Raw genomic sequence first — 70,686 nt, forward strand, 5'->3', positions numbered from 1 at the left:
TCACAAGACCATCTATGTTTCCTTTATACATCATATGTTTTATTTGATATATATCACTCATTTTCAAGAGGTAATACTCCTTTGGCTTATACACACTAATTTGCTAGTCAGACTGATTGAATCTCAGTTCTCCATGCTGAAAGATGTCAAAAGAGTAGTTTCTCTTATTGCACTTTCTCATATAATGGCACATTTGTTCTCACATTTGACTTCATTAATTGTTGTAGCCTATGTTAATACATTGTGTGGATTGCTGTTATATCCATTCTACTTATATTTGTTATTGCTAATTGTGTTTATATATTTTCTTAAATCTCTTCCTGTAGAAAGCCACACACACCTCCAAATCTTGTGGTGACAATAAATGGGATAATCATTTCTAACCAGACCGTTCATTATGGGTCTGTTACCAACCGGCAAATAATGTTTTTAATGGAAGAAAGCTACCAGCAGCCAATCAAATAAATAAAACAACTAAAACATATATTAAAAAAAACATTTTAGAATTTGAAAGATTTTTTAGAATTTATCAATTTTATTCATGCCATCTAATGAAAAACAAATATTTTTTCAGACTAAAGCAAAATGAAAATTAAATTAAAGCTAATGAGTATCTACAAAGGACCACTTATTGGCTCATATGCCATTTACATCCTCTCACTACATTTTCTTGTAGATTTATAGACATGTATGCTTGTTTGTTGAATTGTTTTATTTTGTTTATGTTTGATATTCTGCATGTGTTCTATGTGGTAGCTGATTTTGTTTGACAAATATTGAAACGAGAGTAATTTGTGTCTGTGAGAACTAAACTTCAACAAATAAATAAGGAATAAGAATATAATCATTCCATTTATTTACTTCTTAACTTAATTATTGACTTTTTAAAAAAATGTACCTTGCCAGTGAAGTCCCAAACTAAGAGTAACAATATCTAACAGTTTTAATTCTCATGCACAGTATGATCTAATTTATTTAATATTTGACCAGACTTTAGTTTACTGTGTGACAAATTATTTGAAGATGATTCAGTTGAGTGAAAATGTTTCTGATGAGTCAGGACAGATCAGGTGGTTTTATATGCATGCATAGATCTTCTTGTTCTTGTTTTCTTCTTCTTCTTTAATATAGTAGATTAAGTAAATGCGAAGGAAAAATAATACATTTGTGTGAAATGGTGTACACTGATATTCACAGGAATTATCTAGATAAAGATTCTTCAACACAGAGAGGTTTGACACATGATCAGCATCATCCAAGTATAGTACATAATGCTTTCAGACAGCGTTTGTTAAGGTCATTCTCTCACTCACACCATTAGGCTTGTCTTGTAACTGTCTACAGAAGTGGGTTCCAATTATTTGCCTGCCTTACAGCTAACATACACATGTGTATTGGTCATGTGTGTTGTGTTCGGTCATTTAACTGAAACATAGTCATACATATGTTTTATTAATATTATTATTATTATTATTATTATTGAATTATATCAACTAGACAGTATTACAATTATGTTATTAAAATCATTTTATATTTAATAACAATTAATAATACAAACAAAATCCCTAGATGCTTGTTTTCATGACTTTTAACATGAAAAAATGAACATCTACACTGGTTTCAGTACCTTTACTTTATATATATATATATATATATATATAAAAATATATAAAATAACAAACGAATGTTTTAGTAAGTTATGTTTAATATATGATATATGTTTTAGTGATAAGCTCGTTTCTATGGTCTCTAGTTGAATATCTGTTTAAATGTTGGCGCCCCTTTAATGAAACCTGACCCGAGCACGTAGTTACTTCTGTTTATGTAATAACCTCGTGGAGTTCAGCAGGCAGGGCTAAACTTACTACTACTTTTAGAGATCTTCCCTGACACCTCACTGCAATGGACCTTTAGCACAATATCTTTCATGCAGATATTGTCCTGCATTATAACCAAATATAAGCTGCTTTGTGTCAGTTAAACAAAAATGGACAGTATTAATACAGTAACCCAGATAAACTGGGACTCAAAACCGGAGAAAAGTGATGATAATCAGTCAGCGTCAAGTTCACAGGTTGTTTGTGGAGGATGTCGAAAAAAACTCCGGAGTTTGTTACCGGTGAATTATAAAGAAGAAATTGTAGAGCTGCTAAAACTGGCTGGACCAGTGGTAAGTGTGAAAAGTGTTTAGATTTTAAAGGCTCTTTAAACTTTGCTTGTAGTTAATCAACTAACCAGATATCGATATTTTATTTCAGTGTTTAAAAAAAACCGTTTAGTAAAGATCAAAATTTTAATTTCTTTGAATAGAAAATTATCTGTTCATATATCATATATTTATATCATATATTTATATTCATATATCTATTCATATGTCTGTTTATAAATATGCCTATATAAACACATCTATAAACTTAATTGAAGTACAGTTAGCAAAGTATTCTAAAATTATCAAAGGTCAGTAGTGGCTAAAATTAGTTTTGTCTCAATAATAGGACACATGTCAAATCAAACATACAATGTTGTAGTTCTAACACTGAAAAAAGTGACAATGTCTTGTGGTTGTTATCACATCCTCAAAATGTTTCTTCTCTTGGTGCAGTTTATATCTCAGCTGATGATCTTTCTGATCAGCTTCATCAGCACTGTGTTCTGTGGACACTTGGGAAAAACTGAACTGGCCGGTGTTGCTCTGGCTATTGCTGTGAGTTCACTAATTACTTTGTTATAGTGGAGTTCATTAAAATTCTCATTACATTTGTAAATGCATCATTTTTTCTCACAGGTTATTAATGTGACTGGCATCTCCATTGGTTCTGGTCTGGCGTCTGCATGCGATACACTCATCTCTCAGGTCTGATGTGAATGTTCAGTAATGTCAGTGCAATCTGTACTCGGGTGTCATTTGAATTGAATTATGTTCTCCAGACGTTTGGCAGTAATAATCTGAAGCGGGTGGGTGTGATACTACAGAGAGGGATTCTCATCCTCCTGTTGGCCTGTTTTCCCTGCTGGGCGCTGCTCATTAACACCGAGCCCATCCTGCTGGCTGTCCGACAGAGTCCCAGTGTGGCCAGGTAATACACTTTCAACATTTACTGGATATTATGTATTAAATAATGTCCCTATTTAGCAAAACCTACCTGAATCTGCTGATTCAACAATGGTTGTCAGGATATTTTAATAAAAAGTAATTGATGTAAGTATTAAACACAAGCTGAACAAACAAGACTTTTTACTGTGTGTCATTATTTTCTTTCACTTTAAACAGTTTGGCCCAACTCTATGTGAAAATTTTCATGCCCGCTCTGCCTGTGAGTAACACATTAAATATTTTAAATGTTATAATTTTGAATAATACATGCATTGAAAGCTGTTCCACTATATGTAGGTAATGACTTTTAAAAACTATTTTCAGGCTGCTTTTATGTATCAGCTCCAAGGAAGGTATCTTCAAAATCAGGTAAATCCAGTCAATATGTTTCCATTAATATTTTGTGTCTAGTTTAGTGTTCATATATAGCCCAAAACTGTTAAAAGTGGTAACCAGCAATTGCCACCTTATACTTAGTTTTCAGTATAATTGTCTGTTTCTCCTTGTTTTGTTTAGGGTATTATTTGGCCTCAGGTCATCACAGGAGCAGCAGGAAACATCATCAATGCTTTAATAAACTATGTCTTCCTTCATCTGCTTGATCTTGGTGTGCCGTAAGAAACTATTTAGATTCTGTTTATACTGCTTCATGGATCTTAGTTTGTTTTTTGTTTATTTCAGATTAACCCAAGGCTTAAAAGTAATGATAAGGTGACAATAATTATTATTGTTTCTCTCTTTCTCTCTCTCGCTCTCTCTTATTTCCTCTAACTCACAGAGGATCTGCTGCTGCAAACACTATTTCCCAGTATTCCTTAGCTGTGTTTCTCTATGTATACATCCGCTGGAAGGGACTGCATAAAGCAACATGGGATGGTGACTATTTTATTTAGATTTCAAGAGAGCATGTGGTTTGTGATCTATGAAACAAAAGATTTGCTGGTTTATAGTGCAATATGACATGCAAAACATCAAAGAGTCGAGCAATGTGTCTGGTAAATGTATTTTTTACCAAATGCCTTTTCATTACAAGCTAGTTTTGAATTGTTTAAATGTTAGTTCAATCTTTTTTTTATTCCATGAATTGCACATCTTGTTAACATTGTATCAATATTTCAAACGTGATTACATCACTTGGAGAAATATTTAACAGTTTTATGTCTCAGTGCAAAGTATGTTGTTTTCTTCTTTAATATTTGACCAGAAAGTTGTTCACTATGTGACTTTTTGAGATGATGTGCCAGAGAGTTCACTGAAACGTTTTTGATGAGTCATGTCTTACCAGATTCATTTTATAACATACCTAGTAACTAGTACTTGCAACAACATATCTTTTTTGGCAATATTTGTTGTTATTGAAGAAATAAATTTGGTATTTGATTTATTGTTAACTGGTCTTATATATAAATGTTTTAAATATGTGTATTTTTCCCCATGTAAAAAAAAAATTACAATTTTCCTAGGCTGGTCTCTTGACTGTCTGCAGGAATGGGGTGCCTTCATTCGCTTGGCTTTTCCCAGCATGCTCATGCTATGTGTGGAGTGGTGGACATATGAGATTGGTGGATTCCTAGCAGGTTTGCGATATGTCATTGTTTTTGTGGCATTAAATTTGTTTGAGTCATGAATATATTTTTGATCTTGATGTATTTTATTGTATTGTTGTAGGCCTCATCAGTGAGACTGAGCTGGGAGCCCAATCTGTTGTGTATGAGCTGGCCACTATTGCATATATGGTAGGTGTACAATTGTTGATTTAACCTGTAACAAATACAAAACTGTATAGTATACTGATTTCACAGGTCTTCTCAGACCCAACAGCACCATCTTTATCGGTCAATAGGTCAAGATATTAGCATTACGTTCATATAAAATATAAACTGAAACTGTAACCTGTTGACAGAACTGCAGAACTGCAGAACTAAGAAGTACCACATTTCTCTTATTCCACATTCACTATTTACCTAACTTGAAGTATCATTTCTCATTTACAAATATTATTTTGTTATCATCTGTGTGGGTGGTGAAAACAGATACATGGGTTGGTGCAACAGCAACCAGGTCATACATTGTAACTAAATACACCAACCTTTTTTATTTATTTTCTCTAAAACAACTCAATGTAATATATCAAATTGAACAAATGTTCAAAGTATTAGATCCTGACAGCAGTATTCTTGCATATTTGTATGAAAAGCTGCTGCATAACCTGTACTACTTTACTGAAGATGCAGATTTGCCCTCATAGGAAAGAGTCTTGTGTGAGGTTTAACATATAGTCTGTAACAGTTGCCAAGCAACCACAGACGTAACTCATTCTTTATTGAGATTATTAAATCTAGTCCCAGAAATAACTGAAATACTGTACATGTACAATTTATAAAGTTTTAATAATAATTACAAAATGCTGTTGAAATAGCGGACTTATTTTAATAAAAAAAATACTTACAGCAGCAACAAGTTTTGAACATCTGTGATAAATTATATTTTATTTTTATTATTCTCACCTTTCAGTTTCCACTGGGATTTGCAGTGGCAGCCAGTGTGAGGGTGGGAAATGCACTCGGAGCTGGAAACACAGAACAAGCCAAGCTGTCTGCCAAAGTATCTTTAGCCTGTGGACGTACGTGATCTGTTCAACAGCAACTTTGTCATAACTGATGGTTTATTGTAAAAATTTACATTTATATAGTTATTGGTTTATGGTTACTGTTTTTGGTTTACCTTCATGGTGTGCTTTATTTTTGTCTAGTGCTTGTTTCTTGTGTGGTTGCAACCTTAATTGGAAGTACAAAAGATATTATAGGATACATCTTTACCACAGAAGAGTAAGTGTTTACACAAACCACTGTCATTGCACTAAAATGCAATGCAAAATTTTACACTGGATATTGAGTATATTGCAAGAACAGTATATATAATACCAAGAAGGTACACTTCTATTCATATAAAAAGAAGAAAGTGCAACATGCAGTATATCAGCTTGTGTAAAGAATTTCCATCTTCTACATTTTGGTATCGTATAGGGAATATGTAATTGTGACTATTAAAACATTCAACAATGAATATTTGATATGTGTACTAAACTATCTATCTACAGGGAAATAGTGCTCAGAGTATCAGAGGTCATGATCATGTATGGCTTCTTTCATCTATTTGATGCCATTGCGGTAAGATTTATTTTTTCCAATTTTTTACTTATAATTTACTTTTGCACTAGAAAAAAAGTGTTGTTTTCCAGTATATCTGAATTGCATGACATGCCATCGTTTAGTAAAAGTGTTAAAAGTGAGTTAATTTGCTCTCTTTATTTTTGTAATCCACCAGATATTCTCTGATATATATATATATATATATATATATATATATATATATATATATATATATATATATATATATATATATATAAATACTTTTTGTATCTTCAGGGCATTACAGGTGGCATTGTCAGAGGTGCTGGAAAGCAGCTGCTCGGTGCTCTTTGTAATATTGTAGGATATTATTTTGTGGGATTCCCAACTGGGGTGTCTCTGATGTTTGCTCTCAGCATGGGCATAATCGGTACGTCTCTTGTGAACACATTCATGCCTGGGAAATCACATAAATTAATAGTTGTATATGGTGAAACATGCTTTTTGAAAGTGCACTGCAATCTGCTACAGCTGCTACAATTACAACACTGGCCAAGTAGTTGAATGGTGAGCAGCAAGCTTATTGGCTGCTGATGCAACAAAAAACAATCAGCACATAATATCAGTCTGTGCCATCTTCGCTACAGAACCTTGTATTTACACTTTTTTGGGATACAATGATACAGAAAAAAAGGACAGCAACGTGAAGGGGATAAATTCTAAAAGATTATTACATTATTTTATTGAAATCCCCTTTAAAATACAAACATTACGTAAAACATACTACATTCATTTAATTGAAAAAATAAATTGTGTTTGGCTACTTTTAACTGCCTAGGAGTACATGTTTCTTAGATGGTTAAACTCAGTTGCCATGCTGAATGCATTCTTCAGTCTTTTTTATCTCTTCTCTTGATTGTTAGGACTGTGGATTGGGTTTTTTGGATGTGTTTTTCTACAGTCTTTGTTCTTTATCATCCTCATTTGCAAACTGGACTGGAAAAAAGCCACTCAAGAGGTGTGTCTATTTTCTTAATCCACATCTACATTCTGTTTTAGTAGATAATGACTTATATATTTTTATTTTCAGGCCTTGATCAGAGCAGGCGTACAAGCACCTAAGGCTAAAGATGAATCTTACGCTATGGAAAATAAGGGCTGCACAGAAGGTATTTACTCTCTGTGGTGCATGAAAAATTAACAAAATTGACTTTCCCTGTTGACTGATAACATTGTCCTTTGTCCTTGTACAGAAGTACCACAGAAATCCCAGCAAAATGAAGAAGGCCAAATAGATGCAAACACAGATGTGGAAGGGCTCAGTGAGGGAACAGGAATAACAGATGATGGCACAAAGATCACTGTTGGCGCGTTTTTGACCACCAAACAGCTTGTTATTCGTCGAGGACTTGCAATTTTCTTCATGTTGCTTATACTAGCTGGAGGGATCGTGTTAAATGAGGTGCTTACTGGATTTCTCAGATGAGCATAATAAATACAGAACTTTGTCTGCAAACCACTTATTTTTTATTATGAAATGCACCAACCCCTTGTCACCTAAGCAACGTTAATAGTATTTCAAGTAGATGATTATGTTTTATTTATTTTTCTATTTATTTTTTAATTCAAAGCAGCCTTTTTGCAATTTCTGGTATCAGATATGTGTTAAATGTGTCATGGACTTGCACTGTGAAAGTAAAACATTTCTGGAAGCGTTTTTCTTTTTTTTTCTCAATAATAGCTGAGAATTATTTTTTTATTATCAGTATTGTTTTTTTTTTTTTGTCAAGTACATTTCCGATGAAGGACATCTAAGGGACCTTATCCAGATATGCAGATTACCTAGAAGAAAATCAGGCTACTTTATTTTAAGTTGTCCTTATTACAGTGTAATTATACAGTGTACAACTAATACAATACAGCTAATACAGCTATAATATTAAGATTATAAGATTAATCAACTACATGTTCTTATATAGTTAGGCATAGGATTAGGTTTGGCTTAGGGTTACTTGCATGCAATTATCCATAATTATTTGTTATCATAATAATAAATACAGGGAATATGTATAACAAGGACTCCTTATAAATAAACCTTTTTGACTCAACTGAATCTTATTATGAACTGATTACTGAAGAATCACACAGAAAAGTGTGTGCCATATAATGCTGTAGACAGGCATTCATGCAAGTGTAATATGCTGAAAGTGTCCAATAAATAGGGGTATATGCATTGTTTGATTATAGATCGAGAAGTCTCGAGCACCAAAGAGATGGATGCCTGAGGGATTACATGAGCACATTAATATATTTTTAGACTGCTATATATCTTTAGTTTTAAACTGTTTGAAAATGCATACAAATTGTGTACAGCTTGATACTGTATTTAAAGGGGTAGTTCATCCAAAAATTTAAATTGTGTTAATTACTTGCATTGTGTTAATTACTTGCACAGTGCTTTGATGCAACCTGTGTTGTTAAAAGCGCTATATAAATAAAAATGATTGTTTGATTGTTATAAAACCAGCATGAGTGTCTTTCCTTTATTGAACAAAAAAAAGAAGATATTCTGAAGAATGTTTGAGCAGCACTTCAGGATGAGTATAAGGGATGACAGAATTTTCATTTTTGCGGGTGAACTCTTCCTTTGATTATTCTAAATGTTTTTTTTACCTTAAATGCAAAATGTGTACTGCAACAGTATCAACACACTAAACAGTATCAAATAGGAGTATAGAGTGATGAGTAATGTATACTGATGAGATTAAATACTATATATATATTTGCTATTAAATGCAGAGTCAGTCTCTGTCATCAAATCAACGATAATCGCTAGAAATTAGGTGACTTATAAAAATGAAGACTTACATAATGAATTAGACTTTAATCTACAATATTTATCCATTTACTTAATTGTTTACTTATTTTACTTAGTCCCAGACACTGGCTCAGGAGCAATATGTAACTGTTTTTAATATACAACTAAATTTTAGTTTATTGTCTGATTTAAAAATAATTATTGATAAGTTTTGATATACATACACAGGTAACTGTACTGTAGATAAGTAGATTTTTTATTTATTTATTTATTTTTTTTGTTATATGTAGCACTAGGGTCCTGGAGAAACATTGTTTCATTTCACTGTGTACTGCATCAGCTACATATGGACGGAATGACAATAAAAGCTTCTAGAATCTTGAAGATTCATTCTGACATTTTATTTGTGTGACAGAAAAAGAAAGAAAGAAAGAAAGAAAGAAAGAAAGAAAGAAAGAAAGAAAGAAAATAGTAACAAAACAACTACACTGGTGCAGTAACAAAAATGACTGCACACTGGGACTTTTGTTTTTGTAATAACCTTGTGGAGTTCAAGCAGGCGGGGCCAAACTTACCAATCAGTTTTTTGAGAACCACTCAAATGAATTCCTGCAATGCACAATATCTTTTCTGCAGATGTTATCCTGTGTTGTAACTAAATATAACCTTTGTGGAAAGTAAACACTTCAGAAATAACAAAAATGGATAGTATTAACACAGTAACTCAGATAAATGAGGATTCAAAACAGGAGAAATGTGATGAGGATCAGTCAACCTCAAATTCAGAGGTTGTTTGTGGAGGCTGTCAGAAGAAACTCTGGAGTTTGTTACCAGTGAATTATAAAGAAGAAATTGTAGAACAAGTGAAACTGGCTGGACCAGTGGTAAGTGAAATTATAGAATTATTAAGGCTAGAGTTTTAATAGTGTTAAACTGTGATTATACGCAATCTATTGAGATGAGTTTTCTTTTACTGTTGACTGACAGTGACATATGTTTTTTTTTTTGTTTTTGTACAGTATGATGTTTAAAATCTTAAATGTAACTTTAAATCAAACATTGACAATAAATCAAACATTGAAAACATACTTAGTTTGAAATTGTGTATTTAATCTGTTTTGTTGTATTTAAGGTACAATTTATTATATTTATAATATTTTTTGTAATGATAATAACATATTTTTAGTAGTTTATTTTATTTGAAGAACATGACAACATTATCATGATAACCTTCCTGACTTATCTTAATTCCTTAGCTCATCCAATACGACGCAAAAACTTGATGATGTAACAGAAACTATGCACTCTCTTTTTTCTAGCACTTTAGATACAGTTGCTCCTTTGCACTTAAAAAAGATAAAAGAAAACAATCTGACTCCATGGTATAATGACAACACACGCACCCTAAAGAGAGCAGCCCGGAAAATGGAGCGCAGGTGGAGAAAAACCAAATTAGAAGTATTTCGTATTGCCTGGCGGGAGAGTATGCTGTCATACAGAAAAGCATTAAAAATAGCAAGATCTGATTATTTTTCATCCCTTTTAGAAGAAAACAAACACAACCCCCGGTATTTATTCAGTACAGTAACTAAATTAACAAAAAATAAAGCATCAACAGGTGCTAATATGCCCCAAGAGTATAGCTGCAATGAGTTCATGAATTTCTTTACTTCTAAGATTGATACCATCAGAGATAAAATTGTAACTATGCAGCCGTCAACTACAGTTTCACATCAGATAATGAGCTTTAGATCCCCTAAGGAAAAATTACACTCTTTCTCTATTATAGGAGAAGAAGACTTGTACAGACTTGTTAAATCATCTAAACCAGCAACATGTATGTTAGACCCTATTCCATCTGAACTATTAAAAGATCTGCTTCCAGAAGTCATAGATCCTATTTTGAACATTATTAATTCATCATTGTCATTAGGTTATGTTCCCAAAACCTTTAAACTGGTTGTAGTTAAACCTCTCATTAAGAAACCACATCTTGATCCCAAAGACTTAGTAAATTACAGACCAATCTCTAATCTCCCTTTTCTGTCAAAGATACTAGAAAAGGTAGTATCCTCACAACTGTATTCCTTTTTAGAAAAAAATGGTGTCTGTGAGGATTTCCAATCAGGTTTTAGACCGTACCATAGTACTGAGACTGCTCTCATTAGAGTTACTAATGACCTGCTTCTATCATCTGATCGTGGTTTTATCTCGTTATTAGTGCTATTAGATCTTAGCGCAGCATTCGATACTATCGATCACAACATTCTCTTGGATAGACTAGAAAACTATGTTGGCATTAGAGGAAGCGCCTTAGCATGGTTTAAATCATATCTATCTGACCGCTATCAGTTTGTGGCATTAAATGAGGAGGTATCATATCGATCAAAAGTGAAATATGGAGTTCCTCAAGGCTCAGTGCTAGGACCGTTACTTTTCAACCTTTTCAACATGTTACCTCTGGGAGATATTATCAGGAGTCATGGTGTTAGTTTTCACTGCTATGCTGATGATACTCAGCTCTATATTTCAGCGCAGCCTGGTGTTACACACCAAATTGAGAATCTAACAGAATGCATAGTCGATATAAAAGCTGGATGATGAGTAACTTCTTAATGTTAAATTCTGAAAAAACAGAGGTGCTAATAATTGGACCTAAAAACCCCACATATAATAACCTAGAACACAGCCTATCACTTGATGGCTGCTCTGTTAATTCTTCATCGTCAGTTAGGAACCTAGGTGTGCTGTTTGACTGCAATCTTTCCTTTGAAAATCATGTTTCTAGCATCTGTAAAACTGCGTTTTTCCATCTTAAAAATATATCTAAATTACGACCTATGCTTTCAACCTCTAATGCAGAAATATTAATTCATGCGTTTATGACCTCAAGGTTAGATTATTGCAATGCTTTATTGGGTGGTTGTTCTGCACGCTTAATAAACAAACTTCAGCTAGTCCAAAACGCAGCAGCCAGAGTCCTTACTAGAACTAGGAAGTATGATCATATTAGCCCGGTTCTGTCAACACTGCACTGGCTCCCTATCAAACATCGAATAGATTTTAAAATCTTATTAATTACCAATAAAGCCCTGAATGGTTTAGCTCCTCAATACTTGAGCGAGCTCTTATCACATTATAGTCCTGCACGTCCGCTGCATTCTCAAAACTCTGGCCATTTGATAATACCTAGAATATCAAAATCAACTGCGGGCGGCAGATCATTTTCCTATCTAGCACCTAAACTCTGGAACCATCTCCCTAACTCTGTTCGGGAAGCAGACACACTCTGCCAGTTTAAATCTAGATTAAAGACACATCTTTTTAACTTAGCCTACACATAACACACCAACACGCCTTTTATTATTCAAATCTGTTAAAGGATTTTTAGGCTGCATTACTTAGATTTGCTGGAACCGGGAACACTACTCCTAAAATACGATGTACTTGTGACATTGTAAAAAGAATGGCATCTACGCTAATATTAGTCCTGTCTCTTTCTCAATCTGTTTTCAGTTTGTATCCAGACTAGATGGTGGATCAGCACCCAGAGATTATGTTCATCAGAGACCAGAACACCTAGATGCGCCCCGTGGACCAATCACCAGATCCTGATGCACACGCACACACTAAGTCATTTACACTACCTGACACAGCTGCGTTTAAAATTGAACTGGAAGTTAAGTGCTGGGCGTCCGGTCAGAGGAGAACTGACCCCAACTGAGTCTGGTTTCTCCCAAGGTTTTTTTTTTCTCCATTCTGTATGCATGGGGTTTTGTTTCCTTGCCGCTGTCGCCTCTGGCTTGCTTGGTTGGGGACACTTAACTTCTAGTGACTGTCGTTGAATTGGCTACAGAGACCAGAGATATTGAAATCTTTCCTCTTTTCATGCAGTTTATATCTCAGCTGATGATTTTTCTGATCAACTTCATCAGCACTGTGTTCTGTGAACACTTGGGAAAAACTGAACTGGCTGGTGTGGCTCTGGCTTTTGCTGTGAGTTCACAAGAAAAACAAACAAACACTTAATTATAATGGCATTTATTAATATAAATAAATTTATAATAATAAATGTCCTTTTTGCTCAAAGGTTATTAATGTGACCGGCATCTCCGTCGGTTCTGGTCTGGCATCTGGATGCGATACACTCATCTCTCAGGTCTAAAACTGAAAGTTAATTTGAGAGTCATTTGTGCTCAGGTATCATTTGAATTGAATTATGTTCTCCAGACGTTTGGCAGTAATAATCTGAAGCGGGTGGGTGTGATACTGCAGAGAGGGATTCTCATCCTCCTGTTGGCCTGTTTCCCCTGCTGGGCGCTGCTCATCAACACCGAGCCCATCCTGCTAGCTGTCCGACAGAGTCCCAGTGTGGCCAGGTCTGATAAAATCAACACTTGCTAGATACACTTATATTTACTATTTATCCAAACTGACATTTATATGTATACATGTATGTGATATTTCAATTTCAGGTCATCTTTCAAAAATGTTTTAATAATTTTTAACTTTTTCAGCATTCTTCATTTTTAAAATTCAGCTCTGTCATCACAGTCCTAGACTCGGATTGTATCTATCCATATTACATTTTTAAATATATAAATAGAAAACAGTAATTTGAAATTCCAATAATATTTCACCGTATTACTGTATTCACTGTATTTTTCAAATAAATAAACACAGCCTAAGTGAGCATAAGAGATATCCCTCAAAGCTTTGTACTTTAGCAAAACTCGCCTGAATTTGCTCATAAAACAAATTATCATAATTTGTGCAACTATTTAATGTAGTGAGGGGCGAGGAGGATTAATCACATCCAAAATAAAAGTTTTATCTATATAATATCTGTGTATAATGCATATATATATATCTCATATATCAAATTATAAAGACACATACTATATATATATTATATATTATATATTTTGAAAATCTTTACATATTTATATTCAGATAATGCATTATATACATATATAAACATATTTTTCTTCAATATATAAACACGTGTGTGTGTGTATATATATATATATATATATATATATATATATATATATATACTGTATATACAGTGGGTACGTGTCATGATCTGGTCAAGGAAGCAAACATCGGATTAATTTAAAGGGGGGAGTGCTCTGCGGAAGGAGAGAGAAGTGGGTCAGTGAAAGGTTTTAACAGGGAAACGTGAAAGGATGAGGATATTCGGTATCGGTCGGGCAGGTGAAGTTAGTAGGTGACTTTGTTGATTTGGCGGACAATGGTGAAGGGACCAATAAACCGGGGACTCAGCTTCCGCCAGGGAAGCTGGAGATGCGTGTCCCTTGTAGACACCCACACTCAATCCCCAGGCTGGTAGACGGGAGTGTTGGATCTGCAGGTGTCTGCCTGGCGTTGGTGTCTCCGGGCTGCCTGCTGGAGATGGACATGAGCCGAGTCCCATACCCTCTCACTCTCCTGGAACCAGTAGTCTACTGCTGGTACTTCTGCTTGATCATCGGACCAGGGGAACAGAGGTGGCTGAAAACCTAGGACACATTGAAAGGGTGTTAAACCGGTTGTGCTTTGACGGAGGTAGTTTTGTGCATATTCTGCCCATGGTAGGTACTGGCTCCAACTCTCCTGGTGTTGGTGGCAGTAGGCCCGGTAGATATTTGAGGGCCGTTGGTTTGAGGGTGATAGCCGGAGGATAGACTTAAAGAGACCCCCAGAAGGCGGAAGAAGCTTTTCCAGACCCGGGAGGTGAATTGGGTTCCCCGGTCAGAGACTATGTCTTCGGGGAGACCGAAGTGTCGGAACACTTGGTGAAATAGAGCTTCTGCCGTTCCCATGGCCGTGGGTAGACTGCAGAGAGGAATTAATTTGCAGGATTTGGAAAAGTGGTCTACAACCACGAGGATGGTGGTATATCCATTGGATGGTGGGAGATCTGTAGCAAAGTCTATGCCTAAGTGAGACCAGGGTCGGTGTGGAATGGGTAGTAGTAGGAGATTTCCTTCTGGTAGATGATGGGGAGTTGAACTGATGGAGCAAACTGAACATCCCTTCACATATTGACCGACATCCCGGGCCATGCTGGGCCACCAGTAGCGATTTTGGAGGAGTGAGAGGGTTCGGTAGCGCAGTGTCATTCCACCCGCTGCGAATGGCCAACGTGCAGAAGCGAAGGATATATTCGTGAACTGGGAGCTCTGCCTGCCGGAGCTGCAGTAGTTCATTATGCACGGAGACCTTAGTGAGTGGTTGGCCGAATACCTCCTTGAAGTGCTCCAGAAAGCTCTCCAGCGAACTGAGCTGCGAGCTGTTAGCAGTCCAGAGGGATTCCGCCCAGAGTAGCGCTCTTCTGGTGAGTAGGGAAATAATAAAAGCTATTTTTCCCCGATCTGAGGGAAAGAGGTGTGGGTACATCTCCAAGTACAGGGAGCATTGTAAGAGAAAGCCTGCATCACGATGTAGTTTCTCCGGTCAAAGCAGCGGATCGAGTAATCGGGTTAGCTGGGTTGGAAGGAAGGTTAAGTGCTTCATGAAGGGCTTGCACCAACATTTGGAACAGGTCTGGTGTTGCCCCCTCTTGGGAATCCATTCCGACAATCCGCGTTTGTTGTATCTTTAAAGGCTGATCATCTGTCACAATCTGGTCAAGGAAGCAAATACCGGATGAATTTAAAGGAAACTTTCTTTTAATATAATCAACTCAGGCAGCGGCGCTCAGCCAGCACATCAAACATAAAGAGAGCATTCAAACATAATGCAAAGAAGGAAGTTAACAGTTCCCTTTCAGTCGGTCACTCCGAGTCACGTCGGATGACCGACGAATTGGGATCTCGCTTCGAGAGACCAATCTACTTCGAGTGTAACACATGACCACTGCAGAGAGGAATTAATTTGAAGAATTTGCGAGCATGTCAGTACAAGTCCTACCCTTCGGGCTCTCCCTGTCGCCACGCGTCTTCATGCAAGTCGCGGAAGCAGCCCTTGCTCCACTGAGAGAGTGAGGCGTTTGCATTCTCAACCAACTGGATGACTGGCTCAGTCCCGGGCTCAGTTGTGCGAACACAGGGATCTGGTGCTACAGCACCTCAGCCAGTTGGGGTTTCAGGTCAACCAGGAGAAGAGCAAACTCTGTCCAACGCAGAGGATCTCTTTTCTTGGGATGGAGCTGGATTGGATCGATCAGATGGCACACCTCACAGAGGAGCGTGCCAATTCGGTGTTGAACTGCTTGAATATGTTCAAGAGCAGGACGGCGGTCCCACTGAAATATTTTCAGAGGCTCCTGGGGCATATGGCAGCCGCGGTCACAGTGACAAAGTGGCACTCACCGGGTTCAAATAACACCGGCCTGCCGCCAAACCTTCACCCCGTGGTCAGACCTCTCATTCCTTCGGGCCGGAGTGCCCCTGGAGCAGGTCTCCAGGTATGCTGTGGTTTCACGGATGCCTCCACCACCGGCTGAGGGGCCACGTACAACGGGCATGCAATGTCAGGGGTTTGGACGGGCCCTCAACTGCAATGGCACATCAACTGCCTAAAGTTGCTGGCAGTACATCTCGCCCTAGGCAGTCTCAAGAACTGCCTTCAAGGCCAGCATGTACTAGTCCGCACAGACAACATACTGACCGTTGCGTACATCAACCAACAAGGTGGTCTACGCTCCCGTCGTATGTCGCAACTAGCCCACCACCTCCTCCTCCTATGGAGTCGGAAGTTCTGAGGTCGCTTCTCGCCATTCACATTCCAGGAGTGTGCAACCAGGCAGCCGACGGTAGACCTGTTTGCCTCTTCAGAGACTTCCCATTGCCCACTGGCACACAGCTGGCTGTGGGGCCTATGCAAGTATGTATTTCCCCAGTGAGCCTTCTTGCACAGACACTGTGCAAGGCCAGGGAGGACAAGGAGCAGGTCTTGCTAGTAGCACCCTACTGGTGAAGACTTGGTTCCCAGAACTTGTGCTCCTCACGACAGCCCCCTCCTGGCCGATCCTCTGAGGAAGGATCTTCTGACTCAGAGACGGGGCACCCCTTGGCACCCGCGTCCAGACCTCTGGAAACTCCATGTCTGGTCCCTGGATGGGATGCGGAGGCTCTAGGTGACCTACCTCAAGGGGTAGTCGACACCATTTCTTCGGCTAGAGTGCCGTCCACGAGACAGGCCTATGCCTTGAAGTAGAGCCTGTTCGTCGAGTGGTGTTCTTCTCAGGGTGAAGACCCCCGGAATTGCCCTATCAGTCGTGCTTATCTTTTGCAGCAAGGGTTGGAGCGAAGGCTGTCTCCTTCCACCCTTAAAGTCTACATGGCTGCAATCGCTGCAAATCATGACCCCATAGATGGGAGGTCTGTGGGTAAGCATGGCCGGATTATCAGGTTCCTGAGGCAAGCCAGGAGGTTGAATCCTCCACGGCTCCCAACAGTACCCTCTTGGGACCTGTCTGTAGTGCTGACAGCACTGCAGTAGGCTCCGTTGAACCCTTGCCAGCAGTTGTGCTAAAGTTCTTTTATCTATGAAGACATTGCTCCTGCTCGCATTGGCCTCCATCAAGAGGGTAGGGGACCTGCAGGCTTTTTCGGTCGACGATTTGTGCCTACAGTTTGGGCTCGCGGATTCCCAGGTAACCCAGGTACGTGCCCAAGGTTCCCACTACCCCCTTCAGAGACCAGGTGGTGAACCTTCAAGCGCTGCCTCTGGAGGAGGCAGACCCAGCCCTGACGTTGCTTGTCCCGTCCGAGCACTAAGATGCTACGTTGACCGGACACAAAGCTTCAGGACCTCAGTCCAGCTCTCGTTTGTCACAGAGGCCGGCAGAAGGGGAGTGCCGCCTCCAAGCAGAGGATGGCTCACTGGATAGTGGACGCCATTACCCTAGCCTACCAAGCACAGGGTATGCCCTGCCCCCCCCCTCAGGTTGCGGGCACACTCAGCAAGTGTTGCATCGTCCTGGGTGGTGGCTCGTGGCACCTCGCTGACAGATTGTAGAGCTGCGGGCTGGGCGACCCCCAACACGATTGCTAGATTCTATAGCCTACGTGTGGAACCGGTATCCTCCTGTGTTCTCACCTCAAACGGGTAGAAGCACTGAGAGGCCCGGGTTTCGGGTCGGCTTGTTAACCGCTCCAGAGCGTCCATACAGTAGACCCTGTCGAGCTCCTCCATTCCCCTCGGCAGCCAGATGTTGCGGAGCATCCGGCGCCAGGCCCTCTCGATGAATCCGTGAGAACCGGTGAGGGCTGGGAGCCATGTAAAGTACCCCAAGAGGACTTTATGTGTGTATTTCCACGGCATAGCCTTAGAGCCCGTGTTTCCCGGCAGACCTTCTGCCCGTCTAAGAGGGTTCAATCACCTCCAATTTTCCATATGCAAACTGAAATACTGTCCATATGCGTATTCGTTCCGAGACCTCCTACGGGAAGGCTGGACTTCCGCGACGTCCCTGTTCACTAGAACGTGGGACGTTTCCCAGTGTTCCAGTCTTACGAATGGGTAGTGTTACAAAAGTAGCTGGCTTCTTGTGGTTGAGCCCGGCCTACGCCCGATAGACTGAGGGGGCTTGTGGGCTCCCACAGGACACTGGAAGAGGCAGCGTCCATGGCGTTTTGGTAGGGATCCCAATTCGTCGGTCATCCGACGTGACTCGGAGTGACCGACTGAAAGGGAACGCCTCGGTTACGTATGTAACCTCGTTCCCTGAAGAAGGGAACGGAGACGTCACGTCCCGTCGCCACGGTGCTGCACCTCTGCTGAAGGGGCCGGGTCACTAGCTCGGCTCCTCAGCGAAAACCTGAATATGCGCTGCACCCGCTGCTTATTTATACACGCGCTGTGATCAGCGGCAGCTGGATGCGATTAGCGCATGCCAATCTTCAATTGGCTTGTTTAGATACACTCGAAGTAGATTGGTCTCTCGAAGCGAGATCCCAATTCGTCGGTCATCCGACGTGACGTCTCCGTTCCCTTCTTCAGGGAACGAGGGTTACATACGTAACCGAGACGTTCTTTCCTTAGTAGTAATAGTTATCTCAGGAGCGGGTTTCGTTCCAGCAGGCAGACAGGACGGGTAGTTGGGCAGATGGACAGAGAGAAGGATGACCAGAGTTCAAGGCGTGTGTCCTTATGATCAGCTGTGGAAGGACTGGTGTGAGTGTGTTTTGAAGGGTGGTTGGTGAATGGCTACAGGTGCGGGTAATAAATATTCGGGTGGATGGGATCGTGACCAGGTGGTGGCTTCGGCTGATGATGGAGGTGTAGATGGAAGTGATGGTGTGACAGTACGGAAAGTATTCAGACCCCTTTAAATTTTTCACTCTTTTTTTATATTGCAGCCATTTGCTAAAATCATTTAAGTACATTCATTTTTCCTCAATAAAGTACACACAGCACAGAAAAACATGGAATTGTTGACATTTTTGCAGATTTATTAAAAAAGAAAACCTGAAATATCACATGGTCCACAAGTATTCAGACCCTTTGCTCATTTAGTAGAATCTAATACATCAAAAGGGTGTAGTCTTTTTGGGAAAGATGCAACAAGTTTTTCACTTGTATTTGGGGATCCTCTGCTATTCCTCCTCTGCTATTCCTGCTATTCCTCTGCTATTCCTCCTTGCAGATCCTCTCCAGTTCTGTCAGGCTAGATGGTAAACGTTGGTGGACAGCCATTTTCAGGTCTCTCCAGAAACGCTCAATTGGTTTTAAGTCAGGGCTCTGGCTGGGCCATTCAAGAACAGTCACAAAGTTGTTGTGAAGCCAGTACTTTGTTATTTTAGCTGTGTGATTATGGTCATTGTCTTGTTGGAAGGTAAACTTTCGGCCCAGTCTGAGGTCCGGAGCACTCTGGAGAAAGTTTTGATCCAGGACATCCCTGTACTTGGCCGCACTTCATCTTTCCCTCGATTGCAACCAGTCGTTCTGTCCCTGCAGCTGAAAAACACCCCCACAGCATGATGCTGCCACCACCATGCTTCACTTTTGGGACTGTATTGGACAGGTGATGATCAGTGCCTGGTTTTCTCTGCACATACCGCTTAGAATTAAGGCCAAAAAGTCTCATCAGACCAGAGAATCTTATTTTTCACCATCTTGGAGTCCTTCAGGTGCAACTCCATGCAGGCTTTAATGTGTCTTGCTTCCGAGAGGCTTCTGTCAAGGCCACTCTGCCATAAAGCCCCGACTGGTGGAGGACTGCAGCAGTGGTTGACTTTTTAAAACTCTCATCTCTCGACTGCATGTCTGGAGCTCAGCCACAGTGATCTTCTTTACCTCTCTTACCAAGGCTCTTCTGCCTATTTGTTGCATTCTGTGGGGACATAATTACTACTTATAATAACTTAGTACTGTCTTTTTACGTGACAATTTTCATCCCGCCTCATGAACATGACCATGTCTGCATTCATGATTGGAGAAATGGCAAACAGTGCTCAAATCTTACGGTTGAATAGTAAGTAGCAGGTTCTGTTAATAAGAAAACATATTTTACTTACAGACTGACTGTCCGCGCAAAGTTGAAATTGCCACTTTATAACCTCAAATTGCCACAGCCAGCATACTCATAATTCATATGCATTTTACGTAAAATGTTTTTCTATAAAATATACAATTACTTACGTTTTACTGGCACTAAAATATGTATTTTCAGCATTTAAACATACAAAACAGACATACTGACTACACCTAAAAAATTATCCTTATGAATATTGAAAGTGCAGCATTAATTTTAGTATTTTGTTGTTTTTAGTTGTCATATCAATGACCTTGTTTGCAACTGCATTATTACACTGTTTACTTAATATGAAATGATAAATAATAGATTTCTGCTGCCAAAAATAGGTCTTTATAATGTTAAAGGAAACTTAATTTTAAACCCTTAAAATAAATAAAATTTCTGCTATAGTTTAACCTTTAAATGTCATTTAATGACTAACTTACTTGCCATTGCCCACAAAGGATATTTTCTCTGACATGCTGTGACTGACAATAGATCTATTGAACACCAAAAACGCAACATAATTACAAAATGAAACAATTTTATTCGTGCGAGGAACACTCAAATCCAATCTTTTATTCGGCGATTTTCATCCTTATTACGAGCAGCGAGACTAATGACCGTAAACGGTGAAGCCGACTCTCCAGTTATACATTCAAATGTTGCCGCTTTAAATGACAAGTTTTACAGCAGTATACTCAAACGCTCATTGGCTCTCGTCTGCATTCGTCACAGATTACGATTTGCAGTGTATTGGAGTGATGCGCTCTCATTTTCAGGAGTTCAGGGAGAGAAGATCGGCAATATAAACTGGATAATATTTTCAGCGATAAATAAATAAATAAATTCTGCTCTACACAAACCTGCTGTATTCCGCCAGAGAGGACTGTGGCTGTAAAACATCGTTACTTTTGGGTTACTTTTGGTTATGCTTTTGACATTTTTTGCAGTAAATAATCGATTTTAATTGCATTTGCATTTATCCGTCTGTAATGTTTTACTTATACTGTAAAGAGATAATTATGTTTAGGCTTAGAAGTAGGAGTGGGATTAGCAACTATAAAAGTATTTTTAAATGCTATGTTGTTACAAAAATTGTTGCTTTCCTGCATTTTTCGGTCAGTTGCGTTTTATACACTTTTATATTCAATATTAAATGGGTAGGTTTGGGGTTAGGTTAAGGGGTCTAAAAATCTAAATCTAAACATCTAAAAAAATGCATTGATACGAATGTCTTAATTATATGAAAGATACGTAAATATTTTACGGTTTATAACTAAAAATGCATAGCGTTTTGTACGTTTATCTTTGAAATACGTCTAAATTGTACGTTTTAGCATCAGTAAAAACTTGTAAGTGTAAAAAACGTACGTTTTATGCCTGTAAATGGACAAGTCATGACGTATACAGCATTTATTTGGTTTTGGAACTTTAGTCTTTGCAACTTTGTAATACTCAAAACAATAAGGAAAACTCATTAAATTGCATCATATGCCCCCTTAAAAAACTTAGAAAAAAGTAGAAAAGACACATCTCTAGGTTTTATTAGTAAAAAGTAAACAATATTTTCTATACAACACTGAACCAAAATTTATATAATGAAATATACACATTATTTTTATTTTTTTCAGAAAATTTATTCAGATTTTTTACAGTTTTTACAAAAATAAACAGTTAATTAATAACATTTGGTCATGTGATGGTGACATGGATCTACAGTTCTGAAATTTCTTTTACAGTGTGATTACTTCCCTCTTTCAACAGTCTGTCACAACTCTATGTGAAAATATTCATGCCTGCTCTGCCTGTAAGTGACACATTACTTTAAATGGATCTGTTTAAATATAATAACCTGTAAAATAAAACATAAAGATATACTATTCCAAATGCAATTTCTAAATGTAAGTAACAATGTGGAAGTGTGAAATGTGTGAATTTTTCCGTCCAGTTATGTTTTAATCACTGTCTTTGTTACCAACCTCAGGCTGCATTTGTCTATCAGCTGCAGGGAAGGTATCTTCAAAATCAGGTCAGGGCTCTGTTGCTGAAGATCTTTATTTGTTCTTTGTTTGCTTCCTTCTGCTTCTTTTTCTTGACCTGTCTGTTCATGTAGCGTAGTTCATGATGATACTGTGCTTTTCTTTGTTTGTTTAGGGTATTATTTGGCCTCAGGTTATCACAGGAGCAGCAGGAAATGTTCTCAATGCTTCAATAAATTACATCTTTCTTCATGTGCTTGATCTTGGTGTAGCGTAAGCAATTTGATTTTATCTTTTTTTAGGGACTGGCATTTCGGCTATTTACAAAGTCAAAATTATTTATTCGACTTTCTTATTAAATATCAGAGGATCTGCTGCTGCAAATACCATTTCCCAGTATTCCTTGGCTGTTTCTTTTTTTTATATTCGATGGAAGGGTCTGCATAAAAACACATGGGGTGGTGAGTATCTATCCATCTGTCCATCCATCCATCCTAGTATCTATGACTTGCAGTAAAAGAAGAATATGTAACATGTCCATAACAGGTGCGCTTTTTTTAAGGTATAATAAAAAGCCAATAAGCAATTAATTAATAGTGAGAATTTGGTCCCTAAAGTTTGGTCTCCATGTGTTACATCACTTTCTGTGTCACATTAGGCTGGTCTTGTGATTGTCTGCAAGAATGGGGTCCCTTCAATAGCTTGGCTCTTCCCAGCATGCTCATGATTTGTGTGAGGTGGTGGGCATATGAGATTGGTGGATTCCTGGCAGGTTTGTAAACTGTCTGTGTTTATATGCAATTACATTTTGTTTTGGATGACTACATTATAGCTGTTTATTGTAGGAATAATCAGTGAGGATGAGCTGGGAGCCCAGTCTGTTGTGTATCAGCTGGCTACTATTGCGTTTATGGTATGTTTTTTTTTAATGTGTTAAAAATGTCTTTGTCTTTTTTTCTCATATGCCCATGTTTTTGTTTGTTTTGAGAAAATTGTACACCTATAGTGGTTTCAGGTTTTTTTCAGACCTGACAGTACCATCTGCTGGTCAATGGGTCAAAATATTAGTATTACATTTATAAAAGATAACAAACTCTGAAACTGAACTGAACTGTGAAACTAAGTAGAAGCAATTTTGTTATTTAACATCCATTCCTTTTAGATGTTTAAAGTACTGTCTTCCATTAGCAATAATATCTTCTGCCTGTATGATAAAACACATGCATCAGTTGGTGACAGCAATAAATTGCATGTTGTGTAGTGACTTTTTGCAGACTGGACAGTTATTTTTTTAAAATGTAAACATTACATTGGACAATTTAAACATTATTTATTTATTTATTTATTTATTTATTTATTAATCAAATTCAAAAAGTGAAAAGAATAAAATATCAGTTTGGGAAATTGTTCATTGTAAGAAAGATGGTTGTGTGAGTTCAAACATCTGTAACAGCCACTACATCTTTTATTTATCTTATACTTTATTATCATATAAATTATTAGTACGAAGTGTGTCTAAAATGAGTGATTCTTTAAGTAAAAAAGTTTAAAAAGGAAAAAACACAATTGATGTGAAATGGTCACATCTCTGGACTCTTTTTGTTATTGTTTTTGTGTCATGTCATGTGCTCTGTGTGCCCTGCCTTTAGTTCATGTTAATTGTATTATTGTCTGCAGCCATGTCTCGTTAGTGTAGTTAATTTCCTCGTGTATTTAGTCCTGTGTGTTTTGAGTTCACGTTGTCTGATCGTCGATGTCCCTACCTGGTTTTTGTCCTGCCTGCCTGTTCTGCCTGCATTTATATTGTTTATTTTATCCCTACGTGGATTAAATCTCCTTATTTTCATTTACGCTAGTTGTGTGCACTCGTGCTTACCACACACGTGACAGAAATAAGGAGGCAGGAGGAGGAGGCAGACCCAGCCCTTACGTTGCTTTTTCCCGTCCGAGCACTAAGATGCTACGTTGACCGGACACAAAGCTTCAGGACCTCAGACCAGCTCTTTGTTTGTCACGGAGGCCGGCAGAAGGGGAATGCCGTCTCCAAGCAGAGGATGGCCCACTGGATAGTGGACGCCAGTGGACCCTGGCCTACCAAGCACAGCGTATGCCCTGCCCCCTCAGGTTACAAGCACACTCAACAAGAGGTGTTGCATCGTCCAGGGCGTTAGTTTGTGGCGCCTCGCTGATAGATGCGGTGCGGGCTGGGTAACCCCTAACACGTTCGCTAGATTCTATAGCCTACGTGTGGAACTGGTATCCTCCTGTGTTCTCACCTCAAATGGGTAGAAACATTGAGAGGCCCGGTTTCAGGTCGGCTTGTTAACCGCTCCAGAGCCTCCATAGAGTAGACCCTGTCAAGCTCCTCCATTCCCCTCGGCAGCCAGATGTTGTGGAGCATCTGGCATCAGGCCCTCTCAATGAATCCGTGAGAACCGTTGAGGGCTGGGAGCCATGTAAAGTACCCAAAGAGAACTTTATGTGTGTAGTTCCATGGCATAGTCTCAGAGCCCCATGTTTCCCCGGCAGTCCTTCTGCCCACCTATGAGGGTTCAATCACCTCCAATATTCCATATGCAAACTGAAATATTGTCCATATGCGTATTCGTTCCGAGACCTCCTACGGGAAGGCTGGACTTCCGCACGTCCCTGTTCACTAGAATGTGGGGCGTTCCCCAGTGTTCCAGTCTTACGATTGGGTAGTGTTGACAAGAGTAGCTGGCTTCTTGTGGTTGAGCCCCGGCCTACGCCGATAGACTGAGGGGGCTTGTGGGCTCCCACAGGACACTGGAAGAGGTAGCGTCCATGGCGTTTTGGTAGGGATTCCAATTTGTCTGTCATCCGACTTGACTCGGGGTGACTGACTGAAAGGGAACGTCTCGGTTTCATATGTAACCCTTGTTCCCTGAAGAAGGGAATGGAGACGCCATGTCCCGTTGCCACGGAGCTGTACCTCCACTGAAGGGGTCAGGTCACTAGTTCGGCTCCTCAGCGAAAAACCTGAATATGCGCTGCACCCGCTGCTTATTTATACTCGCGCTGTAATCAGTGGCAGCTGGATGCAATTAGCGCATGCCAATCTTCAACTGGATCATTTAGATACACTCAAAGTAGATTGGTCTCTCAAAGCGAGATCCCAATTCGTCAGTCATCCAACTCCGTTGCCTTCTTCAGGGAATGAGGGTTACATACGTAACAGAGACGTTCTGTTTCTAAACATTTGTGATATGTAAAATTTTTGTGACTAATATTTTTGTTATTCCCACTTTTCAGTTTCCGATGGGATTTGTAGTAGCAGCCACCGTGAGGGTGGGAAATGCACTTGGAGCTGCAAACCCAGAACAAGCCAAACTGTCTGCCAAAGTATCTTTAATCTGTGGACGTATGTAAACTAAAAACATTTATGCAGCATGATTACTTTTTCAAAAGAGAATTAGAAAGCAATCATGGCCCTTGTCAGTGGAAATTAATATGTCTGGTTCATTCCCAATTTGATAGCCTATAAAAAGTTGCCTCAATACCAACATGTCACACAAGAAATATTTCAGAATGGGTAAAAGCAAAGAGCTCTCTTAAAAGAATAGTTCACTCAAAAATGGAAATTCTTTCATCATTTACGTACTGTCAAGTATGACATCAGTTTCTTTCTTCTGCCAAACACAAAGGAAGATATTTAAAAAAAAATGGCTATACATTCCCTATATCCAGAGGTTTATGCCATAATTTAAAGGAACTGATTTATAATAGATATAGAACATTGTTTAAAAATGCAGAAGGCTTGGGAAAATAGAAAGGTAAATAATCTCTTAGATGTAGGCTTACATTTACTGGCATAGTTTTATATGAGTCCTGTTATATTCACAAACCGTATTCAAGTTGGAAATTGACCATTCCTCACATGTCCAGAAGCCAGTGCACATTAGTTAAACTTTGGGCCACTGTCCTGCACAGTGTAGCTCCAAAACACCTGCCTGGAAGTTTCTAGTGACACTGAAGTCCTTGATTAGCTATAGTTCAGGTCTGTTTATTAATTAGGGTTTTAGCTAAAAGGCTCTGGTTTCTCTGTAATTGTTTTCTAGTACTTGCTTCTTGTATAGTCGCAACCTTTATTGGAAGTACCAGTGATATTATCGGATACGTCTTTACCACAGAAGAGTAAGTAAAAAAAAAAATAATAATCTAGTGTACTGATTTTAATGTCATAACATTTTACATGTACATTCTCTCTCTCTCTCTCTCTCTCTCTCTCTCTCTCTCTCTCTCTCTCTCTCTATCTCAAAGGGATATAGTGCTCAGGGTATCAAAGGTCATGGTCATGTACAGCTTCTTTCATATATTTGATGCCATTACGGTAGGCTGTTTTTGTTGTTGAATAAATTCTAATCTGTTCGTATCTTTATTCTTAACAGAGAGAATTAGATTTTTTAAAAAAATCCCATTTTCAAAAGCTTGTCTGCCTTTCATAAACGACTTTTCTCTATGTTGCAAAAGAAGTAAATAAATGAAAAAAGTAAATATTTCTTTGAGTAACTGTGAGTAAATTTGAAACTAATTTTAGTATCGTATTTCATATTCTTCAATCTTACCCAAAATGTTTTTTTTTAAATAATCCAAAATAAAATTTGTGGGATTTGTTTTATAACAGAACAAATTAAAGAGCATAAAATGTGACATTTCATTTTTTTGTCTTTTTTTTTTATTCTTTTTTTTTTTTGTCTTTTTGAGATTTTCATGTAAGATGTAAATGTCCAATATCATCCTGTTGATAATACTTTGGTTTGTTTTTTTCTGTCTGTAGGGCATTACAGGTGGTATTGTCAGGGGTGCTGGAAAGCAGCTGCTTGGTGCTCTTTGTAACATTGTCGGATATTATTTTGTGGGGTTTCCGGTTGGAGTGTCTCTGATGTTTACTCTCAGCTTGGGCATAATTGGTAAATGACTTGAAAGTGCTGATTTAAAAGATTAATATCAAATGCCACACTGAACACTTCCTTGATTTCCTTTTGTTCTCTCTTACTAGGTTTGTGGACTGGATTTTTTGTGTGTGCCTTCACACAATCTTTGTTCTATGTCACCTTTATTTGTAAACTGGACTGGAAAAAAGTCACTCAAGAGGTGGCTTGTTTTTCTTTATCTATATGGTTAATTTTAATATGATGATTTAATTATTTTCAGGCCTTGACCAGAGCAGGTGTACAAGCCACTCAAACTAAAGATGAATCTTATGCTATGGAAAATAAGGGCTGCACAGAAGGTAACTTGTCTGTGTGTACATCATTAAAGTCATTATGCATAATGTTTTTTTTTATTATGAACTTCCCCTATGTTGACTGATTATTCTACAGAAGTAATACAGGAGTCCCAGCACAATGAAGAAGGCCAAACAAATGAAAACATGGACCTCGAAGGGTTTGGTGAAAGAGAAGGAGGAATAACAGTTGCGGGCAAAAAGGTCACAGTTGGTGCTGTCTTGACGATGAAACAGCTGGTTGTTCGTCGAGGCCTTGCGTTCTTCTTCATGCTACTTATATTAGCTGGAGGGATTGTGCTAAATGAGGTGCTTATTAGACTTCTCACTTGAGTATAATTAGCGTTACTTCATTATTTTATTATAGCATGTTGCTATATAGTCCTTAAATTACGACAATAAGAAAATTGCTTCTAAACTTAGCAATTATAGTGCTTTATGCTACGCTTACTAAAACAAGTTACAAGGCAAATGTCCACCAACTAGTTTTATTTACTCACCAAAGTCAAATTTTGCACACATTCTGTACTTACCAAGAGTGAATTTTGTTTCTTGATTATATGTTTGTGACTTTCTTTAAGATATTTGTAAGAGCAGTGGTTCCCAACCAAGTTCCTGGACCAACACTGGACATTTTGCATCTCTTGTCTGACACACCCTTTTCAGCTCTTGGAAACTACTGATGAGCTGATATGCTGAATTAGGTGTGTTTGATTAAGGAGACATGGAAAACATGCAGTGTTGTAGAGCAGGAGCCTTGTTAGGAATCACTGTGTTAGAGAATAATTCATGATGGTTAATTAATGTTCCTTAGGGTTGTTTGCAAATGTCGACTATTGCCTCAGTGAGTGCACATTAAAGATAATTTAGGTAAAAATTACAGAGTTGAGTAAATGCTTGTTTGTTCAGTTTTTTCTTGTTAGTATATTTAAAGGGACAGTTCACCTAGAAACGAAAAATCTTTCATCATTTAATCACCCTCCAATTGTTCCAAACCTGTATGGTTTTTTTTTTTGTGTATTGTTGAACACAAAAAATATATATATTCTGAGGAATGTTGGTAAACAAACAGTTTACAGTAGCCACTGACATTTGTAGTATATTTGTCCATTTTTTTAAGAATATCTTTTGTGTTCAGCAGAAAAAGACAAACACAGGTTTCACATACAGAACAATTCAGCTTGAGTAAAGTATTAAACTGAAGCTACATTATACACATTAAAACCGCTAAAAATAGTATAGATGTGAATTTACAGCTTAAAAAATATTTGACTTATATTAAGGAGTAAAATCTTTTTCCAATTTTTCTTCACCTGACTTTTTAGCTTTGTTTTATAACTGATGGTATCCCTTTAGAGTCACTATCTGAAAAGAAATTAAAAGGTCATATTGTTTCAAAAAAACTTTACAAATCTTTATGAATTTTTTTCTTGTGCTGCTATATTAGATGTGTGACTCAAGCAAGAAGCTGTCTAAAATGTGGTTGTTGTTTGGATCACATATTTCAAACAGGCATTCAATAATGTACCCAAATGTCTGACTTCCACAAAAACCTATTCTTCATCACTGCCTTCGCACTCGTTGCTTCTATCCTCCTAACAAACTGGGTCCTCACCCAATATGTTTTATACAGCCTGATTTCCTAATGCACTATCATCAGTAATTTCTGAAATAAGTAGCAGTTCTAAGTAGTACTTGTACAGATTTGTCTTTCCATCTTACAATACTGAATCCAAACACATGCATAATAGCTATTATAATGCTCACTAATGCTGGTCAATAATTCCAGCTACACAAAATAAGCATCCCATAAGAGGACTTTGTAGTTATGCATGAGTGTTGGGTAAGTTACTTTTAAAAAGTATTTAAATAAAATTAATTACATTGTCAATATTATATTTAAATAACGCTACTAATTACTCTGTCTGAAAAGTAATTTAGTTACTCAGTAATTATTAAAATTTCAACATAAATTTTTCTAAATTCCGGCTTATTCCTAATAGCCGTTTTTAAATATCCATTCTTTAGTGATCTTGCGTCCTTCTTATTTACGTCATCATTACCCATCAAAGAATGCAAGTACAGAGGATGCATGCAAATGCCCTGTTGTGTTCTTGATATCAAGGATGCATTGAGAGGATAGACATATAAATACCTAGACGCCTCATTGGCCACTTTGAGCAGTTGCTGTGATACGCCAAGTTTATGTGGGCAAGACTGCTTTTAAAACAAATTAAGATTAAGACTTAAGATTAACTCTGCCTTTAGTTATTTAGTCAGGGTTGGAAATTTTTTTATTTTTGTAGTAAATTGTAAAAGCTTACACTCCTGTTGATTTGGTTGATATTTTTGTTAACAATTCTAATATTAATGTAGTATAACCGTAATATACACATTTGTCATTTATACACATCCAATAAAATTGCTTTATTCATTGCTTTCTCTGTCTTCAACCCCAACATTTTAGCTTTTCTTGCCTTGGTCAGAACACAGCTGATTCCCTTTGAAATACTGGGGAAATAATAACACATCTTTAAGTACTTACAATTTACCATCATTGAGAAAATTGTATAACATCAGTCGATACAAATCAAAAGTGACAGCCTGCATCCTATTTAGATAGCACTGTAGATATCAACTCCACAACAAGCATTAGCAAATGTAACAGATAATCTTTTATGGATCCAGTACACGTACAGAGATAAACTATTATACAATGATAAAGTGCACAGTAAAATAGTAAAAGTGATATGTGATATTAAAAAATATATGCAATACAAGCTGTAGTAAAGTAAATAATATAATAAAATTGCAAGTACAACAGTAGAATAATATAATAGATTTATAATAGCAACAATTATATGTATAATACTATATAAATGAATAACAATAGATGATAGCAAATAGAATATGAAATACCAAAGGTGGAATAATACAGAATAAATAATGAAGAATAAATGAATAGTAGATTATAAAGTAAATTAAATAATAGTGAAAACTACAGTTTTATAATAGTATTTGTGTAATAATTCGTAAACAAATTAAGACACAACTAATAACACCATACACAGTATTAATAGACAGAACGTCTCTGGGATAATGATGGAATCAGTGGAGTGGTATTTCTGGTTTTTATTCCTACTTGCAGAATATGATTTGCTCTGTCAAAATTGGAAACTATGTTTCTACTTGCTACTACTACTTTCTTACCACAAGGATCTATCCTTAGTCCAGTTCAGTTTTTTTTATATATATGCTGGTTAATTTTAAGGCAATAAAATACTGATTATCATTTGTACGCCGATGATTTGCAAATTTATTTTCCTTTAGAGCTTAATAGTTGTATATATTTTATTTGGTAATAATTATTTTACAAGAATATGGCAAGAGGAACTTGGGAGTAATTGATTTTGAAATCCATCTTGACCGACAAGTAAATAGTGTGAAAACATCTCTCTCAGTTAAGGAAAATGTCCAAATTGAAAACTATTCTCTCAAAACAAAGATTTAGAGTCTATTATTCATGCTTTTATTTCAACACGTTTGGATTATAATAATGCCTTTCACTGAGGAATAAGTGAATCTCTGGTTCCCTGTCTGTCAGTCACTACAAGTTATGTTGTGATGACAGACTAGGGTCTTGCTTGGAGCCCTTATTAGCTCTACAAAGTGAAAACTCCAATGAAATTTGACAAGTAGTTAACTATTCCTGAACCCCTCCCTGTCACGCAGGTATAAATAGGCTACAGGTGTAATCACTCATCAGATTTTGCTTCAGAGACAGTCTGCATGACTACCAGCCTTGAAGTGCTACAAACAGAGTAGAAGCTGAAAACAGAAGCTGTTCTGGGTGGTGTTGATGACACAATCAGTGCTATTCCTGAGTTTAATAATTCAACTGTGTCTCTCACCAAAAGAGCAATTTCTGTGTGCAGTCATTTCATGTCTTCCCAAGATGCCGTTTCGACTGTGCCCTCTTGGGTGCGGGCGATATCTGTCCGCAAATGATGGCCACGATCGCTGTCTTTAGTGTCCGGTAAACCATATCATACTCCTATCAACCCTCAGGCAGATGGGTGTCTCGGGAACAGCCCTTCGGTGGTTTGAGTCCTACCTCTCTGGTAGGTCATTCAAGGTATCATGGAGGGGCGAGAGTCTCATCATCTCACTACTGGAGTGCCTTAGGGCTCAGTACTTGGGCCACTGCTTTTTTCTATCTACATGACATCACTGGGTTCTGTCATTCTGAAACATGGCTTCTCATATCACTGCTATGCTGACAACACTCAACTCCATCTCTCCTTTCAACCAGACAATTTCCGCGTGCCTAAACGAAATGAAGGATCTTCACCTGCAGCTGAACCTCAAAAACAGAGCTGCTCGTTTTCTCGGCCAATCCCACCATACAACACAAGCTATCCATTCAGCTAGGCTCGGCTACTATATCCTCGTCTAGGTCAGCTAGGAACCTTGGAGTGATCATTGACGACCAGCTAACTTTCACTGAGCACATTTCGAAAACTGCTCGATCTTGTAGGTTTGTGCTGTACAACATCAGGAAAATCAGACCGTACTTATCAGAACATGCTACACAGATCCTCATCCAGGCACTAGTCCTGAGTAGACTCGACTACTGCAATGCCCTCCTTGCTGGCCTCCCAGCCTCTACAACCAGACCTCTTCAGATGGTCCAGCAAGGGTGGTCTTCAACGAACCAAGGAGGGCCCACGTCATGCCCCTCTTCATTAGTTTACACTGGCTTCCTATAGCTGCCTGCATCAAATTGAAATGCCTGATGCTGGCCTACGGGACAATCACAGACTCCGCTCTCTTGTACTTACACTCACTAATTAAATCATATGTTCCCTCCAGGTGCCTACGCTCTGCAAACGAAAGGCGTCTTGCAGTGCCATCGCAAAAAGGTGCAAAATCACTCCTGCGCACCTTCACCTGGTCTGTTGCTCGCTGGTGGAACGATCTGCCCATTGCCACTAGGGCAGCAGAGTCACTAGCAATCTTTAAAAACCAAAACCAACCAGCACTTTCTTCTTCTTCTCCTGCTCTTTCCTATCTTGTTCTTTCCTATCCTTTCCTTTAATAAAAAAAAAGCCTTGTGTCTGCGTTAGGTAAGCCAAGACCCCACTCAGAGCAGTTATGCACTGCTGCCCTTTTGTTGATATAAATTGCTTCTATTGCCTACCTCATTTGTACGTCACTTTGGATAAAAGCGTCTGCTAAATGACTAAATGTAAATGTTCTGGGTGCTGGCCGTGATAATAAATCGCAGCCCGCCCCAGTGCCTTTCTTCCTGGAGGTGCATGAGGAGTTGACGAAGTCGTGGATGGCTCCTTTTTCAGCCCTCACCACCCTCGATGGCGGGGCAGCGAGGGGTTATGTGGATATTCCCCAGGTGGAGAGAGTGGTTGCAGTGCATTTGTGCCCGTAAAACGCCGCCACCTGGCAGAATTGTCACACACTCCCATCCAAAGCCTGTGGGACCAAGGCAGCCCTTGCTGCTAAGGCCTACAGCGCTGCGGGCCAAGCCGCCTACTGCACTGCATGCCATGGCAATCCCGCACGTTCACCAGGCCAAGCCATTGAAGTAGCTGCACAAGGGTGGCTCCAACCCGAGGTCTATGCAGGAGCTGCGCATGACTGCTGACTTTGCTCTACAAGCAATGAAGGTCACAATGCGGTCCCTCTGGAAGGCAATGACTGCTTTGGTGACCTAAGGGCGCCATTTATGACTCAACCTGGCTGAGATTCTGACAAGATTCGTTTTGTTGGATGCTATTCGGCAACACTGTTTAGGACTTCGCTAAGCAGTCCTTGGCAGGATAACAGCAGACCGAGGTGTTCCAGCACATCCTGCCCCGGCGTGATCCTCCAGCACTCCTCCATGGGTTTCGTCTCATCCTGCTTGTTGCTAAGCTCACCCCTTCGAGGCCGTCACATAGAGCACCACACAGGAGGGTGGTGCCCACTCCACCTCAGGTAGCCTCCAAGTCCTCCAGGAAGATGACGAAGAGACCCTGAGACGGATGGCCCGGAGAGGTGAGAAGTTGCTCTTCAGGAGATGGCGAACACTGCGGCACTCCTTTTTCCCCCGGAGGAGGGCCAGGCGGAAAACATTCTGTTTCATTTTCCTGCTGTTCCAAATGTCACAGAAAAAGAGCAATCTCCTCATCCTCCAGGCCTTCAGGTCCATGGTGTGACAGAGTGCAGAGTCATCGCACTTTCATCCCATGGACAGACCTTGCATTTCTATGGGCCAGGGTGGTCTTAGAGCAAGTGTCGCAGCATGTGGTAGTAACCACAGATGCCTCCATGTCAGGTTGGGGTGCTACATGCAACGGGCACACAGCCTCTGGGCTTTGGACAGGGCCCCGTCTGCTTTGGCACATCAAGTGCCTGGAGCTATTGGCAGTGCATTTCCGTACGGACAACACTGTGACTGTTTCGTACATCAACGATCAGACTCAATCTCCTCATGAAAGCCCCTCCCTGGCGCATTCCTCTGAGGGAAAATCTTCTTTCTCAGGGGCTTGGCACCATGTGGCACGATTGGAGTAGTGCTTTCTCTCCCACATCTCTCTCCTGGTCAGGATGTGGTCTCCGTAGTATTCTCCGCTTCCCCATTTTTCTGCCGACTGTCAACAAATAGAAGAGATTAGCACCCTCTTGGAAGCTCGAAATCCTTTCCGTTAGAAGTTTCTAAATAAAGGAACAGGTTGGCTTCTCCAGTAGTCATGTACTCACCTCTGGTCCCCGGTGGGCACCAGGGTCAGCGTTTTGCTCTGGGGCAATGGGATGGTTACCTCTGCATGGCATTAGTCTGGCATGCGTTGCTTGCCAACTGTTGCAGTGCAATCAGGTAGTAACGAGTTCAGGTTGCAGCGTTTTCCATTGGAACTCAGTCTGTCGTCACAACATAACTTGTAGTGACTGACAGACAGGGAACGTATCGGTTACGTATGTAACCTTCGTCCCCTGATGGAGGGAACAGAGACGTTATGTCCCCTTGCCACAACTTCAAACCATCGCTGAGAGCTGAGACTCGGTTTCGGCTCCTCAGCAAAGCTGATGAGTGGTTACACCTGTAGCCTATTTATATCCATGTGATGGGGAGGGGCTCAGGATTAGTTAACTACTTGACAAATTTCATTGCAGTTTTCTCTTATCAGAGCTAATAAGGGCTCCATGCAAGACCCCAGTCTGTCATCAGGACATAATGCCTCCGTTCCCTCCATCAGGGAATGAAGGTTACATACGTAACCAAAACATTATGTGTCTTCAATATGTTCAAAATGCTGCAGCAAGACTTTTAACTAACACTAGAAAATGAGAATATATAACACCTGTGTTGGTATCATTGCACTGGCTTCCTGTAAAATATTGAATACATTACAAGATGCTGATGTTTGTGTATAAGGCTCTGCATGATCAGGCTCCTAGGTATATTAGGGATCTTTAATTGACAAGACTGTGTTTATCTTGCCCTGTAACATGTTGTATACATTCAGATATAAAGTTTTCATCATATTTCAACATATGTGCACAGGTCAATAAAGATTCAGGGCATCTATGTTGTTGATGTTGACCTACAAAGGTGTTATGTTGAGCATCCACTTTTGAAAAGAGTAAAACAAGCAATGCAAATAAACAACCACTTTATCTATGGAATTTTTAACATGTTTTTAAATAGTTTTGCAAATACCACATTACATTTCATATAGGACACCGTGAACATAAAAAAAAACACAGGGACATACTTCTTGGGGTAGCCATCCTTGCTTTATGAAATGTGGGCCTTTGTCTCCATTTCACCTGGAGATCGAGGAGGCTCTGAGTAAATTCTCCTTCTTGGAAATATTACATAGGAAGTGTTAGTTTGGTAGCATGTCACTGTCCAGTTTTACTGTTAAATGCTTTATAATACAACACCAAGTATTTGTCCTGTGCATGTACATAATCCTAACTAACAAACCATATCTTGCATCCAAAACTGCCTGCTAAATTATATATTTCAATTACAGGTGATATTACTTCTATAATCCATTAATGATGCTAGCAAAACCAACTGAGAATTGTATTACATTAACAGTACTTTTGGTGGCATACCTGTTCTTTGCTCAGCCCAGCTGTAATGCTGTTTGATTGATGTAGTATGGGATGTAATTGGTCATGTGTTGATCTCTCTGTGAGGGAACTATCCCCCCTTGCCGATGCTGGCTCCACTGACCGCTTGGATTCAGAGCTGCTGTCCTGTTCGTCTAACAAATCAATTCTTGCCCATCATTACCTCCACTTAATTTGGTACTCAGAGGACATCTTTGGCATATCTAAAATTACAAAATCATCAATGTTTACCTTCATTTACAGACTTCAGTATGTTATTATTGAGCTCTTCCTACATTTACTTAACATTTCAGTCTCTTTCGGGTAATTTACTTCCTAAAAAGAAATTTTGAAAAGGCTACATGTGAAAGTAATAACTTTTACTGAATCATTAAATAATTAAATATTATCTGCTGCCTGTCAAAGACACTACAATAATTAAATGTTAATTTGTTTGGGGATTTAGAAAATTTATTCTTTCACTAAACGTAAATCTCATTAAAACAGTTACAATAGCACCTAAACAATGAATTACAAGATAGAGCATAATTTGGCTCTGTGTCCTTGAGGCAGTCCCTTATCTATTACACCATGTTCTTGCAGTAGTAAAATCAGCAAACATTAACAGATTAAGACTCAGTGATTTTGCCATGAATTCCCCTCCAAGAAATTGCTTTACTACATAAAAAAATACAACTCAAGTTGTGTTGTAGTTTATTTTTAGGGTAAAGCCTAATGTTAGCCCAACTACTAGCTAGTTCTAGTCAAACTCAAAATACATATCATTTAACAATGATTCACCATAATTTCTTTCTGTTAAGTAAATCTTAACCACATTAATACAAAACGTACTTACTCAACAATTTGTCAACTTTCGGATCATCCTCAAGTCCTTCTCTTCTACTGGCCATGAAAGGAATTTCAAATGCCTTAAAATTGTGATCAAATTCATCATATTTGATGATTTTGCAGTTTACATCTAGTTTAGACATCAAATAGTGTAATATAAATAATAATAATAATAATAATAATAATATCGTAATGCATGAAAAATGGGTTGAATAATGACTAGAATGTGTCACACATGTGGACTCTGTGTTGTTTTCATGTCCCAATGTGACCCACTTTTGGTTAATTGTCTTATCGTCTTTAGTTGTGTCTCATTTATTAAGTATTTACTGTGTGTATTTAAGTCCTGTTGTTTCAGTTCAGTTTGTCTGACTTCGTCTATATTATGTGTGAATTTGTTTATCTGCCTGTCTGCCTGAGGTATTATTTCTTTATATGTGAATGATTAAAGTCATAAACTTTATATTCTCGTCGAGTGCTCCTTTTCTCGCAAACCACACTGTGACAGTTAGTCAGACCAGTAAAGGTTGAATAGAGGCGTTTTCTCCCTTTTGTTTTTTATTTTGCCTTAATGTTTTCCCTCGTACGTTGACCCTAACTTCCTCATCATCCTGCTGGAGCAGGAGGATCGCTCTCTCTCGGGCTGAACAAAGGACTTCCTCGCCCTCGCGAGCCGTGACAATGCATGGCTTCACAATCACTTAACCACACAGGGCACTTTGTGAATCATGAAACAAGATGTAAATACATTATCCTCTAGTTTCATAGAGAGTGATGATGGACATCCTCTTACAACTGAATAACAGCATGATATATATTATATACTATATACCATGATATGTACTATATGCAACTAAAAGTCAACGTAACAACTTTACATGCGACCACAGAGAACTGTAGTTCCCTTTCAGTCGGTCACTCCGAGTCACGTCGGATGACCGACGAATTGGGATCTCGCTTCGAGAGACCAATCTACTTCGAGTGTATCTAAACGAGCCAATTGAAGATTGGCATGCACTAATCGCATCCAGCTGCCGCTGATCACAGCGCGTGTATAAGCAGCAGGTGCAGCGCATATTCAGCTTTTCGCTTCGGAGCCGAGCGTGACTGTTCTGCTCCAAAGACGATCTACGAGTGTTGGAGTACGGCGTTTCAGCGGAGGTCGTTTTCCTGCGTTGAGTGGATTGCCACATTCAGACTGCACTACCCCCCTGTTTGTGTGCCAAACGGCTATCCCCTGTTGCCTCAGCACTAAAAGAGCATTCACGGGTGCGTCTTTTTAAAGACGACGTTACGTCTGGCAAACTCGACGCGTCTTGGAAGATAGCGTAGGTCTTGCTTCAGACGACGTACACCCGTGTGTTTCTGGATGTGGTTGTTACCTGGTGTTAGGTGATGGTCACAATCGTTGCCTCGTGTGCCTGGGCTTAGCACGCTGAGGTGGTGGTTGTGGATGAATCATTTTCTCGCGGGGAGATGGTCATCTCGGAGTGATGGGTGGGCTCTGTTGCCTTGAAAAAAGGAGGCGGAGCTTGTGTTTGCTCGACTTGGTTCTCATCCTGGCTGCAGACAGGTGGGCTCCATTTCGTTGTGACACAAAGCTTAAACTCTGCAACCAGTGGAGCTGCAAAGGGGCAGTCTGACCCTCACGTGGGGTATCAGCTGTACCCTCTTGGGCTCCCCTGATGATCAGAAGTCAATCGCTGCATCGGAAGGTGAGCCAGACATTTCTGGAAGTGAAGATCCGGTTGCTCTGCGTCTACCAGGCGTTGCATGTACTGGATACAGATCTAGAAATGGTGGCTATGCTTGCCCAGGCCGCCGAGGTGATCGGGATCAAGTGGAAACCTCCACTGCTTCCCGGGCCCTCGAGGCTGGACGATTGGTATTTAAGGGTGGCTCGCGCTGGTTCTCAGGGCCCCACCCTGGTACCTTTCTTCCCGGAAGTGCATGAGGAGCTTACTGGGATGTGGAAAGCACCTTTCACTGCCAGAAACTGCCCCAGTGGCTCCTCCTTCACCACCCTTGACAGCGGCACAGCCAGGGAGTTACGGTGATCGCCCCCCCCAGTGGAGCGGTCAGTTGGGATGCAGCTGTGTCGCCACGAGCGACGAAGGTCACAATGCGATCTCTGGGTTGTGCTATGGCCACTACGGTGGTCCAGAAACGCCATCTGTGGCTGTGTCTGGTCGACATGCGCGAGGTAGACAAGACACGTTCCTTGAATGCCCCCATGTCCCAGACCGGCCTCTTCGGCGACGCAGTGGAGAACTTTGCCCAGCAGTTCTCCGCTGCCCAGAAGCAGACTGAGGTAAGAAACATCCTGCCTCGGCGTGCAGCTGCTGCCTTCACCCAGCCGCCGATGGCCTGCCTCAGCCAGCTCGTCGCCGAGGGTGCCCCCTGCTGCCACCACCACTCCCGTGCAGCCAACGCAACAGCCCCCATCTAGGCAGCACCGTGGAGCTGGCAGCAGGGCAGCCACCCAGCCTGTCCAGGCTCCTGCCAAACCTGGAGGAAAGCGCAGGTGCAAGAGGCCCTCAGATCCGGGGATGGAGGGAACTGCTCTGCCGGGCAGAGAATGTTGCCGCTACCTAAAACCTCGACAAGGGCGGTTTCCTCTGTCCTTGGGTCCCCAGGGAGAGCGAGGAGTTGAGCGGGCCAGTTCCGCACCACTCGCGCTCTCTTCTTGGGCTAATATGAAGCAGTGGGAAGACTGGGAGGACGAACCAATGGCCTACCCGCCTCACTTCTGCGGGGATGCAGGTAAGAGTTGCACACACTCAGACCCCGCTTCGGACCGGCCACGAGACGCCCGAGCCGGGTCCCTGCCCCATCGCCTGCACGTCGGTGGTTCCGCTCAAGCTGCTAGTTCGGTCTCTGGATGCCTGGTTGAATCTTCCCAGGCTATCCTGGTGGCTCCTGCGAACCCTTCGACTCGGCTATATGATTCAGTTCGTCCGGCGTACTCCCAAGTTCAGTGGGATCCGCTATATGTCAGTGAACAATGTGCGTGCCCCTGTCTTGTGGGCGGAGATTGCTGTCCTTCTAGTGAAGGCATGATAAAGCCGGTTCCTCCAGCCGATATGAGGTCGGGGCTTACAGCCCATACTTCATAGTGCCCAAGAAAGGCGGTGGGTTACGACCAATCTTGGATCTGCGAGTCCTGAATCGAGCACTCCCATTCAGGATGTTGGCACAGAAACGCCTATTCAGTGCGTCCATCCCCAGGATTGGTTGCAGCGACCGACCTGAAGGACACGTACTTTCATGTGTTGATTCTTCCACGCCACAGGCCATTCCTGAGGTTCGCGTTCGAAGGTCGAGCATATCAGTACAAGTCCTACCCTTCGGGCTCTCCCTGTCGCCACGCGTCTTCATGCAAGTCGCGGAGGCAGCCCTTGCTCCACTGAGAGAGTAAGGCGTTCGCATTCTCAACCAACTGGATGACTGGCTCATTCTAGCTCAGTCCCAGGCTCAGTTGTGCGAACACAGGGATCTGGTGCTACAGCACCTCAGCCAGTTGGGGTTTCAGGTCAACCAGGAGAAGAGCAAACTCTGTCCAACGCAGAGGATCTCTTTTCTTGGGATGGAGCTGGATTCGATCGATCAGATGGCACACCTCACAGAGGAGCGTGCCAATTCGGTGTTGAACTGCTTGAATATGTTCAAGAGCAGGACGGCGGTCCCACTGAAATATTTTCAGAGGCTCCTGGGGCATATGGCAGCCGCGGTCACAGTGACAAAGTGGCACTCACCGGGTTCAAATAACACCGGCCTGCCGCCAAACCTTCACCCCGTGGTCAGACCTCTCATTCCTTCGGGCCGGAGTGCCCCTGCAGCAGGTCTCCAGGTATGCTGTGGTTTCACGGATGCCTCCACCACCGGCTGAGGGGCCACGTACAACGGGCATGCAATGTCAGGGGTTTGGACGGGCCCTCAACTGCAATGGCACATCAACTGCCTAAAGTTGCTGGCAGTACATCTCGCCTAGGCAGTCTCAAGAACTGCCTTCAAGGCCAGCATGTACTAGTCCGCACAGACAACATACTGACCGTTGCGTACATCAACCAACAAGGTGGTCTCACACGCCCCGTCGTATGTCGCAACTAGCCCACCACCTCCTCCTCCTATGGAGTCGGAAGTTCTGAGGTCGCTTCTCGCCATTCACATTCCAGGAGTGTGCAACCAGGCAGCCGACGGTAGACCTGTTTGCCTCTTCAGAGACTTCCCATTGCCCACTGGCACACAGCTGGCTGCGGGGCCTATGCAAGTATGTATTTCCCCAGTGAGCCTTCTTGCACAGACACTGTGCAAGGCCAGGGAGGACAAGGAGCAGGTCTTGCTAGTAGCACCCTACTGGTGAAGACTTGGTTCCCAGAACTTGTGCTCCTCGCGACAGCCCCTCCTTGGCCGATCCCTCGGAGGAAGGATCTTCTGACTCAGAGACGGGGCACCCCTTGGCACCCGCGTCCAGACCTCTGGAAACTCCATGTCTGGTCCCTGGATGGCATGCGGAGGCTCTAGGTGACCTACCTCAAGGGGTAGTTGACACCATTTCTTCGGCTAGAGTGCCGTCCACGACACAGGCCTATGCCTTGAAGTAGAGCCTGTTCGTCGAGTGGTGTTCTTCTCAGGGTGAAGACCCCTGGAATTGCCCTATCAGTTGTGCTTATCTTCTTGCAGCAAGGGTTGGAGCGAAGGCTGTCTCCCTCCACCCTTAAAGTCTACGTGGCTGCAATCGCTGCAAATCATGACCCCATAGATGGGAGGTCTGTGGGTAAGCATGGCCTGATTATCAGGTTCCTGAGGGAAGCCTGAGTCCTGAGTACCCTCTTGGGACCTGTCTGTAGTGCTGACAGCACTGCAGTAGGCTCCGTTTGAACCTTTGCCAGCAGTTGGGCTAAAGTTCTTTATCTATGAAGACGTTGCTCCTGCTCGCATTGGCTTCCATCAAGAGGGTAGGGGACCTGCAGGCTTTTTCGGTCGACGATTCGTGCCTACAGTTGGGCTCGCGGATTCCCAGGTAACACTGAGGCCACGGCCCGGCTACTTGCCCAAGGTTCCCACTACCCCCTTCAGAGACCAGGTGGTGAACCTTCAAGCGCTGCCCCTGGAGGAGGCAGACCCAGCCCTGACGTTGCTTGTCCCGTCCGAGCACTAAGATGCTACGTTGACCGGACACAAAGCTTCAGGACCTCAGTCCAGCTCTTGTTTGTCACAGAGGCCGGCAGAAGGGGAGTGCCGCCTCCAAGCAGAGGATGGCTCACTGGATAGTGGACGCCATTACCCTAGCCTACCAAGCACAGGTTATGCCCTGCCCCCCCCTCAGGTTGCGGGCACACTCAGCAAGTGTTGCATCATCCTGGGCGGTGGCTCGTGGCACCTCGCTAACAGATTTGTAGAGCTGCGGGCTGGGCGACCCCCAACACGATTGCTAGATTCTATAGCCTACATGTGGAACCGGTATCCTCCTGTGTTCTCACCTCAAACGGGTAGAAGCACTGAGAGGCCCGGTTTCGGGTTGGCTTGTTAACCGCTCCAGAGCGTCCATACAGTAGACCCTGTCGAGCTCCTCCATTCCCCTTGGCAGCCAGATGTTGCGAAGCATCCGGCGCCAGGCCCTCTCGATGAATCCGTGAGAACCGGTGAGGGCTGGGAGCCATGTAAAGTACCCCAAGAGGACTTTGTGTGTATTTCCACGGCATAGCCTTAGAGCCCCGTGTTTCCCCGGCAGACCTTCTGCCCGTCTAAGAGGGTTCAATCACCTCCAATTTTCCATATGCAAACTGAAATACTGTCCATATGCGTATTCGTTCCGAGACCTCCTACGGGAAGGCTGGACTTCCGCACGTCCCTGTTCACTAGAACGTGGGAGGTTTCCCAGTGTTCCAGTCTTACGAATGGGTAGTGTTACAAAAGTAGCTGGCTTCTTGTGGTTGAGCCCCGGCCTACGCCGATAGACTGAGGGGGCTCAATTCGTCGGTCATCCGATGTGACTCGGAATGACCGACTGAAAGGGAACGTCTCGGTTACGTATGTAACCCTCGTTCCCTGAAGAAGGGAACGGAGACGTCACGTCCCGTCGCCACGGTGCTGCACCTCTGCTGAAGGGGCCGGGTCACCAGCTCGGCTTCTCAGCGAAAACCTGAATATGCGCTGCACCCGCTGCTTATTTATACACGCGCTGTGATCAGCGGCAGCTGGATGCAATTAGCGCATGCCAATCTTCAATTGGCTCGTTTAGATACGCTCGAAGTAGATTGGTCTCTCGAAGCGAGATCCCAATTCGTCGGTCACCGAACGAGGGTTACATACGTAACCGAGACGATATGAAAAAACGTATCTGAATGCATTTTTAGAAAATATTTAGTTACATATTTTTGCATATTATGTCATCCTAAGCCTACTATTTTTGGCCAGGGACAAGACGTTGCCGCCCGACCAATGTTTACTGGGAAAATTTGGTAAAGGGCGGAATCGTATACTTCGCATCAAAAATGACTTTGGCTCATGAGTTATCTATGCAGCTAGACTTGTTAAACAATCACCTGTTTTATTCATTTTACATTTATGGGCAGGATTAGCGTAAATATCTTCTGCCATAGACACGAACATCTTTCATTTCATCAAGCTAAATACTATGTTAACTGATGGTCATCACGTTTTCAGGCCATTTCAAGTTTTATTTTGACTTGACACATAGCGTTCATATATCTAAGTGGGTGAGTTGTTTACTTAATATTTAATCAATAACACCATCATTTTCTTCATTCAGGCCGAGAGTTTTACAAGCGCAAGTTAGGTTACGTTCCATATAGACAAGTTTTCTTGTCACGATTATCAGTGTAACTTAAATTTGACATTCATACTGGGGCACAGCAGATTTATACTGAAAAGAGAGGTCTAAAAAAGTAAAAGGAGGTCTAGCGATGCCCCTGATATGAAACTAGACATGAGAAACTACCTCACTTTCATATGGATTGATTACATAATCAAATAATAAAGTAATATTAGACAATATTATTTTAATTCGTACATAAAAGTAGACACTTCAAGCTTTACATATTTCTCATGTCTATAGACATATTTCTAGAATTTATTGATTTTAGTCTTATGGTTTCTCTGTGAATTAGAAAAATTAAATGGGAATGTGCCGGCACACAACTGCATTCAATTTTTATCTTTAGACTATAAAATTAGATTTAAGATTGAATATTGATTTTTTTTTTTTTTTTTTTTTTTAATCTTAAGTGTACTGCATGTTTATCTATGTGTATATACCTCATCTAGCCGCACCTTACTTTGATTTAACCCATTAGTACACAGCCTAAATACATGCAATACCTTTCTAATTACATTCAAATTAGACAGGCATAAGCTACTTAAAGTGTATCAAGATTGTACTTTAGGGTAAGTAGCTGTGTAACAGATTCGATCTGTTACATATGTGTAACAGTAGCTGCCTGTTACATCTAAATAATTACAAACTGTAGTTACATGCTGTTCCATAACTTAGCTAAATGATAAGTACATTTTATTTTATGTAAGTACAATGCTAAGCATACTGATAATCACCTAATTAGGTAATTAGTGTGTAATACAACACCTTAAAATAAAATTTGATTACAGTAATGCGTTATACCCAACACTGTGCATGACACTCAGATTTGTTGGTCTCTGAGTTGTTGTTTTTATAAGTGCATTATAAATGACAAAACAACATTAGAAAAACACATTTGGGTGTACATTTATATTTTTTAGAACATCAATTTATATATGTTTTTCGATCTAAAATGAGCTCACTATGAATCCTTGAGAGCATGTGACTAATATGTGCTAATATCCAGTTTTCAGTATTCTCATTCAGCTGTATTTTGTCCTACGCAGCTGGGTTTGGTGTCTGTCCAAAATTTGTAGTAGTCCATAGTTAATGTATAATGTACATAGAGATGTACAAATGCTCTTTCGTAAGCCTTTGGCTGTTGGTGGTGCCAAATTTATTGAAATGAAACCTTGTTATGATGGATCAAGTTAGAGTTAGCTCAACGTGGTGTTAAGGAAGATGTTAGAAGTGGAAATATTTCTTGAATCCATTGTTAGATTGCTTTGATGAGAACTTAAGGGCTCCAGAATAGGACAAGCTATGTGTATAGCAACTCCAGCTATCAGGATCAGGACAGTACCCAACAGCGTAAGTCCCCTTCTGAGCACAAGCTGGTTAATAGAGAGCAAGGCTTTAGGATGGGTTTCTCCAAATTCACTTGCCATCGCTAGTTTATTCTGTTCTTGGGTGCTCACTTGGACATAGCCGACCACTTCAGGTCTATTACTTGTTAGCTGGGCCTAAAGAAGCATAGAGAATAGTTTCAATTACAGCACACACGTGATTGACTTGGTGATTCCCAAACTATTTTATCAGCCAAACCCCTTAGGCTTAAAATATTTATTTATACAGTCCATTCCTTGTTGTCCTCTCACATAACAATCTACAAAAATGTGTTTGTATATATGTGTTTAGAGCTTTTTGACTGTTTTCACTTGTAAATGGTGCTTGATCTGTGGATACTTTATTCAGACAAGACCTTTCCATCCTGGTCTCATAAAAATACATGCCTCTGTGCAACATTGTTTTTACGTGCCTTACTGCATATTTCACTAGAGTTTTAAAAAGAAATGTATACTGAGTAGAGCTAAAACACAGGTTCAATATGTGAATCCTGGCACGCTTTTATTACATTGATATAGATATGTATTGCTGCGTTTTTAATATGCTAAATATCCAGGGACTGATGCTAAAAGTTACTGTTCTACCATGTTGGAAATATGCCCTACACCAAATTCAACCCTAAACCTACCTGATAATGTTAACAAAAGCAAAAGTGATATAAAAAGGCATTTGTTGATGCAACCTGTAAGCTACTGAACAAACCTATTGTCTATTTTTTTTCTCACTTTCACACACAATCTTCTCTTTTAAATGCCAAAACCCTCATACTTTAAACATTCAAAATCCCCAAGCTTTAATTTTGGTAGCACACTGCTGAAATGCTATAAATCCACAAAAGTTTTGTGAATGTATAATTTAAATTGAATGTAGCATGTTATGTTTCCAATTTTATGAGACAGAGATCGCTACCAGAGAAGCTCTTAGACATTGAATTATTTTGATCACAAGCTGCTCGTGTGAACAGTGTTGCTTTGCTTTGAAACATCAATCAAATGAATCAAATCTCAGGCTTTTATTTGATAAAGTTTGTAATATAATTTAATTCATTTAATCATTCGATCAAATCACAATCCCTCTACAGTTCCTCCAAAAACACCAGTTAGGGAAACCCTGGATGCTTGGATTACTGAAGCACTTACTTTGTTTCCAGTTATGTCATCCCAAGGTTCAGGGATACTTGCTGAAGCTCCAGTATCTGGTGTTTGCTCTTCGTTGTCCTGCCCTTCAGAAACCAGCGTATCAAGGACTGACAGTCCTATTGATGGTGCCTTTTGAACACACACTACCTTTGCATGTTTGCCTGTACGTTTCTGAGCCTAAGGAAGGCATAAGTAAACATTATCATTTTTCGACAGCCTTACACAGTTTAGCCTGACCATGCAGGTTTGATTTGTCTTACCTGCTCTGTTACTTTCCTCCAGTTGAGCTTGAAGATCAGAGTGGTGAAGAAACAGGCCTGAATTATGACACAAAGTAAGATTCCAAGCCATAGACCTGAATGAGTGGGAAATGAAAATGTGACGTTGGATGTCTCTTTTGTTCAAAATATGTCTCTTTTGTTTACCAAAGCAATCTAAATTACATTAAAACAGTAATACTGTGAAATTGTATTACAGTTTAAAATATTTAGTTATTGTATCCCAATGTATTTTATAATATAGTTAATTTATTTGATGGCAAAGCTAAAATTACATCATTACTCCAGTTTTCTGTGTCACTTAATCCTTAAGAAATCAAGATTTGATGCTCAGATTTCTTAGTCAAATCAATGGTGAAAATTGATATTTAAAAATATTTTTGTTGACAAATTATTTAGCTATTCATTTAGTTATTTTTTATTTTTACAGTTCTTTGATGAATGGAGACATTCTTTTGAAAAATAGTACTTACTGTTACTTTTGATTACTTTAATGCATCCTTACTAAAAAAAAGTATTAACTTAACTTAATTTGGAGGGTGGAAACATTTATAATTAAATTGCAGGGAAAAACTGGGATGCACATGGATTTAAAGGTTTTGGTTGGCTTTTTTCCTCGTTTATTCACTTGGTTTCTTTGAAACAACTAAATATCTGATAAGTCAGGAAAGTAGGAATAAAGAGATGGTACCAAGTATCCTGAGTTTAGCCAGAAACATCAGTGATATTCCTACTGGTAATCCAATGCAGTAGTAACAGATCAAGTTGGACAGTGCTGCTATTTTCTGCTTCCCAGCTCCCAGAAGAATCCCTGAACACACACACTAAAACACAACACAAACTGGTCTGTTGTAGAGAATGCACTGTAAAGATCTCCGAGTAATCAGTGAATTACATAATTTCACAGAACCAGGTTTCATGACACAAGAAATACCTAGAAGACGCATTTTAACTGATAATGTCTTGCAACGTTATCACTCATAGATAAAATAATGATGAGAAGATAACATAATGCCAGTTACAGTATATGATCCTCAGCTTAATCACAAAGAACATCTGCATTAAAGATTGATAAATTTGTGCTGCCTTCCTTTGAATGCATACAGATTATAAAACAATTTAAACTTACCACGAGAGCATCAAAAAACTGCATGAAAATGTACAGGGTGAGAATTTCCGAGACAATTTTCACTATGCTCCTGTTAGATTAAATCAAGAAGTGAGAACTGCAAAACAACAAAAGAAAAGCTTCACTCTCATTGCTTTACTTAGCAGTGATTTATTTGTTCTCATGATTCTTTTATCTTATGAAGAAAATGATCATGATATCACTTCATTTATATTAATTCTAGTTTTAATGGAATAATGTGCAATATTTTATGAGAGAAACAAACATACTCATCAGAAGTGAAGATATATCCCACTTTTGACTTTAAGGAACCCAACACGATTCCCTGTAAAACAGCTAAGACTCCTGCAATGCAGTAAAGGTTTAAATGATCTTTCTTTTTGGATATTTATTGTAAGTTATATGCTAATTACTTAACTTGTTAGCATCTGGGTATTTCTGTATTCTACTGACCTGTGATCATGAGAGTCACTTTACTAGTGATCAGGGCCCTGTTTGTGTCTCCAGCTCCCAGTGCATTTCCCACACGAACACAAGCAGCTGCGTGCACACCTAATGGAAACTAAACATAAAATCTTATTAAAACATGCAAATATTGATGCTAAATTAATTTAGTTTTTAAACTACAAATAGAATTTAACAGAATAATTGGTTTCTAAAGCACATGTTGCTGACTATTGTTATAGGGTACCACATCAGACCACTAATATACCACATTAATATACAAGCATTAAACATTTATTGTAAGCCTAAATGTTACAAAAACATAAAGTCAGGCGGGTGAAGTCAGCAACCAGGAAAGTATTAAAGCACGTGTCATTCAGACCTTAAGCGCTTTCTGTGTCTCTGTCTGTGAGTTGTTTGTCTAAAAGAACGCTTGTTTAAGCCGTGTACATACCCCTGCCCTCGCTACACCACGAGCTTTGCGTGGCTTGCATGGGAACGATTGGGGGGTCTCACTGCTCCCGGAAAGCTCTTTTCGAGAAGGGAGTTTTCAAACGCGAGTTCGTGGGGCTCGCAGTGCGATCTGCATGATGAGGAGATGGAGACGGAGAGCTTATCTTCTTTCTTTCACACCAGATCATGAGCCGCCCCGAGAGTAAAAGTCGCGGTGAAAAAGATCATCCCACGGCTTCCTCTCGTGGCGCGGGTTTGACGCTCTGCCTCTTGTCCTCCGAGGGGGGCGGGGCTGAGAGTGTAGACGAGCCGCCCCAGTCAATCGATTACGAGGAGCTGTTGGAGGTGGTTACTCGTGCCGTAGCTAAATTATATATCGATTGGCTGGCAGAGAAACAAGCCGAGTCCTGACAGACTGGGGCTCAGGATTTCTGAGGCCAGGCCCCTCTGGGGAAAAACGGTTTCCACTGCAGTCCCCGGTGCCTGTTTCTCCCCAGTGCCCTCGGCGCTGCACCCAACCTCGCCCACAGGGCAACATCTCAAGGTTAGGGGGCGCACTACCCCTGAGGGGGTCCCATCAGCATTTTCTGGCTGCGAGCTTTCACAGACCCTCGAGCTATCATCTCTAATATCACCAGAGGCCAGCCTTGAGTGGCTGGTTCTCTTAGTATATCATTTAGCAGCATGGAAGCTACTGCCAAATGTGTCTCAATGGGTCCAGCAGACTGTAGAAAGAGGCTATTGAATCCAGTTAGAATTTAGTGCCTTCACTCTGGTGCATCCCGAGCAGGCTCTGGTGATGGAACAAGAAGTAGAAACTCTCTTGGAAGGATGCCATCGAGGTGGCCCCTCCTCATGAAATAGAGTCCGGGTTTTACAGCTGGTACCTCATAATTCCCAAGAAGGATGGAATGTCACAATAGATCTAAAAGACGCGTACTTCCACGTGTCTATCCTTCCTTCTCACAGGAAAATTCTGAGGTTTAGCTTTTGGGGGGCAAAGTGTACCAATATCGGGTTCTTCTTTTCGGCCTAGCACTTTCGCCCCAAACGTTTGAGAAAGTAGTGGACACAGCCCTAGCTCCGCTGCGACTTCAAGGTGTTCACGTTCTAAACTACATCGATGACTGGCTAATACTGGCTTAGTCGGAGAGCAAAGTGATCCAGCATTGAGATAGATCACATCAAATGTTTGGGGTTGAGATTGAACGCCAAGAAAAGTGTCCTTTCTCCAGCTCAGAGAACCACTTATCTAGGCGTGGTGTGAGATTCCACCACAATGCAGGCACGAATTATCCCTGCTTGGGTCGATTCGATTTTCAGCTTAGTCAAGACAGTCAAACCTGTTACTCACTGTAAAGCAGTTTCAAAGGCTGCTGGGTCTGATGGCAGCTGCATTCAACGTGATACTGTTCGGCCTGCTGTACAGTGGTGGCTCAAAACCAAGGAGTTTTCCCCAAGGAGAAATCCCTTTTGCATGATCAAGGTCTCCCGATGATGTGTGCAAGCCTTAGACATGTGGAAGAAACCTTGGTTTCTGAATCAGGGCCCAATGCTGGGAGCTCTTTGTCGCTGCAAGACGATAGCAACAGATGCATGCCTCACCAGTTGGGGAACGGTCATGAGTGGTCGCTCAGCCCGTGGTCTGTGGACCGGCCGCCATCTCACGTGGCACATCAACTGCCTGGAGATGCTGGGCGTGTTTGTAGTTTTGAAGCACTTTCACCCAGACCTCAGAGATCATCATGTGTTGATGCACACCAACAACACAGTGGTGGTCTCTTACATGAACCACCAAGCGTTCACTGCCACTATACAAACTGGCACACAAGATCCTCCTGTAGGGCCAGCTGACAGCAAGGTATATCCCTGGTCACCCAAATGTAGAAGCAGACATTCTGTCAAGGCAGAGGCTGATGCCAGGGGAATGGATGCTTCACCCTGAGGTGATGAAGCAGATATGGAGAACTTTTTATCCGGCAGAGGTGGACCTCTTCGCGAGTCAGGTGAATGCACAATGTCCCCTCTGGTTCTCTCTAGCTTCTCCAGCTCCCCTGGGACTGTACACTATGGTACAGACCTGGCCGAGGCTTCGTCTGTATGCATTTCCCCCAATCGCTCTGCTTCGGGGTGTTCTGATGAGAGTGCACAGAGTACGGTACGGTGTTCACCTACTGTTGGTTCTGGCCGAGCCAAGTGTGGTTCTCGGACCTGATAGATCTCCTAGAAGGCCCCCCATGAGTAATTCCTGTCAGGAAGGATCTCCTCTCACAGCCGGGTTGGTACAGTTCTTGAGTTTCTGCAGGCTAGGTTCTTTGCAGGGTTATCATACTCATTGTTCCTACGCTCTGAGCAGACCCCCTTTCGAGCCCATAGAACAGATTTCTAAGGAGAGTAGGAGACCTTAAGGCCTTTCAGTAGCCCCTCCTTATCTTGACTTTGCGCCCGGCCTGGCGAAAGCGTTTCTGTACCCTCAAACGGGTTACACAGCAAAGGTCCCTACTACCACCGCACCACGGCCTATCGTACTACAGGCAATTCATCCTCCTCCCTGTCGGGAGCCTAACCAGGAAAAGCTGAACCATGTGTGTCCTGTGTGAGCACTGGACATGTACGTTCACAAGGCAGCCTTGTGGAGAAGGTCGGACCAATTGCTTGTGTGCGTTGGTCCACCTAAGAGAGGTCAGCCTGCTTTTAGGTTGACTATCAGTCGGTGGATTGTCGACTTGTTATGAGTTCTCTGGTCTCCCCTTGCCAATGGGAGTCAGGGCTCACTCCACAAGGGATATGGTGGCCTCAAAGACCTATTTGGCAGGTGTCTCAGTTTTGGACATATGCAACGCTGCGGTGGTCCACCCGCTCTACCTTTGTCCGGTTCTATGGCCTAGACATCGGTATGACCCCAGGAACATCAGTCTTCTCGCCCTAGTCGTGTATTAGGTTAAGAGGCTATATATATAGCAATAGCATATTAAACTAGTTTACTAAGTTTCTTATTGTGAGTGTAATGTTAAATAACACTGTCTTACCATGTAAGTAATGGACCCCAACTCCAAAAACACATGTTGTGCAGCAAGATCAACCTCCCCCAGCATTCCTGCCAACCGTCCATATCCATACATTAAATATGGAAATGTTTGAATCTTCAAATTATACACAATCTTCTATACAGTCTTCTGATGTCTGATTTATAGTTATATACACATTATAGTTTTATACATTTTTGTTAACACATTTTAGTATTATATGTAAAATTGTGGTGCACATTTTTTTTTTTTGTGAAATTCTTACATATTTTAATAAGTAAATGGAAGAATAGCTTTCATATTGTTAGAAATATTTTAGAATGGACACTTACTGGATTGATACATTTTAGGTTTACTTTAATTTTTTATTTTTTTGGTCATGTAAATAAAAGCAGCTGCACTGATTATTTGGGGTCTCTCAATAAAACGTCTCGGTTACGTATGTAACCCTCGTTCCCTGAAAAAGGGAACGGAGACGTCACGTCGGATGACCGACGAATTGGGATCTCGCTTCGAGAGACCAATCTACTTCGAGTGTATCTAAACAAGCCAATTGAAGATTGGCATGTGCTAATCGCATCCAGCTGCCGCTGATCACAGCGCGTGTATAAATAAGCAGCGGGTGCAGCGCATATTTAGGTTTTCGCTGAGGAGCCGAGCTAGTGACCCGGCCCCTTCAGCAGAGGTGCAGCACCGTGGCGACGGGACGTGACGTCTCCGTTCCCTTCTTCAGGGAACGAGGGTTACATATACGTAACCGAGACGTTCCCTTTCAGTCGGTCACTCCGAGTCACGTCGGATGACCGACGAATTGGGATCTCTACCAAAACGCCATGGACGCTGCCTCTTCCAGTGTCCTGTGGGAGCCCACAAGCCCCCTCAGTCTATCGGCGTAGGCCGGGGCTCAACCACAAGAAGCCAGCTACTTTTGTAACACTACCCATTCGTAAGACTGGCACACTGGGAAACGTCCCACGTTCTAGTGAACAGGGACGTGCGGAAGTCCAGCCTTCCCGTAGGAGGTCTCGGAACGAATACGCATATGGACAGTATTTCAGTTTGCATATGGAAAATTGGAGGTAATTGAACCCTCTTAGATGGGCAGAAGGTCTGCCGGGGAAACACGGGGCTCTAAGGCTATGCCGTGGAAATACACACATAAAGTCCTCTTGGGGTACTTTACATGGCTCCCAGCCCTCACCGGTTCTCACGGATTCATCGAGAGGGCCTGGCGCCGGATGCTCCGCAACATCTGGCTGCCGAGGGGAATGGAGGAGCTCGACAGGGTCTACTGTATGAACGCTCTGGAGCGGTCAACAAGCCAACCCGAAACCGGGCCTCTCAGTGCTTCTACCCGTTTGAGGTGAGAACACAGGAGGATACCGGTTCCACACGTAGGCTATAGAATCTAGCAATCGTGTTGGGGGTCGCCCAGCCCGCAGCTCTACAAATCTGTCAGCGAGGTGCCACAGGCCACCGCCCAGGACGATGCAACACTTGCTGAGTGTACCCGCAACCTGAGGGGGGGGCAGGGCATACCCTGTGCTTGGTAGGCTAGGGTAATGGCGTCCACTATCCAGTGAGCCATCCTCTGCTTGGAGGCGGCACTCCCCTTCTGCCGGCCTCTGTGACGAACGAGAGCTGGACTGAGGTCCTGAAGCTTTGTGTCCGGTCAACGTAGCATCTTAGTGCTCGGACGGGACAAGCAACGTCAGGGCTGGGTCTGCCTCCTCCAGGGGCAGCGCTTGAAGGTTCACCACCTGGTCTCTGAAGAGGGTAGTGGGAACCTTGGGCACGTAGCCGGGCCGTGGCCTCAGTGTTACCTGGGAATCCGCGAGCCCAACTTTAGGCACAAATCGTCGACCGAAAAAGCCTGCAGGTCCCCTACCCTCTTGATGGAGGCCAATGCGAGCAGGAGCAACGTCTTCATAGATAAAAGAACTTTAGCACAACTGCTGGCAAGGGTTCAACGGAGCCTACTGCAGTGCTGTCAGCACTACAGACAGGTCCCAAGAGGGTACTGTTGGGAGCCGTGGAGGATTCAACCTCCTGGCTTCCCTCAGGAACCTGATAATCCGGCCATGCTTACCCACAGACCTCCAATCTATGGGGTCATGATTTGCAGCGATTGCAGCCACGTAGACTTTAAGGGTGGAGGGAGACAGCCTTCGCTCCAACCCTTGCTGCAAGAAGATAAGCACGACTGATAGGGCAATTCCGGGGGTCTTCACCCTGAGAAGAACACCACTCGACGAACAGGCTCTACTTCAAGGCATAGGCCTGTCTCGTGGACGGCACTCTAGCCAAAGAAATGGTGTCAACTACCCCTTGAGGTACGTCACCTAGAGCCTCCGCATCCCATCCAGGAACCAGACATGGAGTTTCCAGAGGTCTGGACGCGGGTGCCAAGGGGTGCCCCGTCTCTGAGTCAGAAGATCCTTCCTCAGAGGGATCGGCCAAGGAGGGGCTGTCGTGAGGAGCACAAGTTCTGGGAACCAAGTCTTCACCAGTAGGGTGCTACTAGCAAGACCTGCTCCTTGTCCTCCCTGGCCTTGCACAGTGTCTGTGCCAGAAGGCTCACTGGGGAAATACATACTTGCAAAGGCCCCGCAGCCAGCTGTGTGCCAGTGGGCAATGGGAAGTCTCTGGAGAGGCAAACAGGTCTACCTGAGTGGCTCGGAAACGTTCCCAAATCAGCTGAACCGCCCGGGGATGGAGTCTCCATTCTCTGGGTAGTGCAGCTCGCGACAGCTCGTCGGCTGCCTGGTTGCACACTCCTGGAATGTGAATGGCGAGAAGCGACCTCAGAACTTCCGACTCCATAGGAGGAGGAGGTGGTGGGCTAGTTGCGACATACGACGGGAGCGTAGACCACCTTGTTGGTTGATGTACGCAACGGTCAGTATGTTGTCTGTGCGGACTAGTACATGCTGGCCTCGAAGACAGTTTTTGAGACTGCCTAGGGCGAGATGTACTGCCAGCAACTTTAGGCAGTTGATGTGCCATTGCAGTTGAGGGCCCGTCCAAACCCCTGACACTGCATGCCCGTTGTACGTGGCCCCTCAGCCGGTGGTGGAGGCATCCGTGAACCACAGCATACCTGGAGACCTGGACACTCCGGCCCGAAGGAACGAGGTCTGACCACGGGGTGAAGGTTTGGCGGCAGGCCGGTGTTATTTGAACCCGGTGAGTGCCACTTTGCCACGCCTACCTCGGGACTCGATCGTGTAGCCAATGTTGAAGCGGTCTCATATGGAGTAGTCCCAGCGGCATCACTGTGGCCGCGGCTGCCATATGCCCCAGGAGCCTCTGAAAATATTTCAGTGGGACCGCCGTCCTGCTCTTGAACATATTCAAGCAGTTCAACACCGAATTGGCACGCTCCTCTGTGAGGTGTGCCATCTGATCGATCGAATCCAGCTCCATCCCAAGAAAAGAGATCCTCTGCGTTGGACAGAGTTTGCTCTTCTCCTGGTTGACCTGAACCCCAACTGGCTGAGGTGCTGTAGCACCAGATCCCTGTTCGCACAACTGAGCCCGGGACTGAGCTAGAATGAGCCAGTCATCCAGTTGGTTGAGAATGTGAATGCCTTACTCTCTCAGTGGAGCAAGGGCTGCCTCCGCGACTTGCATGAAGACGCGTGGCGACAGGGAGAGCCCGAAGGGTAGGACTGATATGCTCGACCTTCGAACGCGAACCTCAGGAATGGCCTGTGGCGCGGAAGAATCGACACATGAAAGTACGTGTCCTTCAGGTCGATCGCTGCAACCAATCCTGGGGATGGACGCACTGAATAGGCGTTTCTGTGTCAACATCCTGAACGGGAGTGCTCGATTCAGGACTCGCAGATCCAAGATTGGTCGTAACCCACCGCCTTTCTTGGGCACTATGAAGTATGGGCTGTAAGCCCCGACCTCATATCGGCTGGAGGAACCGGCTTTATCGTGCCTTCACTAGAAGGACAGCAATCTCCGCCCACAAGACAGGGGCACACGCATTGTTCACTGACATTAGCGGATCCCACTGAACTTGGGGGGATGCCGGACGAACTGAATCATATAGCCGAGTCGAAGGGTTCGCAGGAGCCACCGGGATAGCCTGGGAAGATTCAACCAGGCTTCCAGAGACCGAACTAGCGGCTCGAGCGGAACCACCGACGTGCAGGCGATGGGGCAGCGAGGGGGAGTGCAGGGACCCGGGCGTCTCGTGGCCGGTCCGAAGCGGGGTCTGAGTGTGTTGGTTCGTCCTCCCAGTCTTCCCACTGCTGCATATTAGCCCAGAGACAGAGGAAACCGCCCTTGTCGAGGTTTTAGGTAGCGGCAACATTCTCTGCCCGGCAGAGCGGCTCCCTCCATCCCCGGATCTGAGGGCCTCTTGCACCTGCGCTTTCCTCCAGGTTTGGCAGGAGCCTGGACAGGCTGGGTGGCTGCCCTGCTGCCAGCTCCACGGTGCTGCCTAGATGGGGGCTGCTGCGTTGGCTGCACGGGAGCGGGGGCGGCAGCAAGGGACACCCTCGGCGACGAGCTGGCTGAGGCGGGCCGTCGGCGGCTGGGTGAAGGCAGCAGCTGCACGCCAAGGCAGGATGTTTCTTACCTCAGTCTGCTTCTGGGCAGCGGAGAACTGCTGGGCAAAGTTCTCCACTGCGTCGCCGAAGAGGCCGGTCTGGGACATGGGGGGGATTCAAGGAACGTGTCTTGTCTTCCTCGCGCATGTCACCAGACACAGCCACAGATGGCGTTTCTGGACCACCGTAGTGGCCATCGCATAACCCAGAGACCGCGTTGTGACCTTCATCGCTCGTGGCGCGAGGTCCATCACGATACAGAGTTCTTTCAGAACTTCCGGGTCATGACCACCCCTGTGCAGATCCTTCAGTGCCTTGGCCTGATGAACCTGCAACAACGCCAAAGCGTGTACTGCAGACGCAGCTTGTCCACAGGCCGCACAAGGCACTGCCGCTCAGAGCCGACGAGTACCTGCAGGCCCGGAGGGGCACAGGATCACCGCACTAAGCGGAAACGGCATTGGGACACAGCTGCATCCCAACTGACCGCTCCACTGGGGGGGCGATCACTGTAACTCCCTGGCTGTGCCGCTGTCAAGGGTGGTGAAGGAGGAGGAGCCACTGGGCAGTTTCTGGCAGTGAAAGGTACTTTCCACATCCCAGTAAGCTCCTCATGCACTTCCGGGAAGAAAGGTACCAGGGTGGGGCCCTGAGAACCAGCGCGAGCCACCCTTAAATACCAATCGTCCAGCCTCGAGGCCCGGGAAGCAGTGGAGGTTTCCACTTGATCCCGATCACCTCGGCGGCCTGGGCAAGCATAGCCACCATTTCTAGATCTGTATCCAGTACATTCAACGCCTGGTAGATGCAGAGCAACCGGATCTTCACTTCCAGAAATATCTGGCTCACCTTCCGATGCAGCGATTGACTTCTGATCATCAGGGGGAGCCCAAGAGGGTACAGCTGATACCCCACGTGAGGGTCCAGACTGCCCCTTTTGCAGCCCCACTGGTTGCAGAGTTTAAGCTTTGTGTCACAACGAAATGGAGCCCACCTGTCTGCAGCCAGGATGAGAACCAAGTCGAGCAAACACAAGCCCCGCCTCCTTTTTTCAAGGCGACAGAGCCCGCCCATCACTCCGAGATGACCATCTCCCCGCGAGGAAATGATTCATCCACAACCGCCACCTCAGCGTGCAAAGCCCAGGCACACGAGGCAACGATTGTGACCATCACCTAACACCAGGTAACAACCGCATCCAGAAACACACGGGTGTACGTCGTCTGTAGCAAGACCCACGCTGTCTTCCAAGACGCGTCGAGTTTGCCAGACGTAACGTCGTCTTTAAAAAGACGCACCCGCGAATGTTCTTTTAGTGCTGAGGCAACAGGGGATAGCCGTTTTGCACACAAACAGGGGGGTAGTGCAGCCTGATTGTGGCAATCCACTCGACGCAGGAAAACGACCTCCGCTGAAACGCCGTACTCCAACACTCCTAGATCGTCTTTGGAGCGGAACAGTCACGCTCGGCTCCGAAGCGAAAAGCTAAATATGCGCTGCACCCGCTGCTTATTTATACACGCGCTGTGATCAGCGGCAGCTGGATGCGATTAGCGCATGCCAATCTTCAATTGGCTTGTTTAGATACACTCGAAGTAGATTGGTCTCTCGAAGCGAGATCCCAATTCGTCGGTCGTCCGACGTGACTCGGAGTGACCGACTGAAAGGGAACTGAGGTGTCTTTTCCACTACGATTATGAGCTCTGTATTCTCCCATCAGACATGGACTTTTATAGCCTGACATATTCAATCAAATAGTCAATCAATAATTTAGCCCTACAATTTTAAATCATACTTGTTTTTTCTGAATATTACAGTTAATCAGAAATACAAGACAAAACAGATGTGTGAAACCCCTACATCTACACACCTGCAAGGAAACCTCCAATCTCATAGACCCACCACTCAAAACAGAGCATGAGAGTGCTGGGAATAGCCAGTTTCATGTAAGAGCCCCACTCTTGCAGTGCTGCAGTAGACCAACCTGTAGAGGGAGACAAAGACAAACACACACATTCTTTTAATCCCATCAGTCATTTTTATACAGTATACATATATCTTTCTATTATTGACAACTATGCTGAATAATTATGAAAACAGCCTCATGTTATTTTCTTTCACAGTAAAAATGCCAACTGGTGTCCATGATGGGTAGGAATTCATAGTGATACATAAAATTACTGACTGTCTTTCTGTTGTTTGCAGCTAGTAAATGTTTTACATTGATTGTTTGATTATGAGGCACTATTAACCTGTGGAGATGATTTAACCCAGGCAAATTGATTTACTTAAGGCCATGATATCTCTGGGCATAATATGATTCAGACTGTGCCTATTATTTATTCACCAAGTAATATCTTGTCATTATTTGGGATGTTTACATCATCACATCAGTAGGTGGTGACTAATGTGTGGTATTTTACATAAAAAACATATTGAGAGTTGTTTACTACAGACAACTTTTAGATGGCGACCTGAACTGTTGTGTTGTTTTGAGATCTGGGAGGTTTTGAGAAGTTTGCAGCATCTGGTCGAATTGTAACCTCCATTATTAATGTAGGGAGACAGAATGAGCTACTTTTACTTTCAATAGATTGATTATATGGATAAATAAGACCAGTGCATGTATGAAATTTGCAAAATGCCAAAGAATAGAGACCGAAAGTTGCACCCCTTGCTTTTTGATTTGTTACCAAATACTTCAACAGGTTGTTCTCTTTCAAAAAAACCTATCAAGAAGATGACCTTAAACATTAAAGTTTAAAGTTAGACAGTCAGCTATTCAGTTTTTTTGTATTACAAGTATTAATGTTTAGTTGGCATAAATTTTTTTAAATTGAACTTTATGTTGAATCTTTCTAGTTTTTATTTTGGTAAGTTTCATATCCATAAAAAAATAATTCTAAACTTTGTTTAAAGGTTTCTATGATTGATGTACAGGCATACATGAATTCCCCCAGTATATTGTATATCTAAAAAAATATAAAGATTATATTGTTTTTGATAAAAGGCTGAGTTTAATTGAAAAGTGATGTCATTATGTTGTTTTAGGTATTATTGTCATATTATTGTCTGTCTTTATTTGTAATCTTATTAAAATATATTTGTAACATAGATTGTAAGCTGCTTCAGGCATGTAGATGCAGCCGCCATATTAGAGCAGTGTATTTGACGTCATTCTCCATACTGTAGGTTCACACAGAACTGTTGAGCCCTTCTCTGCAGGATTTTTGCATCTTTCAGTGATTACAATGGTGAATGAGGTCAAGTCAGACCACTGTAATATGGTGGACGGCTTACGTACTGCGGCCCATAGAAACAGCCTCTAATGAGCCATTTAGTTAAAAAAACAACAGCCAATCAGGATCAGCTTGAAAAAGCACAAGCAACATAGCTTTCAGTAAATTATATTGATAGTTTAGTTAACTATAAAGATGACAATAACACTCATTAAAGATGACAATAACACAATTATTCAGTTAAATAAAACTACAAACTGCAGTTATGTCATCTGCTTCTTTAAATGCCAAGATTAAAAAAAGCATTGATTCTAAATTGTCTGTCAATTTATTTATTTAATCATTCCTCCGCTGAGCTGGTAAATTGAAATTGATTTGAATAATATAATTTCCCTGTGTCGATATTGTTATAATTGTAGTGAGGATGGTAGTATTAGTTTTTAGCCTTTAGTCTGAAATCAACTTTAATTCCAGTATCAGTGCTACTGTGGGTCTAATTTTACCATTGTATTTAAATATATTAGATGAGTGTCACGCCATCACTTCCCACGCCTACCGATCCTGTCACCTGGACACGTTCACAGTCACCAGAATACTGATCACCCGCACCTGCTGTCACTCACCAGCACTGGCTTAAAACAGACGCTCACCATTCAGTCTATGATCTTGAGATTACACACTTGATGTTCTGGTTCCTGATTCGCCTGCCTGCCTTTCTCCACTAACCTGCCTGCCTAAGTTACAACTCGTGTTGGAAACAATCAGATAAGGAATGAACTTTTGAGTTTCTGATTTGAACTTTGCTTACCAAAGACACCGTTACCTTTTTTTCATGTTTGTTTATGGTGCGGAACAGCCGGAGAATGTGAATCATTAAAATTCTCATCTTTTGTTTGAACTACGTTTCTGTTTCATTTACCAGAACGTAACAATAAGTGATATTGGTGGTCATCTGAATTGTAGGTCCTCTAATATTGTTGCAGTGGTAACATCTCTTTACTCACAGCAACAAAAAAAATCATCACTTTCGATGGGAACATGCCTTTAGGGTATAATAATTTCATTTGGCTTAAAGTAAAAATTGTCAGTGACCCCATAATGACAAAAACAAGTTTTTCTGTGTGTGCAGCTTTCCATATATTGCTCACCACTCCATGTGTTCACATGTAGCTTTTTCCAGCGTATGTAAGCAAACAGCAAGAGGCAGATGGAGATTTGTGAGATACTGTTGGCTGCAGCAGAGCCCCTGCAGAGACATAAGCACCTGATTGTACTAAAGATCATTTATTTCCTGAGTTATGTCCATCAATAATTTCTAGTGCATGTATTGATCAAATATCAAACATACATGACTCCCAGTTTCATTGAGTGAAGGAGGATGTAGTTTGTTGCTACATTTAAAATGTTGGCAGCAACTGCTGTGTACATCTGTGGCAGGATGATGCCCTGAAACATGACAATACGTATCTATATTATATATGTACATATCTTTTGTCCAGTGCAACATATTGGGCTTACTGAAAGGTAGTACCTGGTTTTGCAGATAAGACACCTGCAACTGGTGCAGAAACATGGCCTAGGAAATTGAAGTATGAACAGTGAAAGACATTGGTTCTGTCAGCAGTAGGAAAGCTTATGACAGCTGTGTGGTTAGGCTTTTTAAGTTAAATTCTTGAACATAATAAACAGTTAGAAAGATTTGTCCTGAAGATAAAATTGTCCTGAAGAGTGTGCAGCACAAGTGTGGGAAACATCTGAAATGATACTCTAGAAAACATGGCCAACACAAAGATAAAAGCCCAACCACTGAATGGTTTTGTAAAAACATATTGTTATACTTACAGGAACAGCAGGAAGGAAAGCCATAACATACAGCTGTGCAATCCTAAAAAAGGAGCATAACAGTCTTTGAACAGCATGATAACCAAAAAACAGGACACTTGGTGCTCTCCATAAATAGGATAGAATTACTTTTTTTAAGCATTAAAGGCACAAAATAATTCGTTTTTTATGAGACCAATTAGATATCCCTTGTGGGAAAAATAATAATTTAATAATAATAATTAATAATAATTATTAATAATAATAATTTCTGGCTCAACGTGAAAACTGATAATCCAGCTAATATTCCACTTTTCAATTATAAAATCTCATAGGTCATATGTTGTTTTTACTACAACAAAGATGATCAAAAGAAGAAAAAATAAGATGTTACTCTGGTAAAAAATACCATACTGAATGTTCTGGTCTAATAATCTAGTCCTAGATCAGTCTGACCTGGCCACCTCTGGGTCTTGCTTCAGGGTGAGTAGTATTGACTCAGCGTTGATTAGAATGGCCCAGCATGGCAGGCAGAAGAGTAAGAGGATGAGAATGCTTCGCTGGAGAATCTCCCCCACGCGCTTCAGGTTCTTACTACCAAATGTCTAGACATTAACAACAGATAATTAGTTAATAATATAGATTAACTTAACGTCAAAAAAACTGTAGATGTGTTAAATTATGTTTGATTCACCCTAAATAAAAAACCATCAGATTGGATGCGTTGTTTTTTTTTCAAATCAGATTTAAAGAAATGTAGCATTACAAAATTTGCTCACAAATGGATCATCGGCAGTCAGTAATTAATGATGTTACATCAGCTACCATAACACACAGATATAAGTACCACAGTAGTATTAAGTTGGTTGAGATTTGAATAGTGGGAGATGAGAAATGCTAAAGAAATAATTAGTTTGATCTGCACTGCACAACCTGCCAATGCCAGACATACAACCACCTAAAAATTGGGTTTCAGGGCAATTATAGAAACAATAGGTTATTAAGCTTGTCTATTACTTCAACTATGATCATTTAAGACTACCTGAGAGACAAGCGTGTCACATGTGAGGGCCAAGCCGCATCCTGTAGCTGTTGTGGTCACATTAACTGTCTGAGGGAAACAAATGATAATTTAGCAGTGCAATTACCCAAAAACTGTATCGTTATCTCTCACTGGTTCCTTCTTGGAGGTACAGATATTAGATTTTCAAATGGATCAAATTCCAAAGCACGCCTTGAAATAGGACATAGTCTTGGTGTCCAAAAAACAAATATGACAAGATTCTGAGGCTTTTTTTCAGTGAAGCATATGAGTCATTAGCATCAGAAGCATTTAATTATAATAATTTAATAATTTATTATAATAAATATAAAAATTTTATTATGATAATATATTTTACGTTCAGAGAGATGCAATAACTAAAAGTAAACTAAAAGAAAAGAAAAACAGAAAAACTATATTTGTACTGAATTTACTGAATTCTGGACAATTATGATACTAATGTACAATCCTTCAAAGTAGCATTGTGCATTTTTATATCTCCTTTTAACAATTACAATAAAAGTCTATTCTGTTATTCTATCCTATTATTTGAAAGTGCTTCCCTATTGGTAATCTGTTGTATTTCTTTTGGTACAGTTTTTGCTATTTTTTTTTCTGACAGCTCCATTAGATGGAGGATTACCGCAGAGGCCAGGGCGTATCCAGCCAGTTCAGCATTTCCTAAGTGACCACAGAATATTGTGATGACGAATGGCAATAGGAAGTTTAGGATCCTGGAGATGAGCTGTGAGAGATGAACATTTAGATATTAACAGGACACACACACACACACACACACATATATATATATATATATATATATATATATATATATATATATATATATATATATATATATTCAAATATGGGGAAAAATGATTCAACATTTTAAATAAATAGGAAAAATGAATCTATTTATTGTGTAGGTATATGATTTATATGTGAGTATTTATTTGTTTGTTTTATTTTATTTATTTGGTAAAATTTCCCAAAAGGTTCATTGTTTAACATTAGTTAAATAATAACAACATTAATAAACGTGAATTAAGGAGGAACAATGCTTCTGTGGCATTAATATTAAATGGAGGGACAGAGCACAGGAATTACATTTGACACTCAGATAAGCACTCTTCACAACTATAAGACAGGAGACATCTTTTAAATTCTCCTCAGTTATAAAATAACTATACTAACTTCAACGCTAACTTAACTTACAGGCATAGGTCAATACCAAACACAAACATGCACCCCTGAATCAGTCTCAGCTGGCAAAACCTTTGTATTTAAAGTTTAAAGTGAGTTGCAGCAGTTTTGGAGTACATGAGATAGACATGGAACAAAGAGAGGACTCACCAGGGGCCCGGATAAGCGCAGGACATGGTATAACTCCTCTCTGTAGGCCAGGGGAACCCAGCGATGTACACAGCTACAGCGGAAGAGTTTAGAACTAGGTGCTGTTGCCTCGGTGATTTGTTCATGGCTTGCCAGGGGCCCACAAGCTTCAGGCATCCCAGCTTTATCCATTCACCCGTTGAGTACAACAAAATAAGAGAAAAGGATGAAGACAGAGCAGGACAGAGAAAACAATAGGAGCAATATAGGAATGAGATAGCTTCTCTCCAGGAGTGTTTTTTCTAAAAATGTTGTTATCAGTCCATGGAGGCAGAAACAATCAAATCAAATAGTGCTGAGACACTGATTAAGTAACCTGCTGCCTTCAGTAACTGTGCCCAAGAGAGGCAGGTCACAAGCAAGCTCTTTATAATTCCCTGTATGCAGTACAGCAGCTCTGAGGGGGCTGTAAGGGGCGGGTTAACCTTTCATACTCAGCGGTAATCTTATCAGGAATGCCTGTGTAAATAACAGATTGCTTTGAGGAACCCATGCTAGAACATTGCTTTTCTTAATGAAGCATAATGAGTAGGAAATGCTTTACTTTGGGAAGGTTGATCTGTAAAGAGGCCTTTAACCTGTAAACTTGGAATTAAGTAAAGTATATAATTGCTAAAAACACATCTAGACCATTTTCACAAGCATGTGTCCCTGGACCATAAAAAAAATAATATGCATTGCTAGAAACTTCATTTAGACAATTTTAAAGCTGATTTATTTTTAGTATATTGATGTTTTTGCACCCTCAGATTTCAGATATTGTGTCTCGAATAAATAATGTACTATGTAACAAACCATACATCAGCTTTGTTTATTTAGCTTATTTTTTTGGCAAACTGACTTAAATCATTCAGACCACCTAGTACTACTATTTGTAATATACTGGCACATTACCTTTTGGTAGCTTGTCATGGTTGGCATATCACATGCAACCTTTGGTCACTAACATGCCAGTTTGGTTAAATAGTAATGCTTAAACTCTGTCAACCTAGTCTTGCACAACCTGTGCTGATTATTCAATAAACTAGATGATTTGAAACTAGTCAAAAAGTGTGTTAAAATATTATTACAAATACACTTTTGTTGCTGAACAAAGATTTACAATAATGTAATATGATGTAATATTAATAATAAAACTGCTTTAAGAATTTTTGAAATAGAAAAGTAAAAAATGAAACGTTAAACTACTGTATGTAGGAAAAATATTTAATATTCTGGATAAAAAACTGTTAGGATCTAACATTAAAAAAAAAATTAAAAATACAATTAAAACAACCGTCTTTCCTGTGCAAGTTATTCATGTCTTATCTGTTATGCAGTAAGAAATGCTAAAGACTGAAAGGTGGAATAAGAGGGGAATAAAAGGAATGAAAGTTACTAACACGCAATAAAGCCGTTTATCTTCTCTTACACATGCATGCCACATGCAGTATGCACAAAAGCATGGCCTACAGTACACTGTGTATAATTTGAACATTGGCATGAATACACTCACATTTTAAGCAAATATGGTCAATTATATGTTTATGGATGTGTAATGTTGTTCTCAAATTCTCTCCTCTGATTCATTAACCTTTGAGGTTGTTTCATTTAACAGCTTGTCTGTTCTACAATGCATATTGCTGCTATTAAAACACAAATGCAGTTTCATATGTTATGACAAAAAAATTATAATAAAAAAGTGTGAAACTTTTGTGTGAAACAAACAAATTGACACTAATCATTTGACTCTCCTTATACAGAGAGGGCCACATGTTCCTTTCTTAGAAAATGCTCTTTATATCATTCTTAAATAATAACTTTGTTTAACACAATGTTGTAAGTGTTCTTTTTTCAACTGAACTTAATTAACTAATTAATATAGACTTGTTTTGTGCACAATTGAATGTATTTAATCTTAGTATTATTCGTGAATGTGCAACAGAGAGAGAGGGATACATCAGTCAGTATGAACAATTTTGGTGTGTGTATTCCTTTAAATAACTTGAAGGCAAAAACCTTGATTTCTAGTCTTGTCTGAACCTGTGATATCTCTGAATGTTCTTTACACTTTAAATGTAATCAATAACGTCATTAACTTGGTCAAACTAGGCCCCCTGGTGGATAATAATTAGCATATATCATTATATTATGTAAACCACATAATGAATCTTTTATTTTCAAATTGGGTCAAAATGTGACACCTACAACATGCATTAGAAAAAAAACTGTTGTTTAATTCCATAACAATTATTAATTCAGTCACAACCATCTGGTTGGGATATACTATTATATACAGTAAAGAATGTAATAGTATTTGCATCAGATTTGTGATATTTTTGTCCAGTGTCACCTTCACTCAACACAGATATCACATATAAACACTAAAGGAATGTATGATTCATTTTGGGTTGGGACATATATTTTTATATTTAGTGATTTTGGCATTGACATCTATTACAGAACATTACACTTCTCTTATCACAAATGTTTTATGGCTTAGGGACTATATCTTTATAGGATTTCTCTCGTTTCATCCTTCCCATTCCTTCTGGGGAGATTGTGATGACACTTAAAAGCCATTCAGCCTATTTTTGCACAACACTAAAAGGTCTGTGACCGTGAGGGGAGGTCATTTCAATTCCTGTTAAGTGCTATAAGGCGACATAATATAAAGCATTGGTGTGAAGACACAAACCTCTCCAGACTTCAAACAATCTTTGGATTTGGCATTTTGCAGAGAACTTTTTGCACAAAGCTTTGGTAAGTAAAAAGGGCTCTGAATTTCTGAGATCACAATTGAGATTTCATATGTCCTGTCAATAAAATCAAACGATTCAAAGACTTTCCAATTGCCAGAAATAATTAAAAGCATAGTGCACACTGGAAAAAAAATCTAAATATTGACATAATTTACTCACCCTCATGTAGTCCAAAATCTGTATTATTTATTTTTTTATGATTACTTTTCTTAAATATTTCTGAAATATGAAGTCAGATGAAATCAATTTCATAAATCATTCCATAATTTTTTCATACATTTTTCCTTTTTGCCATTCAGGATATCTGGCAGAAGTACAAAGATGAAAGTATCAGTTAGTGTTTCTCTGCTTCTGCTGTGCTTTGTCTGTCGTGTAAAAGGTAATGTATAACTTAATGTTTTTAAAGCCTTATGCTTCCAAGGAGATCCAAATACTAACATTTCACCAAATGTTGTTCAGAATATCAAAATAGAAAGAGTGTTGTAAACTGTGGAGTATTATCCTAGGTATTATTATAGGGCATATTCAGGGTATTAACATCTACTGCAACAGTCTGTTATGCCTGAAAAAATGCTTAATTCTCTTTAAACAGCAGTGACCATTAAGTCATGTCCACTGGCAGACGGGAACTTTCTTCAGACAGAGGTTGAGAAAACTGTCACTCTGACCTGTATGATTGACGAAGGTATTGACCCATCCAACCAAAATGAATTGCAGTGGTTCCGCAATGATGTCCGGGTAAACCTGGCTGAAGAAAACCGCCAGTCCCCAAGTAGTCTTTGTATACAGCCTGTCACTAAAGATGACAACGGAGTTGTTTTTATCTGTCAGCTGAAGGGTAATACAAGTGTGAACAGCTCCATCGAGTTTGACGTCCAGTGTAAGTTCAATGCTTAAAATACTTTGGAGAATATAACAAAAAACAAAAAATGCTTTAAATTATTTTTAAGCACTGTAATATATATATATATATATATATATATATATATATATATATATATATATATATATATATATATATATATGTATGTATGCTGGATTATGCAAGTGGCTGGTGAAAAATGTTGGTTTGGGGGCAAAACAAAATAGTAAGTAGAACTGTCAGGCACTGTTTTATTTTAAGCTTTGAATGCCATTATATTACAGATCCCCCAGACCTTAATGACACTAAGGAAGTATTTGTTGAAGAAGCAAGTGATGTTGTTCTGTCCTGTGATGTCCAAGCCAACCCACCTGTAACTGTGGTTTGGAAAAAGGATGGTGAAATTCTGGATCTGATCTCTGGCAGTTACAAAACAACCAATAATGGCATTACTGCTCAGTTATTAATCACAAAAGCTATGCGCAATGTACATCAAGGAATGTACATCTGTGAAGTAAATTCATCCATCTACGGAATTATGGGCAGGACCTTTAATGTTACAGTTCAAGGTTTGTGGTTTTTATTTGAACTTTGACTTTTTGTACTTTTTTAATTTATGGTTAGTTATGTTCGTTTTCAGTTTCAGCTGAATTTTTTTTTTTTTTTTTAAGAAAATTGTATTTTCTTTTATCTTAGATAAAGTGATAGGTTTCCCTATAGGACCCACAATAGCTGGAGTGGTGGTGGTTTTATGCACAATAGTATTCGCACTCATTTCTAGGAGGAATAAAATTATTAAGGTAAGTAAGCTTTTTGTTATGATTATCATCATGATTAAAAAAAAATAGGCATGGGCATGTTTTCAATAAAAGTAGCTTTATTACTTTTAGTAGCATTATTATTATTTATAAACATTTAAAAAGCTTTTGTCTTTTTGGTGTCCTATAGTGCATTAAACCAAATTGAACATCTCCACATGGAATTGAAATTCTCAAGAATTCAAACCACAGCTATTTGAGAAGAAAATCAGACTAGAACGGAAACAGCCATTACTGGACTGGCAAATGGAAGACCACTCTTAAATATAATTTACTAATTCAAAAACAAACATGTCCTTTCATTCCTGCTTAGTCTCTTTGTTTTGTTATTATTAAATTAGAATGTGAAAAGATGTCTGTTAAACAACCCTTATACGTGTGATTTTTTAAAGATGATGTCATTGTGTGTTTCTTCTTAGATTACAATGTTATTGAGGAATTGCACTAAAAAAGACATACTTTGTCTCTGAGCAAGCGAAGACACTCCTAGAGACAGTAAAATAACCTCATTAAAGTGAATTGCAGAATATTTTTTACATTCTCAAGGACAAGATTTTTATTGTATAAATTGGACTGTTAGATGTACCTATAAGTCATTAACCTTTAACCATCCACTCAGATAGTAAGCAATATGTGTTAGTCTATTTGCACTGTTTGCTTTGTACATTGCATATCAAGATAAATGATAGGACAAATAAAAATGTTGGACACACCTAATTTAGGCTTTCCAGTTTCAGGATTTTTCAGTTGGCTAGATCATTGGAACCCAACCCTTGTAGGCATTCCAAAACTGCACGTTTTGCATGTCTCCTTAATCAAACATGCCTAAAAAAATCAGCTCATGAGCTAAACTTCAAAGGTGATATTTGAGAAACTCTGAATTAGAATGACTTGAAATAAATAAATCACAGTATTGGGAATATTTTGGGCATATGAAAAATTTGAGAAGACTCCTAGTTAGTTTATTCATAACAATCTTTGGTGTTTATGGAATTAACAGTCAAACAATCAAAACAGGGTCGCCCCGGTTTTCAAAGCACCTGAATAAGATCATCAGCTTGTTTGGAGAGGGATCCATGAATTGAACAAATGAGCTGATGATCTCATTCAGATGAGTTAAATAAGGGGGGGTGCGCAGAACAGGGGGTCCAAGGACTGGAATTGAGAACCACTGGGGTAGAATACACTTTTTTCGCGGGGTTACCCTGATAAAAGTCACATTCCAGGTGCTAAAGGTCGCTTAAGAACAAGAACATCCCGCGGAAAGATTGTTAAAGACTGTCAAACTTGGCAACACTGACTCTATGAAAAGTATTCATCACAAAAAAACATTCGTTGCAAAACAAAGAACCGCGCGTTACGTCACATTTCAAATGCGACGCAACGGCACGTTCGGCCAATCAGTGTGGGGAAACGGGACACAGTGGGCGTGTCTCTTTTTCACAGGGAGCGGTCCACTAAATTCAAACAGCCACAAGAAACAAAGCAAGGGATAGTCCGATCTTATCAAACTATACGGTGTGAAAAACAACGGTAAGTTTCGATTTTAAAGTCGATGAAATTGAATAGTTACCTAAGTGTAATTTCACATTATATATGTTTGTGGATTTTCATTTTTTATTGCACGATTTTGCGATAAAAGTTTGGCTTTTCAAATGATCGTTTTGCTAGACTCAACTGTGCTCAACATAAACATATTAGATTAATATTTAGTTTATTTCTTTATTATTATTATTATTATTATTATTATTATTATTATTATTATTGTATAATAATTTACTTAATCTTTATAAAAAAATTACAAATGTAAATATATTCGGATTATTTATTTATTTTGGCAAACAGTCAATTTTCATCTCTCGAAGATCTCATTATGACGTCCACGATTGTGAGCGGGGTCTGGAGGTCACATGCAGTCTTTAATGACTCAGAACCTGACAGCTCGCCCGAAGCGGCGAAGCAGTTTAAGAAGATGCGCTCCTCCAACTCGCTGAACTCACTGCGAATGTCTCTGCGCAAGCGGCTGCCCTTAAAACCAGTGCAATCCAACGTGAGCATCTCTGAGACCCCCACATGGGAGTCACTACAGATGAACCAAAAGACTAGTACTGTCCACAAAATGACCCGCCGTGCCAAAAACTCCATTGGTAGCGTCTATCAGGTGTGCTTCTGTTTCTTTAAATGCATGATTGCAGATTAATTCGATCATTTGTTGTAGTTTTTCTTGTAGGACGGGTGTTTAAAATATATTTTTATCTTCTAATCAGAGGTTTCAAAGAAGCAGACAGTCACGTCTGGAGTGTCTGGTCATGACACCTGGTAGAACATCAGATGGTGAGGAATGTGATTGCACTGGGACATCACAAACCCCGAAACGATCTGCTGCTTGTACTACCATCACCCCCAGGCGAACTCCAAGGTCAACCAACAAACGGACTACTCGAGGTGCCTACACCCCAGGAGCCAGTGACTCTGCTGTTAGGACTGTGAAGACCATGGGCACAAGAAGGCAACTGGTGCGAATGGCTGCACTCAGAAGCCCTTATGCATCACCCAACACAGTGAACAGCAGGAGGTGAGATTGATTAGCTGCACACAGACATCACATTTTTGCTTGTTAATTTGTTCAGGTTTTTTCATTTCCCCATAAAGTCATTTGACGACCACATTTTTGTTCTTAGTGATATTTCTTTGTTACAGGATTTTTTTTTTGCACTTTGATTTGCTACTTGCAGGTAGTATATTAGAGCAAAGGACTTCACATTTTAGAGAACCTTTGATTTGTCCTGAGTATCTTTTGACA

The 70,686-nt window shown here is 41.0% G+C and overlaps 5 protein-coding genes and 1 long non-coding RNA gene across 9 annotated transcripts in view; 4 read left to right on the forward strand and 2 right to left on the reverse strand.

Annotated features, from left to right (window-relative positions):
* Positions 1-1,872: 1,872 nt before the first annotated feature.
* On the forward strand, positions 1,873-8,752 carry LOC122326456 (multidrug and toxin extrusion protein 1). Its single transcript, XM_043221344.1, has 17 exons — positions 1,873-2,170; positions 2,603-2,704; positions 2,786-2,854; positions 2,929-3,077; positions 3,272-3,314; positions 3,419-3,463; positions 3,611-3,708; positions 3,873-3,970; positions 4,558-4,671; positions 4,763-4,830; positions 5,609-5,717; positions 5,847-5,922; positions 6,195-6,264; positions 6,523-6,655; positions 7,149-7,243; positions 7,316-7,394; positions 7,479-8,752. The coding sequence occupies exons 1-17, from the start codon at positions 1,988-1,990 to the stop codon at positions 7,709-7,711; spliced, it is 1,764 nt and encodes a 587-aa protein (XP_043077279.1). The 5' UTR covers positions 1,873-1,987; the 3' UTR covers positions 7,712-8,752.
* Positions 8,753-9,386: 634 nt separating this feature from the next.
* LOC122326457 (multidrug and toxin extrusion protein 1-like) lies at positions 9,387-28,620 on the forward strand. The gene is made up of 17 exons (XM_043221345.1): positions 9,387-9,927; positions 12,938-13,039; positions 13,134-13,202; positions 13,274-13,422; positions 22,278-22,320; positions 22,498-22,542; positions 22,668-22,765; positions 22,859-22,953; positions 23,151-23,264; positions 23,338-23,405; positions 25,766-25,874; positions 26,572-26,647; positions 26,774-26,843; positions 27,291-27,423; positions 27,513-27,607; positions 27,668-27,746; positions 27,838-28,620. Exons 1-17 carry the CDS (start codon positions 9,745-9,747, stop codon positions 28,071-28,073), a joined length of 1,764 nt encoding a protein of 587 aa, XP_043077280.1. The 5' UTR covers positions 9,387-9,744; the 3' UTR covers positions 28,074-28,620.
* Positions 28,621-32,384: 3,764 nt separating this feature from the next.
* Positions 32,385-37,718, reverse strand: LOC122326459. Its single transcript, XR_006247480.1, has 3 exons — positions 36,715-37,718; positions 35,862-36,082; positions 32,385-35,602 (listed from the first exon to the last, which is right to left on the reverse strand). It is a non-coding gene; the product is annotated as an uncharacterized LOC122326459 (long non-coding RNA).
* A 6,052-nt stretch (positions 37,719-43,770) lies between these two features.
* On the reverse strand, positions 43,771-64,126 carry slc47a1 (solute carrier family 47 member 1). Its single transcript, XM_043221717.1, has 17 exons — positions 63,424-64,126; positions 62,714-62,815; positions 62,071-62,139; positions 61,485-61,633; positions 61,050-61,092; positions 60,739-60,783; positions 60,556-60,653; positions 60,356-60,453; positions 57,839-57,952; positions 51,407-51,474; positions 47,934-48,042; positions 47,750-47,825; positions 47,481-47,550; positions 47,043-47,175; positions 46,334-46,428; positions 46,074-46,250; positions 43,771-45,050 (listed from the first exon to the last, which is right to left on the reverse strand). The coding sequence occupies exons 1-17, from the start codon at positions 63,592-63,594 to the stop codon at positions 44,745-44,747; spliced, it is 1,923 nt and encodes a 640-aa protein (XP_043077652.1). The 5' UTR covers positions 63,595-64,126; the 3' UTR covers positions 43,771-44,744.
* Positions 64,127-65,991: 1,865 nt separating this feature from the next.
* Positions 65,992-68,600, forward strand: tmigd1 (transmembrane and immunoglobulin domain containing 1). The gene is made up of 6 exons (XM_043221718.1): positions 65,992-66,204; positions 66,503-66,582; positions 66,796-67,083; positions 67,350-67,634; positions 67,762-67,865; positions 68,014-68,600. The coding sequence occupies exons 2-6, from the start codon at positions 66,525-66,527 to the stop codon at positions 68,029-68,031; spliced, it is 753 nt and encodes a 250-aa protein (XP_043077653.1). The 5' UTR covers positions 65,992-66,204; positions 66,503-66,524; the 3' UTR covers positions 68,032-68,600.
* A 689-nt stretch (positions 68,601-69,289) lies between these two features.
* Positions 69,290-70,686, forward strand: part of LOC122326624 — a 4,991-nt gene continuing 3,594 nt past the window's right edge. For 3 of the 4 annotated variants that reach the window (XM_043221667.1, XM_043221670.1, XM_043221671.1), the window contains exons 1-3: positions 69,293-69,416; positions 69,729-70,044; positions 70,151-70,458. In XM_043221667.1, coding sequence (XP_043077602.1) covers positions 69,757-70,044; positions 70,151-70,458 — 596 coding nt within the window. In that variant the 5' untranslated portion in view covers positions 69,293-69,416; positions 69,729-69,756. Of the gene's footprint in view, positions 69,417-69,728; positions 70,045-70,150; positions 70,459-70,686 lie in introns of all 4 variants that reach the window. The other variant, XM_043221669.1, reaches the window with a different exon arrangement.

Source organism: Puntigrus tetrazona, chromosome 21 (assembly GCF_018831695.1).
Source record: "Puntigrus tetrazona isolate hp1 chromosome 21, ASM1883169v1, whole genome shotgun sequence".
Classification (NCBI taxonomy): Eukaryota; Metazoa; Chordata; class Actinopteri; order Cypriniformes; family Cyprinidae; genus Puntigrus; species Puntigrus tetrazona.

What these genes read in the sequence shown, in the direction of transcription:
- slc47a1 (XM_043221717.1), bottom strand. Translation starts at nt 63,594, where the DNA reads ATGGATAAAGCTGGGATGCCTGAAGCTTGTGGGCCCCTGGCAAGCCAT. An exon ending in CTTTCCTTCCTGCTGTTCCT is followed by an intron (nt 60,784 to 61,049) that starts GTAAGTATAACA and finishes TCAATTTCCTAG; the next exon opens with GCCATGTTTCTGCACCAGTT. An exon ending in TCAATGAAACTGGGAGTCAT is followed by an intron (nt 60,454 to 60,555) that starts GTATGTTTGATA and finishes ATGTCTCTGCAG; the next exon opens with GGGCTCTGCTGCAGCCAACA.
- LOC122326456 (XM_043221344.1), top strand. Translation starts at nt 1,988, where the DNA reads ATGGACAGTATTAATACAGTAACCCAGATAAACTGGGACTCAAAACCG. An exon ending in TAAAACTGGCTGGACCAGTG is followed by an intron (nt 2,171 to 2,602) that starts GTAAGTGTGAAA and finishes CTCTTGGTGCAG; the next exon opens with TTTATATCTCAGCTGATGAT. An exon ending in GAAGGTATCTTCAAAATCAG is followed by an intron (nt 3,464 to 3,610) that starts GTAAATCCAGTC and finishes TGTTTTGTTTAG; the next exon opens with GGTATTATTTGGCCTCAGGT.
- tmigd1 (XM_043221718.1), top strand. Translation starts at nt 66,525, where the DNA reads ATGAAAGTATCAGTTAGTGTTTCTCTGCTTCTGCTGTGCTTTGTCTGT. An exon ending in CTTTGTCTGTCGTGTAAAAG is followed by an intron (nt 66,583 to 66,795) that starts GTAATGTATAAC and finishes CTCTTTAAACAG; the next exon opens with CAGTGACCATTAAGTCATGT. An exon ending in CTTTAATGTTACAGTTCAAG is followed by an intron (nt 67,635 to 67,761) that starts GTTTGTGGTTTT and finishes CTTTTATCTTAG; the next exon opens with ATAAAGTGATAGGTTTCCCT.
- LOC122326457 (XM_043221345.1), top strand. Translation starts at nt 9,745, where the DNA reads ATGGATAGTATTAACACAGTAACTCAGATAAATGAGGATTCAAAACAG. An exon ending in GTGTGGCTCTGGCTTTTGCT is followed by an intron (nt 13,040 to 13,133) that starts GTGAGTTCACAA and finishes TTTTGCTCAAAG; the next exon opens with GTTATTAATGTGACCGGCAT. An exon ending in GATTGGTGGATTCCTGGCAG is followed by an intron (nt 23,265 to 23,337) that starts GTTTGTAAACTG and finishes TGTTTATTGTAG; the next exon opens with GAATAATCAGTGAGGATGAG.